At 43.5% G+C, this 60,948-nt stretch overlaps 1 protein-coding gene and 1 long non-coding RNA gene across 2 annotated transcripts in view; both read left to right on the forward strand.

Annotated features, from left to right (window-relative positions):
* Positions 1-3,953, forward strand: part of LOC143443566 (uncharacterized) — a 14,394-nt gene extending 10,441 nt beyond the window's left edge. The window contains exon 2 of the long non-coding RNA XR_013112682.1: positions 3,335-3,953. This is a non-coding gene — a long non-coding RNA (uncharacterized LOC143443566). The remainder of the gene's footprint in view (positions 1-3,334) is intronic.
* Positions 3,954-32,818: 28,865 nt separating this feature from the next.
* On the forward strand, positions 32,819-60,074 carry Crebl2 (cAMP responsive element binding protein like 2). Its single transcript, XM_034512151.3, has 5 exons — positions 32,819-32,967; positions 50,067-50,264; positions 52,077-52,221; positions 53,276-53,312; positions 57,115-60,074. Exons 1-4 carry the CDS (start codon positions 32,953-32,955, stop codon positions 53,287-53,289), a joined length of 372 nt encoding a protein of 123 aa, XP_034368042.1. The 5' UTR covers positions 32,819-32,952; the 3' UTR covers positions 53,290-53,312; positions 57,115-60,074.
* The last annotated feature ends 874 nt before the right edge of the window (positions 60,075-60,948 follow it).

The raw sequence follows: 60,948 nt of genomic DNA on the forward strand, positions 1-60,948 counted from the left end.
GAAATCCTGGTATGAACCTTTCACATAGTTCAAACATTCTGGGCTGTGCAGGCTGCAGTGCTATCCTTCATATCACGTCATCTAAATGCCACTTCATCCTTATTGGCACTTATGGGAGGGTAAAACCCCACTGGTATGCAAACACCGTCATGGTTACTTGCTTCAAGCCATGGGAAGTTTCATGCAGAACCAGTTTCTCAATAGGGCAAATGTTGTGTAAAGGTGTAAGGAGCCTGAGAAAGTGTGAGAGGCAAAACCTGTTGTGGCAAAAACCAGGTCTAAAGGGGGACACTTCCCTGTCTGCATCAGCAAGGGTCAGTCTCTGGCCCTCCACCTGTAGGGCACCGAAGCTTAAGCACTTCTCCAGCCCTTTGACCCAGAGGCTCCAGCCCTTGTCTTATACAGAAGGAACTACTTAGCCAAAACATTCTACATCTCACACACACCAATCCATTGATAAGATGCTAGATGTGAAAAATTACAACAGAATTCTGGACCCCTCCCTGAAAAAGAACTAAGTATCAAATCCTACCCTGTGGAGGCTATTCCTGATGGTCAACTTGACTACATTTGTAATGAACTGCAATCCAGAAATGGAGGACACACCTGTGATCCAGATCTTGAGGCATAGTGGCCATGAAAATATTAGGCCCAGGCAAGGTGGTACATGTCTTTAATCTCAGGAGACAGAAGAAAGCATATCTCAGAGTTCAAGGCTAGCCTGGGACAGAGCACGTGCCAAGAAAAGCTTAGGTCCACACATGGTGGTATACACCTTTAATCTGGACCATACCTTCTGCTGGAGGCCAACAGAATGACAATGGAAAAAAGATGAGTTTGTTCTTCGTCTGCTTGTGCTTAACTTGCCAGCACATGTGTTGGAACCTACTTCTTCAGGATTCCAGCTTATACCTAAGACCAGCTGAAACACCAACCCTCATGGGACTGAGCAACTACTAGATTCTTGGACTTAACATTCACAGCTGCCCATTATTGGGTTAGTTGGACTGCAGACTATAAATTGTTTTAATTTCTTAATATAGAGAGATATTCTATAAATTCTGTGATTCTAGAGAACCTTGATAAATGGATATTCTAAATATAATATGGGAATCTTATCCCAAAAGATGATGCGACATAAGTTAAATAGTTACCATATGTTTAGTATGTGATCTGAAACAATACTAGGTTGAAGAATATTTCCTATTTGAAGACAAACCAACACACAGGAAACAGTAGCTAAGTGTTTCCATCAGAATATTACCATCTAAAGCAAGAGTAACTGGAGCCCAATATGGTGGCTAATGTTGCATTCCTAGCATTTAGGAGGCTGAGGCAGAGAATGGAAAGTTTGAACCAGGCCTGAGCTATATAGCAAAACCCTGTCAATATGAGGAGAGGAGAAGGAGGAGAAAGAGGGGCAAGAGAACAGGAAAGAAAAGAAAAAGAGGCTGGTAATTGGTTCAGGAAAGTGAAACTTTGGTGATCCCAGAAATGATGAGGGAATGTTTCCTGGAGACCAGGGTTAGGATTGACATTACAAAACCAGAACTTCGAGAGTCAGCAATGAGAGAGTATTCTGAAAATGAAGGAAACTACAACCAAGGGCAGAAACAATGAAAATATGTGCATGAAAAATGGAGGTAGTTAGCCTGTCTTGGGGAAGGGTGTGTGAGACTGTACTTAGCAAGAATTCATAGGAAAGAAGACCATATCACTGAGATTAATGCAGGGCTAGGGAGGTAGTGTTTGCTTAGCATTCATGAGGCCTGAGGTTCCCTCTCCAAGTTCCACTTGCACCAAGCATGGTGTGTTCTTGCCTGTAACCCTAGCAACTGGAAGGTGGAGGAAGGAGGACTGGAAGTTCAACTTCAGTCAGCTACACAGGGAGTTTGAGACCAGGATGGACTACGTGAGACCTTGTATCAGAAAAAATTAATTTATTAACAAACTCAGTAAACATCTAAGTGCTGATTATATGCCAAACATTAGGCTGGGTTTCTTGCCACAAAGTATCAATAGCTTGACCTGCTAAAATGTACAGTGTGCCAGGTACTATGTTAAGCACTCTGCATGTATAAATCATCTTATCCTTATTGCAGACTTGAGTGTTAGCACTGTTAGAATCCCCACTTTACAAAGGAAAAAGACAAAAGTCCAGAGAGGTCAAAGAATTTGCTCTAGGTCACATAATTAGTAAGTGGAAAAGTCTGGGTGTGAGCCAAGTGAGTCATTTCAAACGTGGGTTCTGAGCACAATGCTAAATTGCCTCCACACAGATTATCTAATTAAATCCTCATTAAGTTCTCTATGACATAGGCATTGTTATCCTCGTTTTGCAAATGAGGATCCAAGACACCAGGAGTCAACCAATTGCAAAATCAATTCAATTCATTCCATTGAATACAAAGCTACAATTTGAAAGCAGCTCTATTCCAAAGCCATTCAACTTTCCATTACGATATAGCCACCTGGCAGAGATATTGTCCAGATAGGATCAAATTGTGGAAAATGTTGACAGCCTAAGAAGAGCAAAAAGCCTTGACAGGGACAGGGATGAAGATTTGAACAGGCATAATGAGATTAATGAGGATAAGTCTAGGTCTAGCTTCAGCTGGTCACAGGAAATGGACTCGGGAAGGGTAGACAGTAGATGACGTCGTAGATGGTAAGTACATAGAAGTAGGCGAGGGCGATGGAAAGACAAACAAGATTAAAATATGAAGGAAAATCTGATTGTCTCTGGGGCTGATTGGCTAAGAGCAACAAGAGATCAAAGGATTTGAGTCTAAATAATTCAGTGGGGTACTGACAGGGACAAAGACATCATACAAAGATCTGGTTTGTGACCAAAAAAAAAAAAATGTTTTTGAACATATTATTTGTTTTATAAAACAATGACCTAAAGGGCTAGTGGTCTAGGAATGCAGGTTTGGTTTGGAGCTCAGGTAAAGAGCAAACACTAAACAGCAGAGGTTTGATCACAGTTGACCAAAAAAAGTTATCCAACAGCCAGTAAAGGAGCAGTGAAGGAGTAAAGGTTACAATGACAGCCCGGGGCTGCAGCTCATTTTGGAGAGTGTTTGCATAGCATACACTAAGCCCAGGGTTCAGTCCCTGCCATAAACAGGCCATGTTGGCTAATGCCTATAATCCAAGAGCTGGGGAGGTAGAACCTGAATAATCAAGAACTCAGTGTCAGGGCTGAAGAGATGGCTTAGCTGTTCTTCCAGAGGACCTGGGTTCCATTCTCACCAGCACCCCACAGCTGCTGACAATCACCTGTAACTCCAGTTCCAGGGAACCTAACTAATGTCCTTTTCTTTCATCCTAGGGCACTGAACACACATGGTGCACAGACATACATGAAGGCAAAACATCCATGAACAGAAAATAAAAAGGTTTTAAAACCTTTACAAAACCCCCTCAAGGTCAGAACTTTCTACATAGCCAACGTCTGAGGCCAACGTGAGTGAAAGGAGATCCTGTCTAAAGGTTTAAAAAAAAAAAGGTTGGAATGAGCCAAAAGTCAGCACACAAAAATAGAGACAAGTGGTCAGAGCCAAATAGACAAAAGCGAAAGAGACGCTGTGCTAAATGACAGCAGGGAGAGCGGTGACCACAGAGCTTCCTGTGTTTCTGGTAATCTAGGGTATTTCCTAGAGGAGCCAAACCCAGCTTCTCGGATGGGCCCTACAGAAGAATCTGGAACTTACTCCTATAAGAGAATGGGACATCAGCACAAGGACAGACCTGGAGTCATCAGAAATGTCCTTACCACTGAACTGTACACTTACAAAGGCCTAAAATAACAAATGACTGTATTTTACCATAACAACAAGTATCTCCCCCAATATGAGTATCTGTATATCCCCTGAACATGTCTATGAAAACTTCAATTTTAACATCTCATCCATTTATCCTCTTCATTAAAGACCTTCCCTTCCACCAGGTGTGGGTTTGCATATTTATTTATTTATATTTATATTTATATTTATATTTATATTTATATTTATATTTATATTTATATTCCCAGCCTTTGGGAGGTAGAGGCAGCCTTAGAGGAGAGTCAGGAATTCCAGGCCAGTCTTTACTATATGTCAAGTTTGGGGCCACCCTAGGCTGCATGAGAAAAATTTTTTCTTTCCTTACTTGCTTTGGCAGCCGCGGTGCTGAAAGAGTGAGGATATGTGAGGCTGAGGCTCAGATGTCCTCGGCTCCTGTGGGTTCTAATCTGGAAAGGAAACAGGGCCATCAGTCGGGAATAACTTGCTACAAAGCCTCCTCTTGTGAAGCTGGATGTGGTGGTGCTCACCTATAATCCTGGAACATGAGACTGAGGTAGGGGGCTCACAAATTTAAGAACATTGTCTGAAAAAGGTGGCACCCTGTCTCAAAAATAAAATAAAAATAAAACATAAAAAATAAATAAATTAAACTCTTCTGGCATTTCTCTTCCCTGTCCATTTCTTCTCAGAGCATTAGGAACATGGCACATTGGCCAGTTCCCCACCCTCTGTGACCGATTGTGCCTGACAGAATTATGAAAGTGACTAAGCACTTCAGCCAACACCTAGAAGGGACTTGCCTGAGACAAGAAGTGGGAGTCCTGTGATCTCAGCTCCTGCTTGTTGCCTTTTGGAAGTGTCCTTTAAGGTTTGAGGCTCCACTCTCCAGCTGACACCATAGAGATCACCTCCAAACCCGTCTCAAAGCTTCTTCCCGAAGTCCATGTAACGCACCTCTAAGTCAGGGTCCTCCACAAACCATGACAGCCTAAGTATGTTCCTCCTGTCTTGAAGTAGCATGTTCAGTTCCTCCTTATCCTGAAGTAAGGAAGTGGGGCCCGGGGTTGTTAACTGGCTTGCCCACTTGGTTCACTGGGAAAAAAGGAGAGACAGACTTTCTGACCCAACCTACAAATTTTTGTCAGCTAGATAAAGACACTGGATGAATAGTTTGGAATTGAAGCTTTCCCCAAAGATTTGGTCTCTTTTACAATCTTTTTCTTACAAGCTGTTTATAATGTCTGAAAATGCCAGTTTATAGTTTAGAAGGGACTGGGAACAGCCTGGGTGAAGTGAGGAGACTCATTGGTTACCCACAAACCATGTCAGCCAGCCTATCACACTGTGGCCAAAGCTCGGATCTATGCCCACCCTCAGCCTTTTTATGGCAAGGCATAATTGAGGGCCCTGTATACCAGGCCTTTCTAGGCCTTTCCAGTATTGCTTCACACCGACCTCGATGCCTTCCTCTGAAATCTTTGATTACCAAATGTCAGCAGGCAGCCAGTCGGCTTGGGATGGGTCCTGCAAGGCTGCTGCAAGACAGCGGAATGACAGGCCGGCTCATCAAAACTGTGTGTGTCAGACAAACTTCAGGAAAAACTGGTCACTCCAGATCGTCACTCAAGAAAAGTAGTCTTGTGTGAAGCTTCCCATGGTATGAAATAGATGTGAGAAAGGCTGTTCCTTCACCACATTCATTTGGATAGGCATCTAAGGTCAGGGCATGGCAAACAGACCCTCCCCGTCCCCGACAGTATAAAGTTAAGCAGACAAACCTGCTTTCATGAAATCGACATATTTTTCCTATGGGTCTTTTTTCTTTTCCATAGGCAGGCGCTCTTGTAGCCCAGGTTATGTAAATGAGGCTAGACTTCAAGCAATTCTCCTGCCTCCTACAAGGTTAGAACTTCTAGATATAGAATTAAACTTCTAAAGGAGTTCACAAGTCATCTATCATAGCCCTAACTTAGCAGGAGAGGAAAGTACATTTCTCATTATTAGACTAGACTACTCATTTTCCTATGAACTAAAATCATACCCTTGGCTCTGGTGGGACCAGTGGCTAACCTAAAACCCATAATATTTTTCATATAAACCACTGCTTGGATCAAATTTTTTTCCAACCCAATAAATTTTTTAAATTTTTGTTCAGCTTATATTTTGCTTTTCAATTCTATTTTGTCAATTTTAACCCCATATTTCTGTCTAGAGTTTGAATTTGGAACATTTTTACTAACATTTTTTGAGAAAAGAGAAAATCATTTGTAGTGTACACTTTACAGAATCCCTGAAATCTCATGTTAATAGCTAAACTATTCTCTCCAAAACAAAGTTTGTATTTGTATTTTATGTGTATCAGTGTTTTGCCTGCATGTATATCTGTACACCATGTACGAACATTGCCCATGGAGGCCAGAAAAAGATATCTAATCTCCCAGAACTAGAGTTAGAGATTACTGTAAGAGTGCTGGGCATTGAACTGGGCTCCACTGGAGAAGTAGCCAGTGCTCTTAACCTCCGAGACTTCAATCCAGAACCCCTCCCTCTCCCACACATACCTTTTAAGTTTTTATTTACAGATAAATTATAAGGTTCTATTTATGAAAATGATTTAACTTAGAATTCCACTCACCTAGTTTTTTAAGGGTGGCTGATTTTCTTTTTATATGACAAAGAGAGGAATATTCCTGCAGGAAGTAGGAATGACTGAAATAATGTCATAAAAAGCTACCTCCTAGAACTCCAGACTGCAATTGGGGTGGAGGTGCACCCATGTGCAGGCACATGTGTGCATGTGCAAGTCAGAAGTCAACACTTACTTTTCTTAGTCACTTTCCACTCTTTTTTTTTTTTTTTTTCTTTTTTGGCCTCTCACCAAACATGGAGCCCCAGTTTGTGTATAATGATGGCCAGCCAGCCCCAAGGCCCTCCCGGTGGCAATCTGCCAGCACTAGAATGGCAGGTGCACGATTGTACCAAGCTATTTTTACATGGGTACTGGGGGTCAAACTCAGGTCTTCTCACTTGCATACCAAGCACTTTTTCAATCTGCCATCTCTCCAGCCCTGGAGGATTTGTGTATGAATTTCTTGTTTGGTGTATAAGTTAATAGTTTATTTCATAAAACCTGGAGATGTCAAGAATTTCAGAAGTAGGAAGAAAAGGATTTCCTAATCTCTTCAGACCACATGGATATCTGCTACATGCAAAGGATAATTAAAACCTGGGTGATGTTATATATTGCAGATAGCCTGACACCTAATCTCTGACTCCTGTCTCTTCATTCTTCATATCTAATAAAAATGGCTGACCTTTATCAAGTACTTATGATGTTCTGGATACTGTGCAGAGCACTTATGAACTCTGCTAACTTAAGCCTCGAAACTGTCAGGATTTTAAAGAGTTAAACATAAGGTCCCACTCATAGCAGGCAAATATTCTACTCTCAACTATTCTCCCAGCCTAAGTGACTTTTTGGAGGGGTGGGGGGAGAGAGAAGATCTCAGGTATCTCAGGTATTCCCAGGCTAGTCAATATAGCTGTCTTAGTTAGGGTTTTACTGCTGTGAACAGAGACCATGATCAAGGCAACTCTTATAAGGACAACAATTAATTGGGGCTGGCTTACAGGTTCAGAGGTTCAGTCCATTATCATCAAGGCAGGAGCATGGCAGCATCCAGGCAGGTATGGTGCAAGTGGAGCTGAGAGTTCTATATCTTCATCTGAGGGCTGCTAACAGAATACTTGTTTCCAGGCAGCTAGGATGAGGGTCTCACACTCACACCCACAGTGACACACCTATTCCAACAAGGCCACACCTTCTAATAGTGTCACTCCCTGGGCCGAGCATATAGAAACCATAACAGAAGCCAAGGATAGCCTTGAACTTCTGATCCTTTTGCTTTACTTTCCAAGTGTTGGAATTATAGCTATGCACCACTGTACCTAGTTTCTGTAGTGCCAGGGTTCAAAGCCAAGGCTTCATGCTCGTTGAATAAACTCTCTGAGCCACACCACATCACTGAGCACTGTACTTAACAGGTCGAATTTCTTGCTTGATTTAACTCACATACCAAGGGTAGATAGAGCTTGATTCCCACTGAATTATTGTGACTCTAGAGGCCAAAAGTTCACCCACTGTTATGTGTTAGTCCAGGTCCTCTAGGAGAGACACTGGACCATGACATAGGTCTAATCCTTATGAATCCTGGAATGAAGGACTGGAGGACAGGAGAGTGGGAGGGAGGGAGAAAGGTTGATGATAAGGAAGAGTCTTAGACCACACTGCTGTAGTGACGGAGCTCGTTAAGGCTAGTGGAACATCTTAGAGGTGACGCTGCCCACCACTGTAGTTCCTCAGTCCTCAGAGACAGGCTTGGCTCACCGTCCCTGCTGACTCAGTCATCCAGCAGACTTAAGAATCAGAAGGAACTTCAGAGTTGGCTCAGTGGTTAAGAGCACTTGTTGCTCTTACAGAGTTCTTAACCTCTGAGCCATCTCTCCAGCCCTCAGAGTTCAATTCCCAGCACGCACATGTTGGCTTACAATCATTCATACCTACAGCTGCATAGTATCTTGTGCCCTCTTCTGTCCTCAAAGGGCCAAGTCATGAATGCAGAACACTTACATACATGTCCACAAAACACACATCACCATCACCATCATCATCACCACCACCACCACCATCATCGTCATCATAAACGCTTTTTAAAAAGAATCTTGACCTTGGTAGGAAACCATGACAAGTTTCAGAACACACAAGGGAGATTTCCTGGTCACTTGTGCTCCTCTCTAAACAGCATGTTTTCAGTTGCTGCTTGTTATCTCATTCTGTCTCTTCAAGTAAATACGCTGGGTTTATCTTCAAAAACAGCTCTCACTGCTAACCCATTTCACGGTGCTGCCATCACTAACCTAGACAATAACATTCAATTAACATCTCCTTACTGTCAGCCTTCGATCCCTTGAAATGGAACCATCCTTCCACTACAAAAACCCAACTATATGGAAGCTGAATTTCAGAAATGGGTGGAGGCTTCTTCTTGTCACTCTCACAAGAACTACGATGATCCTTTAGTGTATAGATGACAAGAATCTCACCTGCTTTCATTAGCTAGAGTAGTTTCAAGAGTGCTTCATATTTTTGGTAGGGCCATCATTATGAAGTATGTCTGGGCCTCTTCTGGGTACTGCCTGTCATCCATCTGCTTAAAATTCTTTCAAGTGTTTTTAGGCTAAACCCCAAGTATTTGGTAACAGTATACCAGGACCCCTAGGACCCAGCCACTCCTGCTTCTCCAACGTTACCACTCACACCTAGTTCCTGGCATTTAACAATTAAAAAAAAATACTGCACCATTTGTACAGGGCCATGCTCCTGCCTCTCCCTTTCCTTGGAATGCCTTAATGTCTTCTCCTTTTCCTCTGCCTTTGTGCCTGTGTCAATCCTATTTTAGATTCAGCATGGCTGTCATCTTTCCAGAGTTCATCTGGACCCCAGTACAAAGATGATTTAGTGCAAACCCTGGCCCAATTCAAGAATTCTCTCTAAGGCATGCTGGCAGAGAGCCAGGAAGAAGATCATTTATGACTGAACAAGACAACTGGCTATATAATATACCTCATACTCATACAAGTCCATCATAACCATTCAAAGACATCTTTTAAAAAATGTTTTGTGTATAGGTGTCTTGCCAGCATACTGTATCTGAGAAAGTGTGCCTGGTGTTATAACCACTTGTTTTTTTGAAACAGCTTTGCTCTAAGTGGCTCTGGATGATCAAGAACTTGGTGGTGTGGCATGTGCCTTTATTTTTTTCTACTTTTACTTTATTATTTAAGTTTAAGGAACTCAAAGTCAAAAGACATTGAGTATTACAAAGAAAATTTGAATTTTAAAGAGATTTTGTACTATATATTGCCTTTATTGTGTTTAGGAGTGTGCCTTGTATCCCTGATATCTCCACAACTTTTAACATAAAGTGGTGTTAGATTTTGTCAACAGCTTTTTCAGCATCTAATGAGATGATCATGTGTTTTTTTTTTCTTTCAGTTTGTTTATATGGTGGATGACATTGATGGATTTTTGTATGTTGAACCATCCTTGCATCCCTGGGATAAAGCCTACTTTATCACGGTGGATGATATTTTTGATGTGTTCTTGGATTTGATATGCAAGTATTTTGTCGAGTATTTTTGCATCAATGTTTCATAAGTGAGATTGGTCAGAAATTCTCTTTTTTTGGTTGAGTCTTGTGTGGTTTTGGTATGAGGGTGACTTTGCCTCATAAAATGAATTTGGCAATGTTTCTTCTGTTTCTGTTTTGTGAAATAAAACAGAATTTGAGGAAGGTTGGGGTGTTAGCTCTTCTCAGAAGGTCTGGTGGAATTCTGTACTAAAACCTTCCGGCCCTGAGCTTTTTTTGGTTGAGAGACTTTTAATGGCTACTTGTATTTCCTGAGGGGTTATAGGCCTACTTAGATTGTTTACCTGATCTTGATTTAGCTTTGGTAAGGGGTATCTATCAAAAAATTGTCCATTTCATTTATATTTTCCAATTTTGTGGAGTACAGGTTTTTGAAGTAAAGCTAAGGATTCTTTGGATTTCACCAGCGCCTGTTGTTTGTCCCCATTTTCATTTCTGATTTTGTTGATTTGGATATTCTCTCTCTGCCTCTTAGCTACGTTTGCTTAGGGTTTGTCTATCTTGTTGTCTCAAAGAACCAACTCTTTATTTCATTGATTCTTTGTATTGTTCTCTGTTTCTATTTTATTGATTCCATCCCTGAGTTTGGTTATTTCCCCGCTGTCTACGCCTCTTGAGTGCCTTTGCTTTTTTTTGTTGTTGTTGTTCGTGAGCTTTCAGGTGAGCTGTTGACCATATGAGATCTCACGAATTTCTTTTATGAAGACACTCAGTGCTATGAACTCTTAGCATCGCTTTCATTGTGTCCTTAAGTGTGGGTATGTTGTGCATTCATTTTCATTGAATTCTAGAAAGTCTTTAATGTCTTTCCTTACTTCTTCCTTGACCCAGGAGTCATTAAGTAGAAAGTTATTCAGTTTTAGCTTTACTAATTTTACTAATTTTAGTTTTTAGTTTCTTTTACAAATGTGGGTGTCTTTGTGAAAGGATTTTCTTTTGTGGCCCAATCTACTTGGTGTTTTGTAAGCTTCTTATATGTACATAGGCATCTGTTTCTTTAGGTTAAGGAAATTCTCTTTTATGATTTTATTGGAAATGTTTTCTGGGCCTTTGAGCTGTGAATCTTCTTCTTCTGTTATTATTATTCTTAGGTTTGGTCTTTTCATAATGTCCCAAATTTCCTGGATGTTTTGTATCAGAAACATTTTAGTTTTAATGTTTTCTTTGACTGATGTATCAATTTCTTCTATCCTATCTTCTAGGCTGGAGATTCTCTCTTCCATCACCTGTGTTCTGTTGGTGATGGTTGCATTTGTAGTTCCTGTTCTCCTCTCTAGATTTTCCATCTCCCAGATTCCCTCAGTTTGTGTTTTCTTCATTGCTTCATGCACACCTTTTATCCCAGCACTTGGGAGGCAGAGGTAGGAGATTCTCTGAGTTCAAGGTCAGGCTGGTCTATGGAGAGAGTTCAAGGACAGCCAGGGCTACATAGGAAAACCTAGTCTTCACAAGGGGGTGGAGGGTTGATATGTGAGCAGGTGAACTCAAACCCATAGTAACCTTCCTACTTCTCCCAAGTGCTATAAAGGGCTGTACCACCACGCCCTGCTCTGTACTTCTAGCTCTGTTTCATCATAGATCTACTAGTTCCTCTTTTCCACTTCTCCGGTGGTTAGCAGTTAAAATAGACAGCACTTACCTGAAGTAAAAAGAACTAAAGTCCAGGAGCACTTACCTTAAGCTACAAGATAGATAGAGAGTTAGGAATCAGAGCCTAATTGAACGGTTCTCTTGGTAAGTTCTATGGAGAAGCTCTGACCCTTTAGCTTGATGTCTGGTGGGGCTGGAGGTGGGAAGGATGGGGAGGAGCAAGGACAGAGCTTGGCAACCAGCTCCTGGTCATTTCCTTCTGGCTTTAATTGCAGAAATATTTTTTTTTTTTTTTGGCTTTTCATTTCTGAACCCCCTACTTGTGACTCACACATGTTCCAAAAGGCTTGCGTGGACTTCAGGAAGTGGGAGGCCAAGGCAGACAGCAGAGTCACAGTCCATGATAAACCACAAATTTAGATTTGGCTAAATTCTTTATTCTTTTGGATAAAGAATTTAGCCAAATCTGCAGTTACTAGATTCTAAATGTTTTTTTTTTTTTGTACTTTTTGGTAAACCTCCCTTTTTAGTAAGGCTGAAAGTTTGCATCTTTGAACCACAAGCATAGATGGGAGAGAGTACAGAGGGGGAAAGTAGTCAACCAAGACTGCATGCAGACCTCTGAAGTTCCTGGGATTGTGGGATGAAACTGAGGACAAATGTTAAGTCTTCGTAGCCATATTGATGGGCATTATGCCACCTGCTCTCAAGCACCTGAGATGGTTCAGTATGGTGGCTGAGTCAACAGGAGAACATTGTCCAGTGGTTTTCAGCCAATAGTTTACTTTGAGGGAGCACGAGGACTTGTAATAATTGTGAACAAATCAGAAAAACAGGAGTGACTAAAAGTCTCATTAAGAATGTTTACACTGTAATACTGGGAATGAAAACAACAACCAAAATGGTACTGGCGATTATGAGTCATGAAATTGTCTTAGTAGCCATTGTAACTCTGATCAAACAGGCATACAATTAATTTTTATATTAGAATATGAGTATAGACCATCTGGAAATATAAACAAGAAAAGAATGGTGAAAGGAAATTAGTTCCATCAGATTTCAAAATATTTTCTGAAACTAATTAAGACAGCTGTTACAAACAAAAACAGACAGGGCATATCAATGGGAAGACAGAGACAACCCCCAAATGGCCCCACAGACCAACAGAATAGGTTTATACTAACAGGAGCAGTTTAGGGCTGGCGTCTAGTATGCACAGGGCAACAAGTTCAGTTCTAGATCAGTAGGGAGAATATTCACCAAGTATTATCATGATGAAATTTAAAAGCAGAAGTATAGTACTTCTGTGGTTTTTATCTTTGAAAAATATAAATTTTAGAATAGGATATGATGGTGTACACCTGTAGTTCGGCACTCTGAAAAACTAAGCAGGGGGATTGTAACAAATTCAAGCCCAACCTAGGCTACATAGAGAGTTCAAGGCCAACCAAAGGTAAATAGCAAAACCATATCTCAAAATAAGTAAGTGAATAAATGTCAGGTAAACACTTAAATATAAAAATGAAAGTATAAAGTTATTGAAATGAAACAATGAATTTATGTATAGTCTCTGTGCATAATCTTGTGATGGAAAAAGCTTTCTCTGAGTAAAACATAAGATTCAATCTCCATAGAGGAATTGTTAATAAGTGTGACTTTAAAATATACATTTCTGGGTTGAAGATGTAGCTGGGTTGGTTGAATTGGCATGCTTGCCTAGCTTGCAAAAAGCCCCGGGTTTTCCCCTCAGTGCTACATCAAACAGACATGGTAGCACATGCCTGTGACCCTAGCACTTGGGAGGTAGAGGCAGAAATATCATAAGACAATCTTGGATACATAGTGAGTTCAAGGCCAACCTGGCTACTCAAGACCCAGTCACAAAAAAATGGAATACTCCTTCCACAAACATAATGATAAGCATGTGGAAAATTGTACAGATATTAGTGAAAGAACACATATTCCTGATGCATTTAAAGGAAAAGAACAGGCTGGAGAGTTTGCCCAATAATTAAAAGCATTTGATGCTCCTCTCCAGACCCCCAAGACAAGGTCTCACTATGTGGCTCTAGCTGTCCTAGAACTCATTTTGTAGACTAGGCCGGCCTTGAACTCAGTGATCAGCTGCCTCTGTCTACCAAATACTACGATTATAGGCATTCAACACAACACCTACTTTACACTTGATGCTCTTGCAGAGGACCCAGGTTCAATTCCCAGCACCTACATGGATGCTGGCAATCCTCTGTAACTTCAGTCTCAGGGGACCTGACACTCTCTTCTGACCAGGTACCCACAGAAGTGTACTTACATCATACATGTTACATGTATACAAGTAAGTACTTACATACATGCAAGCAAAAGAACTCACACACATAAGATAATGAAATTAACCTAAATAAAGGAAAACAGAAATATTTGCAGATCTCTCTCTCTCTCTGTGTTTTCTCTCTTTCTCTCTCTCTCCCTCCCTCTCTCTCTCTCTCTCTCTCTGTGTGTGTTCTCTCTCTCTTTGTGTGTGTGTGTGTATGCTAGTGTAATCAAAAAGTTCTTCCACATGAAATTCTGCATGTTTGTATTAATAAAACAAAGAAAAGCAGGAATTATAAAAGGAAAAAGAGGGAACATATGGTGCTCCACCCCACAGATTCAGAATAGTATCTAATATATATTATTAACTAAAAACAAAGTCAGAAGCTGCACGGCACGTGGTGGTGTGTGCCTGTAATCCCAACCCTTGGGAGGTAACTATGGGGTATCAACATTCCAAGGTCAACCCCATACTGACTTGGAGGCCACCCTGGAGACTCTTCCTTCAGCCTCCCACCCACCCAAAATGACTGGGGTGTAGTTCAGTGACTGGGCACTTTTGCCTAGCGTGCCCAGGCCCTAGGTTCTACTTCCATCACACAAGGACACAGACACACACAGTTACTGTCCCTTTTCAGGCACATTACAATAGAGTAGATTATGACTCTGGGGGAAGGGAGAGCTAAGCAAATGTCTGGAAACACAAATTGGGCACTGTCGTGTAACCATAGTGTTTATCTGGAGAGCTAGCTCATTATCTACTTTGTTATGTATTGCTCACGTGGGACAGAGAGTGCCTGGTAGGAGGCAAGTCTTTGGCCTGGGTGAGACTTCCATCAGGCACGGATTTTTGTTGTTGTTGTTGTTTGAGGGTTTTTTTTGTTTGTTTGTTTTTTGTTTTTTTGTTTGTTTGTTTTTCGAGACAGGGTTTCTCTGTGTAGCCCTGCCTGTACTGGAACTCACTCTGTAGACTGGCCTTGAACTCAGAAATCCTCCTGCCTCTGCCTCCCAAGTGCTGGGATTAAAGGCGTGCGCCACCACCACCCGGCCAGGAAGAGGTTGGTACACAGCAGGTCCTCACACTTTAATCATTGTCTCTGTGTACCACATCATGGGCAAACATGATTTTTTTTTTTTTAAATGCCTTGAGTGAAACAAGGAATGCTGATTGACTCCACCGTGGCTCCCCCAAACCAACTACACTCTCCTAAGCTGGCCATTTAAAGTGCTTCTTCGATGTTGCTTGCCCACTTCTTTGGCCTTCACTCCTGACTGATTTTACCTCCTGATGCCTGCTACACCCAAACCCACTTGTTTGGGGTTCCCCACTCTACTTGACTCTACTGTTCCTTGGCAAATATTCTATATCTGCCTTCTTGAATCAAACAAACAAATGACCCTTTTTTGAGACTTGCCAGGGCTCCTCTCTATTTTCTTTATACTGTATTATCCATCTTAGCACACTATCCTGCAGTTATTCATGAAACACTCGTTTATAAGAATGTAAGTAAATCTCTACACCCCCACTATAGGTCCTTGAGGGTAGAGACCCAGTTTAGCGTTCAGTTATTGGTGTGGGTGTACATGCATGTGTATATTCTCTCTCTCTCTCTCTCTCTCTCTCTCTCTCTCTGTCTGCCTTGCTGCCCCCCCCCCCCCCCCCCCGTGTATCCAGTGCACATATGGAAATCAGAAGACAACTTGTGGGAGTCGGTTCTCTCTATCATGTAGGTCAGTCAGAGAGAACCAGCTTGTGTCATCAGGCTTGGTGGCAGACACCTTTTTTCCCTGAGCCGTGTTACCTGCCCTGGAAGATGTCTTTGTAGTGAGGACACTTCTTGAAACAAAGACAAACTATATAACCTGCACCCCTCTTGAGTCCCTAGTCCCTGTGGAAGGGCCTCAGTCTCAAGGCTTCGGCACTGACATTCCTGTATGGACTCGTTCAGTGTGGACAACACAGCTGGCACCAACTTGCACAGGGAAGGTTTACTTTGAGACACACCAGAGCACCGGCTATATGTCATTCCAGCCTTGACAGGGAGCCTTCAGGCAGATGCTTGAACTTTCGCTCCTTCACACAGCAAGCATCTCTGCAAACAAGCTTGGACGGCAACTTGTTTTCTTTGGCAAAATGATTAATGGGGAAAAAAATTACTCATATGCCTGGTTACAGTGACATTTCTAATAACAGTGTCTTTTTGTTTATGGAGTACTGGGTAAAAATACCCAGGAATTTACTACCAGTGGAAGGACCACCTGTCTGCTAGAGGCACTGAAAAGGAGAAGCTGGTGGGCCAGTTCCCTGGAAGGGTACCCAAGAGGGGCTAAGTCTGTCACCAGCTTCCCCCCAACTCCCCACAAATGACCCCTGAGCTTAGCAATAGCGCCTGTGGAAACAAAGACAAATGCTTCAGACTGGCTGGGGACCTAGATACCCTGCAGGCAGCTAGTGGAACTTCCGGAAGCTTGTCTCATACCTGGGCGTGGCGGAGCAGAGGAGCTGGGCAGCCAGGAGAGACAAACATCCAAATTGAGGGCTAGAAACAAGGGAAGTTGGCGGGGCAGAAGCATGACGTGAAGGAAAAGCCAAGCAAGAGTCACTAGCCCACATGCTTAGGACCCTGCAGTGTGGGAAGGACTAGAGTAGGGAAGACTAAGTACTGATAAAGAGGAGGTACCATCTATCTTCTGGGAGCCATAGCTGGGCAGGCAGGCGAGAAGCAGGTAGTAGGTCTTCATCTGCAAGAACAAGAGGAAAGGTCAACAAACCCCATGCTGACTGAGAAAGGATGCCAAGTAAGGAGACATGCCAGAGCCTGGAGTTCTTTCAAGATAAAGCTAAGCGAGCTGGAGATGATCTTTAAGAATTATGGAAAAAATAATTTCTACAACCTATTCTCTTAAAAATTAATAAGGGGCCGGGCATGGTGTGTACATCTCTAGTCTCAGAATTCAGGAGGCAGAGAAGTCTGAGTTCAGGGGCCTCCTGGTCTTTACAAAGTGAGTTCCAAGCCAACCAGGGCTACACACAGAAACCCTGTCAAAAAAACAAAACAAAACAAAAACAACAACAACAACGAAAAAGAATAAACAAGCACAATACCAGGGGCTGGGATATCACAACATGGTGGAGTGTTATCTGTACATTTAGGCCTGGGTTCCTTCCCCAGCTCCAAGACAGATTTTATAAAGGAGATGGATGGCTGGGGAGATGGCTTGGTAGGTGAAGTGCTTAAGCAGATTTAAGTTTTCTTCAACTTGACACAAGCTAGGGCCATCCCAGAGCTCCTACAGGGAGATGGGAAGCAGCAACAGAGAGATCCTGACAAGCCCGTGGACCAGCTAGCCCAACATATGAAACAGCAAACAAGAGGCCCTGGCTCAAGCCAGCTGAAATCAAGCATATAATATATAAGCAGGTGCGTGCGCGCGCACACACACACACACACATATACAAACAAACATTACATTCCTGTTAAGCTAAGTGCTATGTCAGCATACTTGTAATCCCTGGATTTAGGAGGCAGATACAAAATAACCAGGAGCCCAACATCATCCTCAGATAAACAGCAGGTTCAAGGTTGGCCAGGACTACACGAAACTCTGTTCCAAATTAATAAACAAACAAACAAACACACCAGCCCTATGCTGCATTACAAAATGAGTCCTGTAGCAGAACTAATTAGTTCTGATTATACTCTGTAATTAGGGAAACATGGTGACTATCTGAATAACTAAAGAACAAAAAGAAACAAAGCTTACTGGCTATAGAAAGTATGTACTTTGGTGCATGCCTTAATCCCAGCACTTGGGAGACAGAGATAGGTGGATCTCCGTGAGTTCAAGGCCAGCCTAGCATATAGAGTGAGTTCCAGGACAGCCAGGGCTGAGAAACCCTGGCTCAAAAACTAAAACCAAAAAGGAAGGAAGGAAGAAAAGATGGACAAACGAACTTGACTATGCAAACAAAGCCCCTGCAGAGCTCTGTAGTCACTTGTTCAAAAAATTCTAGCAGAAAGCTCTAGAAAAATACCAGATTGGGCCCAAATTGGTGACTCAGACAGTAAAGCACGTGCCATGAAGGCCTGACAGCCAGCGTGTGACTCTCAAACCCACATAAAGGTAGGAGAGGCTCAGCTCCACGAAGTTGTCCTCTGATCTCCATATGCACACTGCGACTTCTGTGCTCAAGAATGCGGTTACACACACACACACACACACACACACACACCCAAAATAATGATGATGATGATGATGATGAGGAGGAGGAGGAGGAGGAGGAGGAGGAGGAGGAGGAGGAGGAGGAGGAGAAGGAGGAGGAAGAGGAGGTATGTCAAAGTCTGGAAACGGGTATAAAAAGAGACTATTTGCCTGGCAATGGTGGAGCATGCCTTTAATCCTGGGATCTCTGTGAGTTCGAGGACACTGGTCTACAGAATGAGAAAGAGCAAAAGAAAGCGAGTGAGAGAGAAAGGGAGAGCAAGAGGGGAAGTGAGAAGAGAGAGCAAGAGAGATCAAGAAAGCAAAAGAGTGAGATTATCCATTCCACTTAGACTCAAAACAAGCAAAAAGGCTGAGGAGTAGCTCAGCTGGAACGGCTTGCCTCGCATGCACAAAGCTCTTGTTCAACCACCAGCACTATAAAAACAAACAGAACAGACGAGCAAAGGCGTGACTCATCCATCACATGAAGAGATGCAGCCCAAACAGTTCAGGTGAGCGCCTTAGGAACAGCAGTGCCAACATGGCTGTAAGAGCTGTCACAGCGCAGCAAGCACTAATGAGAACTCCACAGTGTGACAAAGGCCTGTTGATTTAACGAAGAGTGTTCTGAGACAGGGTCTCATGCAGTCAAGGCTGCCCTTGATCTTTCTGTTTCCACCTTCTCCGTGTGTGTGTGTGTGTGTGTGTGTGTGTGTGTGTGTGTGTGTAGTATGTTTTGAATGTTGTATTCTTTGACAAGTTGACAATTTCAAACACGTATACAAAGTCTCTTGATCGTATCTGACAGAATCCCCCTGGCTACTCCCCTGGGTTTCCCTAATGTTTTCTCTTCCTACCTCCCTGTTGTTTCTTTTTAGAGCCCATTGAATCTGGTTGGCACTGCCTGCACGCACATGATTGTGGAGCCCTCCACTGGAGCCTGGGTAACGTAACAATAGACACACTCCTAAAGAAAAATGACTCTCCCTCTCATCAGTTGCACTTGTGGACAGCCAATAGTTCCCCAGTCATGGGAAAGCCCAGTGACCTCCTCTCCCCTCCAGGCTGGAATGCCGACTGACTTGATCTCATGCAAGTCTTGTGCTGGTAAACACAGCTGTTGTGAGCTCATGGGTGCCTTATCCATGCCACGCCCACAAGAAAGCATGCAACACTCCTCCGGGGCCTTCTACTCTGACGAGTTCTACCCCATCTTCTTTGACGGACCTTGAGTTGTTGGGGGAGGGGTAGTAGGATTGACATAAATGTCCCATTTGGGGGTGAGCACTCAACAGTCCCTTGTCCTCAGCACTTTGACCAGTTATAAGTCTCTGCATTGGCCACGGCTCACTGCAAAAAGAAGCTTCTCTGACCCAGGTTGAGAGCAGCACTAATATTTGGTTATAAATGGAAATATTTTAGAAGGCAGTTTGACAGGTTGTCCGTTTAGCAAATCACAGTAGAGGTTCCTCTACGGCCATGAGCTTTAGACTCTAGTACCAGGCATGGATTCTCTTCCGTAGAGAGAATTCCCTCCTCAAATCCAAACAGGAAACAGTTGGTTATCCCCGTAATAGCTATGCCAATATTGCACAGGTAGGCATACCTTGCCTGACAGGTTGGCACTGCAATATGTAGGGTAAATCCACTGATGACTTCTCTTCTGTAGTGGGGCTGCATAGTATCTTCCAGCGCTGTGAAAACTGACCCGCAGGGAAAGGGTTTTCAGGTCTGTTCCACATTGATTTCTTCATGTCCTGCAACCAAAGTGTGTTCTATCTTCAGCAATAAGGTTGAGCCATTAGAAAGACCTTTGTAAAGCAGTGCCATTCGCCTTGGACAGGTATGACTGAGTCTATAAAAACCATCCACAATGTGGGAAGAATTTCACATGGTTTGGATCACAAAATAAGCCTGAAAGGGTGTTATTCGAAGCCTGTGGGAGATAGTCTTGGAATGCAAACTTTCCAAGGCTATTTCACCTAACAAGTGAATGCAATCTTTAATGATTTGGATAAGGATTTGTTTTTCCAATGCTGAGGACCAAACCCAGGGCCTTGCACTTACTGGGCAAGCATTCTATCACTGAGCTAAATCCCAACCCTTTGGATGACTTTCTTAATGACAGAAGTGAACCTGGCAGCTGAACAGACTTATGCTGTCATTTAGAGATGGTGTTAGCTAAACAACTTATGTCCTTTAACCAAGACTGCTCATGGTGACAGGGTGACAGAAATCATGTGTTAGGCCTGAGGTGATGGCACACACTTATCATCCTCCAATGACATGACTGAGACAGAAGGTTCATGAGTTTAAGGTCAGTCTAGACTACACAGTGAGAACTTGCTCAAACAAACAGATACAAATCCAAAAACAAAACAAAACAAAACAAAACAAAACCAGATACAGGTCATATATTAGACAGGTGAGGCCCCAGGTAGCAATACCTCCATTCCAAAGAGACAATACTAACACAAAATTTTGGGGAACACTTGGGTCCAATACTCTTCAGGTGTCACTGTATTAATCAGAGAAGACAGAGAGTAAAATACTTTCAAATTTATAAGTATATTTGGGAGTAATTACGAATCTTCAGAATTTGGAGAATATATACTATTTGAAGAATATTTGAAGATATATACCAGAGCAGAAATACTTGTTTTAAATAGGGTCTCATGAAGTCCAGGCTGGACTATAATGTTAGGTAGCCCAAGGTGGCCTTAAACTCGTCCTTCTGCTTTCTCCTCCCATAGATGTTGTGGTGGCAGCACAAAGATGCCTGGTGTTTTGTAATGTCACTAGAGCTCTGGCTACTCTTGACATGGTAGCAGGCTTCCTTCTTGGGCTCTTGAGTGCTAGGCTTACAGGCCTGGGCCACCGTACCCAGCCCTAGCACGGAAATATTATATACACCAGAGAAGCCTTTTCAAGTTAAAGAAACTAAAAATATACCTTAAAAAAAAAATTTTTTTTTTGTGGCTGGGGAGACACCACAGCAGCAAAGCACACGCTTGACAAGTCTAATTCCACAAGAGGAAAATGAAACATGGAAGTACATGTATGTGATTAACGTGTAACCTCAAACACAAAAACCTAAATATTTGTAATGTTATAAAATAATGTTAGAACCAGAGTCAGGATCTACCGTTGGAACTCAACGAGTTCTTTTAAACATCACTTATGGCACCATTAATGTGCATTTATGGTCATAACTGGGTCTATAGGATCCCAGAGGTAAAGTTTTAAAGACTTTTTTTTTTTTTTTAAATTCAGGTGTGTGTTTTTAGGAATGTATGTCATGTGTGCAAGTGCCGTCTGAGGCCAGCAGAGGGCGTCAGGTTCTCCCGGGACCTACTGCAGCACTTCTCAACCCATAGGGGTTTGAATTTGGGGGTCACATGTCAAATATCCTGCATATGAGATATTTACATTACAATTCATAGCTGTAGAAAATTACAGTTATGAAGTAGCAGAGAAATGATTTCATGGTTGTGGGTCACCACAACACGAAGAACTGTATTAAAGGGTCTTGGCATTAGGAAGGTTGAGAACCACCGAACTAGTCACAGGTGATTGATTTTTGAACCCCTTGACCTGGGTGTTGGGAACTGACCTCCAGTCATCTGGAATAGTAGGAAGTGTTCTTAGTCACCATCCCTCCAGCCATAAATATATATATGCTTTTGTTTATTGGTTTTGTTTAAAACAGTCGCACTGTTAATCTCAAGCCTCGCTGTGATCTCTGGCTAGTCTTGCAATGCACTATCTGAACCAAGCTGGGCTTGAACACTCAGAGATCTGACTCCCTCTGTCTCTCCAGTGTTGGGATTAAGGGTATGTGCCACTACGCCCAGCTTCTAATTGTTTGGTCGGTTTGTGAGACAGCATCTCCCACCATAGCATCAACTGACTTCAAACTCTTGCTGATCATCGGGCTGCAGACTCCCAAGTGCAGGAGTTACAGGTGCGAGCCTCCACACCTGACTCCAGCAGTCAATTTTAACTTACATTTCCCCTGCAACAATGGGAAAGGCTGAGCAGGGCCTGCAGCAGCCCAATTGGTAGAATGCTTGCTTAACGTTCATGAAGCTACAGAATGAATTCCAGGTTAGACTGTGGCAATGTGAAACCCTGTCTCAGAAAGGAAAGGAAGGAAGAAAGGAAGGAAGGAAGGAAGGAAGGAAGGAAGGAAGGAAGGAAGGAAAGGAGGGAGGAAGGAAAGGAGGGAGGAAGGGAGGGAGGAAGAAGAGAAAGGGAAGATTAATTAAAGCAAATTTTGAAGAGTTGAGGCTACTTTTTTTTTTAAAATTTACATCTCAAATGCTGCCCCCGACCCTCGGGACCCCCAAGGCTGCCTATCCCCCTTTTCCCTCTGGCTCACTTTCCTCCCTTTCTGCTTCCTACCACATGCATCTTACCCTCATTCCCTCTTCCTAAAGATCTCTTCCTCACCTTCCATGATCCTCTTTCTAGTTTTGTCTTAATAAATCTTTTTAAATATTTTATTTTTGATTTTCGTGTGTATGGGTGTTCACCTGCAATTATATCTGTCCACTGCATCTGCACAGTGCCTAACAGAAGCAAGAAGAAAGTGTGGGATCCTCTGGGACTGAAGTCACAGAGAGTTGTGAGCCATCTTATGGATGGTGGGGATTGAACATGGGTCCTAGAGGACAGCAGCTGGTGATAGTAACCCCTGAGCCGTCTCCAGCACTTTCCAGTTTTGTGACTTACACACACACACACACACACACACACACACACGCACACATGCACACTTGCTTTCTACATATGATCAAAAAAAGTGCTATTCGTTTGGCTCGTTTAGCTTAACATCATTTCCACTTGCAGCCACCGTCCTGCAGATGCCATGGTTTCATTCAGACTTGTGGCTATGTAAAATTCCCTTGTGCATATACACATGTTTTCTTTACCATTTGCCTGCTGACAGAACTCTAGGCTGTCCATGTCTTGGCTGTTGTAAATAGCATCTATAGGCATGAACTGCAAGTGTCTCTGTGGTACGGAGGCATAGGGCCTCAAGTATATAACCAAAGTAGCCCAGATGGGTCATATGGGAGTTCCTTTTTCAGTTTTTTGAGGAACTTCCATACTGATTTCCACAGTGTTTGCACAAGTTTAAATTCCCACCATAGTAAATAAGTGTTCTTCTATCAGCACAACCCTTCTCCCCTTTCCCTTCTCTCCTATACCCCCGTCTCTCAGTGCTTTCACTTTGCCACAGCCCCCATCTGCAGGGTGACTTTCCTGACCCCTTGTCCTATGAGATCAGTGACAGCCCTCCCCCCAGAACTGCACGCAATAAATATGCCTTTATATACATTAATTTGACTTAAATTGCCTCATTTTGTCAGCGGAGATAACTTATCAGAAAGCACACTTTGTTCAGAATTGCCAGGACCACATCTACTCCTTTGCTTTTTTTGTTTTGTTTTGTTTTGGTTTTTGGTTTTTCGAGACAGGGTTTCTCTGTGTAGCCCTGGCTGTCCTGGAACTCACTGTGTAGACCAGGCTGGCCTCGAACTCAGAAATCCACCGGCCTCTGCCTCCCAAGTGCTGGGATTAAAGTTGTGCGCCACCACCGCCCAGCTCCTTTGCTCTTTAAAAGTCTGAGATCTGGGAATTAGAGAGATGACTCAGAAGTCAAGAGTACTTGCTGCTCACGAAGAGGACCCAGGTTCAGTACCCAGCATCAACCTGGTAACTCACAACCATCTGTAACTCCAGTTCCAGGGGATCTAGTGCCCTCTTCTGCCTTCCATAGGTACTAACATGCGCATGGTACACATGCAGAATAAATGCCCTTCACATGAAGCAAATATTATTTAAAGCTCTAAAATCTGGATGTCCCTTGTCAGATTTCCATTCAGCAGAGTATTCCAAGTTTACCAAGCCTTTTACTCAGTTCTCCTGAGCAGTGGACTTTGACAGGGAAGCTGCAACCTAAAACAAAGCTGCAAACTATAAACTCAGGCTGCACTAAGGCTGACAGCCTCCGGTCTGAGTCAGTGACAGGACAGGCCCCCACCCCACCCACATACACCATCAAAGAAGGTATCTGATCTCCTGTCCTGACCAGCCTTCTCTTACAGAGCAGTACAGGTTTGAACAGTTGCTTATTACCTAAATGAATGTCCTATTGTCTCTTCAAATAAGGGCCACCTGTATCTTTTTCAATTGACCTCTACCTTATTTTTGATACAGGGTCTCTCTCTGGACCAGGATATGCCAATTTGGTTAGGTTAGTGGCCCAGTGAGCCTCTGGGTTCTGCCATTTCCTTCCTGCAAGGCTGTATTGGCTAGTTTTATGTCAACTTGATACAAGCTAGAGTCAGAGAAGAGGGAGTCTCAATTGAGAAAATGCCTCCGTAAGATCTGACTAAAGCATTTTCTTAATGAGTGATCACTGGGGGAGGAGCCATCCCTAGGCCGGTGGTCCTGGGTTCTATAAGAAAGCAGGCTGAACAAGCCATGGAGGGCAAGCCAGTGAGCAACCCCCCTCCATCAGCTCCTGCCTCCAGGTTCCTGCCCGGCTTGAGTTCTTGCCCTCACTGTTGGCACTATGAGCACAGTAAACCCTTCCCTCCCTGAATAGCTCTGGTCATGGTGTTTCGTCACAGCAATGGAGACACTAAGACACTGCACTGGGGTTGCAGACCCACCCTCTGTACCTGGGTTTTCTATAGGTGCTGGGATCCGAACTCAGGTCCTCATTTGCTCAGTGAGCTCCTTACTCACTGGGCCATCTCTCTAGTTCCTATTTGGTTTTCTGAGTGGGTCCCTTGACTGTAGCCTTGGCTGACTTGAAACTAGCTATGTAGTAAGACTGGCCTGATCTTTGTGGCAATCCTCCTGCCTCCCAAGTACACACTACTATGCCCAGCTTTTTTGTTTGTTTGTTTGTTTTGTTTTGTTTTTTTGAGACAGGGTTTCCCTGGCTGTCCTGGAACTCACTGTGTAGACCAGGCTGGCCTTGAACTCAGAAATCCACCTGCCTCTGCCTCCCAAGTGCTGGGATTAAAGGCGTGCGCCACCACCGCCCGGCATTATGCCCAGCTTTTGACATAGGATTTCAGTATTATTAAATCTCAAATGGGCCTAAAATTCACTATGTAGTCCAGGCTGACCTCAAATTTGTAGCAAGCCTTCTGCCTCAGCTTCCTGAGTGCTGGGATTACAGCATGGGGGTGATACCATTCCAGGTTCTTGACACCCTCTCTCCTTCCCTCCCTCCCCCATTCCTTCTTTCCTTCCTCCTCTCTTTTGTTCCTTCTGAAAGCTAGAGGCCAAATTAGTTGCTCACTCTGAACATAGCCCTTCAGACTCTTGTCTCAGAACTTCTAACCAATGCAGAGTTAAGTAGGTGCTTTGCTATGTAAATGCAGGCATATTTTTTTGAGTAGGCCAAAAGGGGGCAAGGCATGATGCCAAACGCCTTTACAACACCAACGGACTTTTGAGATGGAATATTTTAAAACGTCGTTGGAAAAAAAAAATGCTAAAATTTAGGAAATAACAAGAGGAATACTCCTCTGTCAAATAACTTGGGAGGGGGAACCAACCACACGCAAAACAAACTGTGACTAATGCCTGAGCAGTGAGCTCACCTCAAGCATCTCGCGAATGTCACACGACCCGCCCACTTTTCCTCCCGCACCTCTGAAGATCGGCGCAGCAGCAGCAATAGTACCCTGTTGTTCCAGTGCCAGAATTGTATCTCAATAGGCCCAGCATTCCCGAATGCAGAATGCTGCACTGTTCCCCTGTTCAGGGCTCCTCTGATAAGGTTAAATCTCGTTCCGGCAACTCCTCTCCTAATCTCATTCCACCCCCTTCCACTCTTCAATCAGTTTGGGTTTTTTTGTTTGTTTGTTTGTTTTGTTTTTTTTAATTGTTGAATAGTTTTTTTTTCCCCCTTCCTTTCTCCTCGCTGTCATGGTTTGAACAATGTACGAATTCATCACGTAAACCATGCTACATCTTGACACTCAGAACAGACTGTCCATTCTCTAAAGGTAGGCCAGAGGAAGATAATTCACAATAGCCATTTCTGGATGGACCCTGGGAGTCCGCATTCATGATGTTCTGTATCGTGGTCCAGAAGGTAAACAGTGGAGGAAGGGCTCAGTGCAGAGCACTTGTCTTTCTCCCCAGGAGAAACGTGGGTTTGCTGCCCTGCAACACAAAATAAAACACAAGCAAGGAAAGCACATTATGGAACCAGGCATGGTGGCACAGCCTGGAATCCCACAGCTCAGGAGACTGAGGAAAGAAATTCAGCTCATTCTCAATAAACAACTCAAAACCTACAGACAGAAACTCACATACTGCAAACAATAACACAATGGGTTCCATGGCCATCCTTCTCTCTTTTATTTGTTTGTTTGTTTTCTTTGAGACTGGGTTTGTATGGCCTTAAGTAGCCTCAGGATGACCTCAGACTCAATAGGTCTGCCTCCTGAATACTAGGGTTACAGGCCTCACCACCACACTCACTTGCTGCAGTGGTGGGGCTGTGAGAACTCAACTCAAGGCTTTGTACACGGAAAGCAAACACTGTCAACACACACACACACACACACACACACACACACACACATACACACACTTCTCTTTGGTAAGCCTTCTAAAAAGATTGTTATTTCTATATTATGTTGTTTCACACAAATTTTGCATAATAAATTCACCTTCAATGAGAGTTAGGAAAGGGCAGAACAGTTTTTCAGTCACACACTTAATGGGAACACTCTTTTGAGGCAAGGTCTCTTGTAGCTCAGGTTAGCCTCAGGCTGCCTGTTTTGCTGAGGATGAGTTTGAACTCCTGATTCTCCAGCATGTGTTGGCATTTCTTCTAGGTTCCGCCCCACAGTTACCTGGCAACAGCCAAATATGACTCACTATAAAAGGGGCTACTTGACCCCTCCTCTCCCCTTTGCTCTTTTGCACTCTTGCCCTCTGTCTTCCTTCTCTCCCCATTCCCTTCCTCCCCCCCCCAACTGTTCATAAGCAGCCTCTATTCCTCCTCCTCCTCCTTCTCTCTCTCTCTCTCTCTCTCTCACACACACACACACACACACACTCAACTTCCCTCCCTATGCCCTAAAAAACCCTCTATTCTATGCTATACTGTCCTGTGGCTGGTCCCTCAGGGGGAAGAGATGCCTCAGCATGAGCCTGCAGAGGCACCCCTTCCTCCTCCACACCATACCATTCTTCCACCAAACATATCCTTGCCTTCTTTAAAAAAAAAAAACACAACAGCATGCACTTCCCAAGTGCTAGGATTAAAGGCACGCACCCCAACTCTCACAAACCATTGTAACAAGCCCCCTTTCTCAGATTTTCCGTGGTCCTGTGTGTTCCAGCAGATACATTCATGAGCCTCGGAGATTATCATCTTGGTATCATAGGTGTTTGGACACCTATGCTCTTTAGCCCAGCTAAAGAACCACCAGAGAACCACCAAAGGCAAAAGATGAACAGAAGAAAGGGAGAGACAAGGGCATGGAGAGGGGGCAGACAGAAGGAGGGTGAGCACCTTTGTGCAAGGCCTCACTATAAAAGGTGCAGCTACAGCCAGGCCTAAGCACCACACGCCAACACTGCCTCTCTCAATGTGACGTGTGTGTGTGTGTGTGTGTGTGTGTGTGTGTGTGTGTACAAGAAAAGGAATAAAGGAAGGAGAAATGCTTCTCTCTCCAAAGGAATTGCATGTGTTTTGTTTGAGAAAACTCTACAGAAACAGATTAACCTGGACTTGTTGGCATTTGCTTGTAATCCCTGAATTTGGGAGTTGGAAGCAGGAGGATCTGATGCAGGCAGTTCCTCAGCTGAGGTTCCTCCCCCTTGACACAAACTGCCCAGCACATCCTTTGGTGTTTCTCTCGTGTGTCTGTCATCCTTTTGGGTACAGTTCAGCAAGCGTTTATTTACAGCTGCTTCACAAGATTTCAGAATGCTTCTTCAGAAGTCTTCCTTCCCTTTGCAGGGCTTTTATGACCTCACTGCTATTCTTTCTTTCTCTTTCTGGTGCTGCTGGAGTCAGAAGGCCTCTCAGATGCTGAGCAGGCCCCTGCCACTGAACTACATGCACAACCCCAGATTTATTTTATACATTTAATTTCTTATAAGCTTAAGTATTTCCACACTATTTTTTTCCTCAGTACTGAAGATTGAACCTAGGACCTGCCCAGACTAAGTAAAGAGCTCTGCCTCCAGGCTTATACCTTTACAAAGGCATATGTTTGGACTGAGACAAGATTATTGCCACAAACTCCAGGCCAGCCTAAACTACACAGTACCAACCCTGTCTAGCACAATTGAAAAGTTTATAGGTTTTTTTTTAATCTTTAATTCTAGAATTCAGGAAGCAGAGGCAGGTGGATCTCTGTGAATTCAAGGCCAGCCTGGTATATAGCCTGGTTCCAGGATAGCCAGGCTGAAGAGACCCTGTCTTAGAACAAAACAAAATGAACATGAAATTCCTATTTTTTTACAAAATTCCAAAATGTAAAGAAATATAACTACATCATATGCTGTGTACCTACCAGATTTAGCACGTTTTGCTTTATTCCTTTAAAACAGGCATAATCTCAGCACTTGGCAGAGGAAGGTACCAGGGTTCTAAGCCAGCTTAGGTGATAAAATAGTGAGACGGAATCTAAAAGTCGTGGGAGTGGGGGAATAAAGGAAGAAATAAAAACATAGAAAGAGTTAAAGGTGTAGCTTAGTATGCTTTCCTGGAATGCAGACCCCTGGGTTTGATCCCCAGTACTGCATAAACTAGGCTTGTAATCCCAGCAGAGATAGGATAATCAGAAATTCAAAGTCATCCTCAACTACATAGTGAAATCAAGGACAGTCAGGCTACATGAGACCATCTCAAACAACTAGAAGGAGAGAGGAGAGAGAGGAAAGGGGAGAGGAGGAGGTAGAGGGATAGGAGGAGGGGGAGAGGAGAGAGAAATATATAGCTAACTGTAGAAGGCTGTTTGCATCCTATTTATGTCCCTGCATTCCCAGAGATCGCCACTCTCCTGAGCTGGAATATACATGTCCCTATATATCTATCTTGAGAGTCCATCTTGTGGTTCAAAAGGTCCCAGTCCTTGCTCCTGAAGGGGATTGGCCTGAGTACAGTTCACACAGTAAAGCTGTGCCAGCCCTGTGTCATTTGAAGGTAGGGTGAGATGGATAAGCGGAGGGAGTAGAGGACTCAGAAAGTCCCACTCTGAAAAAGAGGGTTCAGCAGCAACTGTGTAGCTGAGGATTGGGGATCAAAGTCATATCGGACCTATCAGAATGACCAGAGTTTGCATAGGCCCTGGCAGCCCCCACTGGCTAGGCTCAGCCATTATATGTGCCAATTAAAGAGACTAGTACTGGTAAAAAGCAGAGGGGATTTTTATCCATGTACATTGTGGCACGATTAACAGATAAAGGGTGACCTCAAGTTCACTTTGAAGTACTGAGAGGGACAGGGCAGGGTCTGTACTGTTAAGCCATCCTGGCAGCTAATGGTCTTAGTTCTGGTTCTTTAAGCTGCCCTAAGAAGTTTAGATTGCTTGAGCGAGCAAACAGGTTCCCGTAAGATGATTATCCCTCCTCCAGGGTGCAGGGATAATAGCCTACAATTGGGGTTTATCTGTCCTTCACAGCTCTGCTATTCCTGTAATCTAAAATGACTGCAAGTTTAGGACAAGTGGAGGTGCCTTTTGGAGTCTGGAGCAGTCATTATAAAGGCTAAGTTAAGGTGCCTCAATTATTCTTATAAGGTGCTTTTAGCCTTAGAAGGGATAAGGTCGGGTTCCTTACCACTAACTTTAATATAAATACTTCTAGTGTGAATATCCGTACATGGGTGAGCAGGAGATCCAATGAAAAGTGACAGACACACCACGTGAAGGCAGAGACTGGCTCAAGTCATCCTTTGCTTAGCTTCCTTCTCTCCCTGTGCTGTTTCTTCTTCCTTCCCTTTTAAGGTGGGCCATGTGTACCCCAGGGTAGCCTCTAACTCTGTGCCACGACACTTGGTTTTTATGTGGTCTTGGGCACAAACTCAGTGCTTCACACGTTAGAGAAGGTCCCTGCCAGCTGAGCTATACACCACTGATATTGAGCTACCGTGAGAGCCCGCGTGGAGACCCAATGGTTTAGTTTTAGTTTTGGTTTTGGGGGTATTTTGGGGGGTGGTGGCAAAATCAGTTTCTATAGCAGAAGGATATGCTTGGAGATAGAAAGCCACCTTACATAGGGGGTGTGTAAGTCAAAGGGTAATTTGCAGAAGTCAGTTCTGTCCTTCTGTCTTGTAGGTCCCAGGGAACAAGCACAGACCACCAGGCTTAGCAACAAGTGCCTTTATCCTCGGAGCCATTTCTCTGGTCCCTACTCAGGATTTGCCTCCCTAAGCATTAGGAAGGACAATGCTAGGTGTCCCTTTCCTCACTAGGAAAGCCAGTTGGGATGACCTAGCTGAGCCTGACCACGGTAGGGCCAGCCTGCCAGATCTGTTTCTAATCTTAGGATCTGAGTATGAGGCACCACCGGGGGGGGGGGGGGGGAGGAGGGGGGATGAATTTGCTCTAGTTCTTTCAAGTCTTCAGACAGCTCCAACACAGACCATTCAACCTTCCAGTTTTAACCTTAGTTTAGAGTTGCCAGGTGAGAGACTGGGCACTTATAACTGAAAAATCAAAGAATCTTTTTTAAAATAAATAAATAAATAGATAGATAAATAAATAAAAGTACGTTTTATGGGGAACTGAAGAGATGTCACACTGTTTAAGAGCATTGGCTGCTCTTTCAGAAGACCCTGGGTTCAATTCCTAAGCCCCACATAGTGGATCACAACCATCAGTAACTCCTGTTCCAAGAAATCTGGCACCCTCTTCTGACCTCCATTGGTACTGCAGGCACATGGTGAACTGACAGAAATGCATGTAAAACACCCATACACATAAAATAAAAATGTTAAATCTTAAAAAAAAAAAAAAAAAAAAAAAAAAAAAAAAAAAGGAGTATGTCTTACTATGCCAGACATGGCAGAAAGTACCTATTACACCAGCATTTGGGAGCCAGAGGCAGGGGGATGCCACAAGTGTGAAGCCAGCTTGTTCTACATATTATTAGTTCTAATCTCAAAAAGAGGGAGTGCTGTAGAGATGGCTGCACAAATATGAACCCCTGAGTTCAAATCTCCAGCATCTATGTAAGAAGTTGTGCCCACCCCCTCTGTAATCCGAGTGCCAAGGAAGCACAGATAGGTGGATTGCTTCGGAGAGCTCACTAGCTAGACCCTTGTGACCCTGGGTCAACAGTGTGGATCAAGATAGAAAAGGACACACATACACACAACTAAAATACAAGTGTAACTATATATCCTGTGCATTTACTACTAATTCCTGGGATGCCACCACAGTTGAATTTTGGAAGGGTACTTTAAATGTGTTTGTAAAGTATGACTCAAGGCTTTTCAGAAGTGACAGATAAAAACCACAATCTTTGGCCAGTTCTCACAGCCCAAGAGTGGCTGACAATAATGGCTAACAAACTGGCTTACTGAATCAAGAGACACTTTAGAGATCTCTTCATAACTTGACCCAAGTGTTCAGTAGTTTTTTTTTTAGCCTATTCACGGGATGGTGCAACTGTCACCAAAATCAACTCAGAACATTTTCATGCAAAAGGAAACCAGAATTCCTCTCCTTCCCTGACATTACTCAGTCCTAGCATTTGGCAACAACTAACGGACTAGTCTTTTTAGTTGTGCCAATTCTGGGCATTTCCTTATAAACTGGGTTGTACAACATGTGGCCTTTGGTGTCTGGCGCCTAGCATTTTATTCAAAGCTTATTCATATGATAGACTGTACCCGTTTCTAAACTGTCCTTTATTTTTTATTTGTTTGTTCATTCTGTATAACCACCCTAATTGTCCTGGAATGCACTCTGTAGACCAGGCTGCCTCTGCCTCCTGAGTGCTGGGATGAAAAGCTGAATCTTGTGGATACGAGATAACATTTGTGTGCACGCTTTTGTGTGATTGTGTGGCTTCTTTTCTTTTGGCTGTATATCTAGAAGTGGTTACATGGTAAGTAATCCTTGTGTTTAATGTTCTGAAGAATTAACCAATTGTTTCCCAAAGCAGCTGCCCCACTTTACCGTGGGCCGTCACAGGGGAGAAGGCAAACCATTTGCCCTAGCTTTCCAGAAGAGGGCCTTCCAGCTCTCCACCTCCAGCTCGGCCTCCGCAGAGCCTCGAACAGTCTCCCCTCTCTGCAAGGTCCCGGCCCTTCGCAACCATAACATTGTTACAACAAAATGTTGTAGAGAACAGTTCCGTCTTGATTAAGGCCCGCCTCCTGGGCGCTGCAAGGCCACAGGAAAACAGCCTAGGCAGCAGAGGCTACCTGGACGTCGTAGTTCCCTTTCCAGTCGGTCGCGCAGAGACTATGCAAGGAAAAACTACAATTCCCAAAATGCCACTGGGCTATGGCGGCCGAAGGGGCCAATCGGCCTGCAGAGCCCCGCCCCCCTCGGGTTGGGCCGCTTGCCAGTGCGTCTGTAAACACGCCCGGAGCCTGTCATGGGGCGGGAGGAGGAGGCGGTGGCCGAGCGGGGAGGTGCCTGGGGCAGCCTCCAGGGTCCGCTCTGCCATTCCTGAACTAGTCCGGGTCCCCGTGACCGTGGCTTCAGGGAAGCGAACTGTTAGGCGAAGGAGGAGGCAGTCAGAGCCATATCCCCTTCTTCCCCGGGGCGGGGGCCGGGCCTGGCCCGCTGAGGAGGGGGAGGGCCGGGAGGGCGTCGGGCCGGGCCGGCCTGTCTGCGGAGATGGATGACAGCAAGGTAAGTCCTGGGCTGGCCGCCGCAGCCGCCTGCTTGTCGCCGCACGTAGTCTCGCCGCCCAGTCTCAGTTCAGAAGTCCACGCGAGCATTCACGAAACACCTGCCATAGATACCAGTGTGCCTCACGTCCCCTGGCGCCCCGCCAGGACATTGGGGAAGCATCGGGCTGCAGTTTTCTAGCAAGGGCCCTCGTCCTTGCAAAATTTTCACACCCGCGTAACCGAGTTTGCTGGGGATTCCAAAGAGTGCAAGCCCTCGTCTCTGATTTGCCAGTCTAAATAAGTGAAGAAACTACGCTGCTTTTTTTTTTTTTCCTCTCTCTCGTTTTTTTGCCCCGTCTTGCCCACTCCCAGCGTTTTCCATTTGAGAGAAATTAATTCAAGCGTCCTGTACTAGGCATAATCACCCTTGATGGTTTTCCCATCCTCAGCCTCGCTCACTCAATGCCCCATTCATCTCATCAGTTCACTCCCCCAACCCTGAGCTATTTTCCTGGTGTTGGTTGGAATAGTGCTTAGCTCCTGTTGCTATCAGGCCAGAGCCTGTAATCTAACTTCTAGAAACCTTTTAGAAAAACAGTAGTTTTCTCCGTGTTTAATCCAACTCAGTGTCCTATATCCAGTCTTTTTTTCCCCTTTAATCTCTGGCGCACTTACTTTTCATTATTTTGTCTTTGTTGTTGTTTCAGAGCTGAGGACCGAACCCAGGGCCTTAACGCTTCCTAGGCAAGCGCTCTACCACTGAGCTAAATCCCCAACAACACCCCCCCCCCCCCGCATTTACTTTTATGATTATAAAATAGTGCTCACTATGGGGTAACTTGTAGATTTGTGGTTTCGTCTTCTCATGTTCCTCATGCTTCACATGTAGGAGTGGTCAGAGAGTTTATTAATGTCTTATGATGACTGGAAATTGGGCCTTTAATTTTAAGGAATCAAACATTTAAATTTGCATCTATTTGTGGAGCTAGGTATTGTGTGTAGCCCAGGCTAGCCTCATATTCTCTCAGTACCAGAAAATGATCTTCAACTGTCTTCCTGCCTCTTCCACCTGCCAAGGGCTAGGATGTCCAGTGGGAACCTCATGCTTAGCATACATTTTGTCAATATTTAAATTAAGCCATTCCTTCCCTAGGCTTTTCAAAGTCTAATTTTTTATAATCTGCTATATTCCTCGGAAGAGCTTTTTCCTTTAGGTACCCTCCCCCTTTTTTCTCCTCCTAACAAAATGTTGTTGCTCTTAATTTTTTTGTTTCACATATCCTCAGACAGGTAGGGGGAAAATCCAGTTTATCTTTGCTGGTTGTTTTATTCTTTATTAATGCTTCTCATTTATGTGGGAGGCTCTGAGAAGTGATAGAAAGGAGAACCCAGCATTGTAATCTGCCCCCTGGACACACCTAGGAGAACCAACTGCTTATGAAACAACAAACTCCTCCTGACAGGAAGTGGTATTTTCAAAATAGAAAGGGAGAGTTCTGAAAGTTTTCCAGGAAATATTTTTCCAGTCTTTACTACCTTGATCTTTCAGTGTTGATTCTGAAATGAAGTCTGCAAACTATATCCACTGTCTTCCCAGCATCTTGAGGATGCTGAAAGAATGTAGCAGTCTTCTTTCTTACCTGGAGACTTTCACATGCTTTTTCAGTTGCATAATGTATAATTTTCAGTTATATTCCTTTCCAGACTTTTGGTGTGTTTAACAGCTTTCTTAAGGTCTCTAGTAGTTCCAAATAAAACTGCATAGGATTTTGAAATACTTTACTTACCAAATGATCACATACAGTTTTTTTGGGTTGTATTTGAGGGGTGTTTGTTTTCAGAAAGTCTCTTGTAGCTTAGGTAGACTTCCACATTTTCAGTGAAGCCAAGAATTACCTTAAATTTCTGATCCTCCTCCCTCCACCTCTCCAGGGCTGGAATTGCAGGCTTGTGCTACCATACTTGGTTATATGCCGTCGTAGGGATTGAACCTAGATAGGACTTTGTGAATGCCAGACAAGCACTCTACCAACAGTTATATCCCCACAGAGGTTATTTCTGAAACTAGCATGTGATAGTTGGGTTAGGGGCATTATAGAATTTTATTTAGTAGTTGTCTTAGTTAGGGTTTTACTGCTGTAAGCAGACACCATGACCAAGGCAAGTCTTAAAAGGACATTTAATTGAGGCTGGCTTACAGGTTCAGAGGTTCAGTCCATTATCATCAAAGCAGGAACATGGCAGCATCCAGGCAGGCATGGTACAGGAGGAGCTGAGAGTTCTACATCTTTATCTGAAGTCTACTAGCCGAATGCTGGCTCCCAGGCTAGGACAAGGGTACTAAAGGCCAAATCCACAAGGCCACACCTCCCAACAGTGCCTCTCCCTGAGCCAAGCATATACAGACTATCACAGTAGTGTACCTTAAAATGCTGGGTAATAGGGATTGTTTGAAATCATGACATTGAGGTTGCCTAAAGGTACCAAGGCTAAGTTAATTAATATGTTCCAGGTATGTTCACCAGCCAGCCCAGACATCCTGTTACAGCTGGGAAAAGATAGAGTGAATGATAGAATTTGGGTGATAGATTGAACACCTAGAAAGGAGAGCTTCGGAAAGTGCCTAAGCAGCAGAATTTCCTAGATTTTTCCTAGATCTTGAGATTAGTAAAGAAGGAAAAACTCCCAAGTGGCTGAAGCTCTCTGAACTTCTACCTATTCTTTTAAATTAGGTCAGTTCCTTCCTTGGAGGCTTGCTTAGGCAGACTTTGAGATGATACACCTACGAGTGTTTAGTACTGCATCTCACACAGTCAATACTCAGCAAACACGACCTTATCGCCTTACCAAGCAAAGATGTCTGTGGGTTCTGATATCCTTGTTTTAGTCATTGCTAAGTGACATTTGTAGCCACGGTTATACTTACACTAGATAGTGTCCCAACTATACACCAGATGGGACAAGAGGGGCATAATTGGATATAAAATGAATGTCAGCTTTGTCCTTACCTGATGCATTAACAAAGGTCACTTTCCAAGACCTTCAGATCTTCTGCAGGAAGAAGTGTTGTTTTGAAAGCCTTTCTTTTGACCTGCAGTCTTGAAAAGAAATAGAGATATATTATTTTTAATCACAGAAGGCTATTGTTTTTATTTTTGACTTTTATGTTTATTGAACAAATAAATTGAAGTGTTCTAATCAGATGTGTTCTTGCCAGTCTGAAAGCTGGCTAAAGACCTCTACAGAGTATTGCCCAGCCTGTCAGTGTGGACACCTTGCAGGAGTAGGCCAGCTACTGGCCCCAGTGCTAATATGGGTCTGTTTTCTTCTTCCTGTCCACTCTGTGGTACACACTCTTCACTCTCTGCTCACCTCTGTACCCATCAAGGGTCTCCATCCTTACAGTAGTTCAGAACAGGTGCTGGCAAAAAGATTTAACTTCAAAACAAAACCCTAGCTGTGCGGTGGTGGCACACGCCTTTAATCCCAGCACTTGGGAGGCAGAGGCAGGAGGATTTCTGAGTTAGAGGCCAGCCTGGTCTACACAGTGAGTTCCAGGACAGCCAAGGCTATACAGAGAAACCCTGTCTCGAAAAACCAAAAAAAAAAAAAAAAAAAAAAAAAAAAAAAAAAAAAACCCTAATGTTCAGACCCTGAAATTCTCTCCATTGTCCCTTAGCCACCTTCTGACACATTGGAGCCCCTGCCCCAGGAGTCTCACATATGCCAGCAATCTGCTCCTGTTCCTGCCTCCTCCATCACTTTCACCAACACCAAGATGGAAGAGCTAGCGCATCTGCACAAGTGTCTTACAGTAGATGCTAATGTGCCTACTTCCGTATTCACAAACTTGTACAGGAAATTTGTCCATGAACTTGGGTACTCCACAGTTGATTTAGAAATCAGAGTCTGGCATGGTGGCACATGCCTGAAACCCCAGCACTTGGTATAGGCAAGAATACCAGGAGATCAGTGCCATCCTCAGCTATACCTGGAAGTCAAGGCTAGCCATATAAGTAAGATCCTGTTTCACTCTCTTCCCCCCCCCCCCCCGGCCCCACTGCCCCACAAAAGAAACCTAGGTGGAATCTTATTTAAGATGTTTTGCTTTTTAAGGGCTTTGGAAACACTTCCTTTTTTGTTCATTAATTTATCAAGTGCTCGTTACCTAATAGATGCCTGTGGTAAGTGGTAGAGATGAAAATGAGTACAAACTTGTCGCTATTTTAAAGGAACTTTGATTGTTGTGGGTGAAGCAGACAACTAGAAAAGTAACTAGAGCTGAGATGAGAAATGAGGGTGATGGCCAGGCATGATGGTGCACACCTGTGAGCTCACGGCCCAGGCAGTCCATGCATGGTGACACAAGCCTTCAGTCTCAGGCAGAAGCAGGTGGATCTACGTAGCAAGTTCCAGGCCAGTCATGGCTATATACTGAGACCCTCCGTCAAATAAAGAATTTCAAGGCTACTGCCATTTTGAGGCTGGCCTGAGAACACATGGAACCCTCCTCAAATAAAAAACAAAAACAAAACAAAAAGCCCACACCCACACCTACCAAGAGCAGTTTCCACAGAGTGATAGGGCAGAAGCCAAACCATGTCCAACCATGGAAGAAATAGATGGCAGAAGCACACACTGTCAGTATAGACCATGGAACGAGTCAGGCATTGCTAAGGTCCACACAGTGTTATCAGTACAGTACTACTTAGCTCTAGGGTCAAACAGAATAGCTGCATGTGGCCCCAGGGTAGACCTTGGTGGAAAGGGGAATGCGGGTGTTATCGCTGGGTACAGATGCCTGCCTGCATTTTCTTCTTTATCCTGACAGGAGAGACTAGCAGAAAGGTTAGCAGCAGGAAGATGTGGTTACTCTCTCTTGCTTTCTGAAACTCTGGTAAAAGAAAAAAAAAAAAAAAAAAGGAAAGAGAAAAGAAAAGAAGAGAAGAGAAAAAGTCCTGAGCCACACAGTAGGGAAGTCCCTGAGCCCCAGAGAGACACTTTTCTGCCATTTCTTCTCTTTAAGGTGGGGAAGGGCAGTGGCTAGGACACAGCTGTACTGTACTGTACCCAGCAGACAGTCTGCCTTTTTGCTTTGCTTTGCAGCCCCACTTCATAAAAGTGGTGTACAACAACTGGATTTTCAATGAGTTGTCTTAAAAATAAGCATTATAAGGCAGAGATGTAATTCTAGCATTTGAGAAGCTGAGGCCCAGGACTGTTGTGAGGTCAAGGCTATTCTAGGATACACAGTGAATTTAGGTCAGCTTGGGCAATCTCAAACAAAAGCCCCAAAACCACTAGAGCATTTAAATGTAAATAAATGTATAAAAGATGGCAAAATAATGTTTTATAGTATTTGTTCAAAGTGGATATTGAATATAGAAATATATTTCTGCCTCTTCCTGCAAGGTGCCTGAGGTGACCTGTGAAAAATGGTTCACTATTCTCTTGACCCAGAAACCTTACAAAATCATGGAAACCTAGAGGCTCAAATCTGGGGGCTGGAGAGATGGCTCACCTTGTTAAGAGCACCTGAGTTCAATTTCCAACATCTACAGGGTGACTTTTAACCATCTGTAACTCCAGTTCCAGGGACTGCAATGCCTCTTCTGGCCTCCAAGGACATCAGCCACTAGTGTGGTACACAGACATAGATGCAGGCAAAACATCCACAAGAATAAAAATAAATAAATAAATAAAACTTTTTAAATTGAGGAGAATTTTAAATTTTTAAAGTTTTCAGTCTTCATGTTCACTTTAAGATCACCTATGTAACTGCCCAGGCCATCGAGAGGTTTGCATATCTGAAAAGCTACAAGTATCTGAAAGATGGCACTTTAAAGAAGCAGTGTGTGCCATTTTGGTGTGTATAATAGTACATCTGGTAGTTGTGCCCAGGCCAAACACTAAGACTGGACACAGGGTCAGTGGCCCAAGAAGAGTGCTGATTTTTTACTGCACATGGTTAAAAGTGCACAGAGCAATGCTGAACTTGAGGGCTTAGGTGTAGATTCTCTCATCACTGAACACTTCCAACTGAATAAAGCATCCGGGATGCATCTTTAAACCCGTCCTGCCACACGGGGATGATCCTCACTGAAAATGAAAAAGTTGTTCCAAAGCCAGAAGAGGTGGCAAAGCAGAAGAAAAGATACTCCAGAAGCAGCCAAAGCATCAAAAACTTCCAGCATGGGAACATAGCCAGCATAAAAATATGGAAATACAAGTTGTTCTTGTTTTTTAAGGAATGGATTTCCCTGTTGAAAACGATGAGGATAGGGGTGCTCATGTGAAGGGATGTGGCGTCATGAGATAGCACAGAGGGCTCTCACTCAGGCTGTTTACAGACAGTGCTTTCTCCTGCACATCCTGCTTTAACAAAGAAAAAAAAAAGTGTATTCTCTTTTCCCAAAAGACTGAAGGTAAATTCTCTACAAGTCTTTGGAAGAGGATGAGGGTCCCTGATTTTGAGAAACCCAGTAAGTTCCTAAAGAACTAACAACTACAGTCATGTGCTTGCTTGCTGCAGAAGTTACAGCTGTCCACTGAAGCCTGAGCTATCCAAGATAGCATCATCAGGTGTTGCTTGCAGACTGGTTTCTTTCTATCTCCCTTGGATGAATCTTAATTCTGGGCTTTTTACATCTCCTAATTAGAACACTTAGGATTCTCCTGGCTGTAACACCCTGGCTCGTATGTTTCTGATTCTCCGTGGCACATCCTGTATTAGGGATGAGGGCTTTGTGAATGCTAACCAGGTGCTCTGCCGAGTGGTGTCTTCAGCCTATGTGGTTTTTCTCTCTGCTGTATAGCTAAGGATGACCTTGAACTCCTGAGGCCTGTATACTACATAAGCTTCCATATACCATATTGATCCTTCCCTTTCTACTGCTCTTCTTACTTTCAAAAGGCATTACACTGTGTAGAAGGAGGTGTACACATACCACTTCACACGTGTAGAGGAAAGGTCAAACAACAAATTGTGGGAAGTTCTCTCCTTCCTCCACATGGGTTCCAAGGATTGAACTCAGGCCCTCTGACTGGTAAGCCCTGTAGTCTGCCCCCATGTTATTTTTAATAAAAGCTTTATTGAAAGATAATTCATGCATCATATATTCACTTCACATATAAATTATGTGATTTGCTTTTTGGTATGCTCATAGGGTTATATGACAATTACCACTAATTTCATTATATTTGTCTTTTGAACAAGCTAAAGCATCCATACAATGCAGTGTTATTCAGTATAAAGAAAGGCATGCCAAGCTACAAAAGGCTCCATGGAGTTATTTAAAGCTCCTGGAGCCTTAAATGTGAATTACTGAGCATAAGAAGTCAGTTTGAAAAGGATGCATATGTATACTACTAACTGTACAACAATCTGGAAAAAAGAAAAAATTGGAACCAGAGAAACCATCAGTGGTACTAGGGCTCCAGAGGAGAAAAGAGCACAGAGGATCTTGAGGGAGAAACCTGCTCTGTGTGACACTGCATTACCAGGCAGTGGTGGTGTGCTTTTGTCAAAACAGACGTGGCCACTAGTGTGAATTCAGTTCAGCACTAGCTCACCAGTGTTAACCAGTGGCCTATCCTGTTGCATGATGCTGTGAATGCCTTTGCCACCCTTGTAATTGGGTTGTCTTTTTCATTATTAACTTTGGAGAGTTCTTCAGTTTGTTGGGTACAAGTTCTTTACCTTAAATGTGACATGAATATTTTCAACTCTAATGTGCATTGTCTTCTTATCTTGATAATGTCTTTAAAGCACAAAGTTTTTAATGAAATTCAGTGAGTAATCTTTTTGGCTACTTGTGAGACAAGAAGAGGACGTTGGGTTCCCTGGAACTAGAGTGACTCACCTGTTAAGAGCACCATGTGGGTTACAGAAATGGAACCTGGGTCCTCTGGAAGAGCCACAGTGCTCTATCTTCAACCCTAGAATTGCTCTCTTATTTTCATTTCTGATTTTCCTCCATAGTGAACAAAATAGAAACACAGTGTCTCTTTATATGTAGCTCTTGTGTTCTGCAGCCTTGCTGGACTTATTCATTTGCTCTAATAGTTTTTGTGTGGATTCTTTTGGATTTTCAACATACAAGATCGTGTTATCTACAGACAGACAATTTGGCATTTTCATTCTCTATCTGAACTGCCTTGGATTTCTTTTTCTTCCTGTTGACTAAGACTGGTAAGAGAAGACATGATCTTTGTCTCGCTTCTAATCTTTGGCAGAAAGCACTCAGTCTTTCCTCACCAACTATGATGTTAGCTGTGGGTGTTTTATAGATGATCACTATCAGATTGAGAAAGTTCCCCCTGTATTTTTTTTGTTGTATGGTTTTATCATGTAAAAGCCTTAGAATTTAAAAAAAAACATGAGTTGTACACAGAGTCTGAGAGGATCGTGAGGAGGTGGCAGCTGCTGGATGATGTTTCTCTGGCCTAATTGCAACTGGTTAGGGATCTCTTCTGAGACTTGAGTTAGAAGTGGGAGTTCAGATAAGTGAGGCTGCCATGGCTGTGCTCAATACTTCAGAAGGAGAGAATGAATTTATCAAGATTAAAAAAAAAAAAAAAAAAAAAAAAAAAAACAGCTTTTGAAGAGTCAAAGGAAATGAAAAGCCCAGCACTAGGGTTCCTACCAAACCCACGGACTGCTCCAGTGATGGTACCAAAGCTGGTGAGGCATCAGGCCTAGAGCAAAGAGGACTGGCAGGGATAAGACCAAAGAGGCGCAATGCTTCAGGTACAAGTAGCAGCACCAGGTCTCCATCTAGTTCATCATCAGCCACAGCTCAGGAAGCTCCAGTAGAACCCACAGCTACTCTGGCTCCTCAGACCTCCTCAGTGCCTGCACATGTCAGGCACTCCTGCTCTATATCCAAGCCACCTGAAAGAAGACAAGGCTAAACCCACAGAAGTACACACTGGGAGGCTCAACATGAATGTGACCAAGGCTCACACCAAGGACATATATTCTACCTCTGGGGAAATCAAATGATTGACATGCCTATAGAAAGGATGCATCCTCATCTTTACATACGTAGAATTTGAGAACCCAGGTGAAGCTGAGGAGATGCTGAAACAGAGATGGAGGGAAGACTGATATCCAGAGGATCACTGCTACTGCTGTTTGTTTCCTTGGCCTTGGCCGCTCCCTTGGCAATTCAGCCCTAGAGGAGAAGGCTGTCACTGCCTCCCATGTGGTACAGATCACCCCCATGGATGAAGAGGATGTTCTAGGCTCAGATGCCCTGTGTTCTTGGCACCATCATCACAGGAGCTGGTAGTAAGCAGGGTTATTGAAGCTCCTTCTCCCACTGTCTATCACTTAGGTTCTGCTCAGCTTAGTTCCATCACCTCTCTAATTACACACTTGCTTGGGAAGGGTCTTTCCCCAGAGCAGGCTTCTAAGGCAGTAGTTGAGACAGCTGTCTACAGAGATAATCTATATATGCGTGCTTTTATTGTATAGTCTACACCATACAAAAAATTGTAACTTTTTAGCATTTTGGATAAGGTTGTGTTTGAACTTTATGTAAAGGAAGTAGATAAGCCTATAATTAAAATGAAAACTGAATCTTGAAAAAAAACTTGAGTATTTGGATGTAGGATTGGGGTAGGGGGGTTGTTTATTTGACATTGTGTCTCATGTAGCCCAGGATATCCTTGAACACATTCTCTCTTCTTCACTCCCTTTCTCTCTCTCTCTCTCTCTCTCTCTCTCTCTCTCTCTCTCTCTCTCTCTCCTGTTGATATGATGTTTTATAAAAGATCTCCAGATATTAAAGTGGTCTTTATTGCAAGGAAAAATCCCTGTTAGTCATGGAGTAGAGACCTTTTTATATGTTACTGAATCTGTCTAATAGATTTTATCCATTCATTTTGTGTTTTGTTACTGTTTGCTTTGGGGACTTGTTTGTGTTGTGTCAGTGAACATGTATGTGTGTGCAGCAGCACATGTAATCACCCTCTCTGTCACTCTCCATTTAGTTCTGTGAGGCAGGTTCACTCTCTGACTCAGGAGATTTCTCTCTGAACCTGGAGATGGTATTTTTTCAGTCAGGCTAAAAGCCAGCAAACCCCAGTGATTTTCCTGTCTGGTGAGCCCAAGGTGACCTCATGCTCAATATGTACATGAGGATGACCTTGAGCTTTCAACCCTGTTGCCCATATGTCCTCCTAGCCAGCAGGTCCAGCAGGGTCTCTTTCCAGTGCTGTGTGGGATGGTGAGTGTTGGCACCAGTGAACAACCACACGGTGCCGGGAGTCTTGTCACCTATATAAACTCGAAGCATAGGGAGGGGGATTTTTGGTGGGGTGAGATGACATAGGAGATGGGGAAGGGTGACGGAGGGTATGGGGTGACAGACAGGGCTAATGGCAAAGCTCTACATTAACAATGGTGGCAGGGAAGAGGCAGGGACAAACAGGTCTTGCCGAGTCACCCCAATATAGCAGTGACTGAGATAGGTCTCAAAACTCGAGCCAGGCTCGGGTTTGTCCACAAGGCCCAAATCAGGGCCAAAATGGGGCCCAACACCTATGCTTCCCAAATGTCGGGATTGCAGACATGTGCCAGCATGTCCAGTTATGTTATGCTGGGAGTTGAACTCATGCTTCAGCTAGGTAAGCTACATTTTCAGCCCATTTTTCTTGTATATGAGACAGAGTATCCTGGCCTTGACTATGTGATCCTCCTGCCTCTACTTCCTATATTACATCCCTGGCTGCTTTTAGTGTTAGCCTCATTGGAATTGAGACATGTTCTTTCCTCTTAGGTTTCTTGAGAGAGTTTGTGAAGGGTTAGTGTTAATTACTTCATTTTGTTTTTTGAGGCCAAGCTTACGTAACACGGACTGTCCATAACTCTGACTCTGAATAGTACCTCCTGAGTGCTGGGGTATAGTCATGGGCCACTATGCCTAAATGTTCATTCTTCAAGTGTTGGTATAATTTACTGATGAGGTTGCCTGAAGCTGGCTTTTCTCTGAAAAAAAAAATATATATATATATATATATATTCATATTCCTTGTTACAGGTCTATGATTTACATTTCGTTCTCGAGCCTGCTTTGCTGCCTTGCTAAGAGCTCCCTGTTTATGTTCATTGCAGTCTCTTTTTTGCCTTGGCTCCTTTTTTCTCTCTCTCTCTTTTTCTAGCTTCTGAAAATGGAAAGTTGGGTTATTGATTTTAAAGCCTTCTTTTTAATGTTTATGTGTGGAAAGTCCTCTGAAGTCAATTATATCACATAAGATTTGGTATTCTGTTTATCTTAAAGGTTTTTTAAATTTTTATAATCACAATATAATTTGTTTCTCAAAATAGTTTTCTAATTTCCAAATCTTCTGTGGTTGTTAAGAAATACTTTTTCAGGTGCTGGTGGCACACTCCTTTAATCCCAGCACTTGGGAGGCAGTGCCAGGTGGATCTCTGTGAGTTAAAGGTCAGCCTGGTTAACAGAGCAGGTTCCCAGACAGGGTTACACAAAGAAACCTCTCTCTCTCAAAGAAAAAAAAAAGTTTTCTCTTTTTAAGTCAAACTAAAATTAAATGTCATAACTTTTAGAAAGTAAATACCTAGGACAATATCATAATTCTGAGTATACAGTAATAAATATTTAGCATGATTGTGGGGGTTGGGCTTTTAGTTTTGGTTTTTAAGACAGGGTTTCTCTGTGTAGTCCTGTCTTGGAACGTATTCCATAGACCAGGTTGACCTTGAACTCAGAGATCCACCTGCCTCTGCCTCTCTAGTGCTGGGGTGAAAGGTGTGCACCACTATGCCACCACCACCCAGCTAAAGGAAAAGATGATATAACCTTAGTTAACAGACATGGATCTGTAAATCCCAGTAGGACTGTCCTGACTAGCCACAAAGAGAAAGAAACTTAGTCAAGGTTAATACTTTTTTTAAAGATTATTTTTAAAATTATGTATGGGGGTGCACATATATGGGAGGGTGTGCGTGTTGGAGGTGGATGTGGGGAGGCACCTATGTGTGTGTGGGTGCACATGTATGTACATATTCCCACAGAAGCCGTAACTCCCTAGAGCTGGAGTTACAGGTGATGGTGAGCTGCCTGAAGTGGGTGCTGGAAACCAAACTCGTCCTGTGCAAGACCAGTACATGCTTTTAACATCTCTCCTGCCCCTGCCCAAATGCATGAATGGCCACCGAAATGCATGGAGTTCAGGTGTTAAAGCGACTGGTACACTAACCTATATTTGTATAATACTTTGGTTTTGCAAACTTCTGTAGTGTATTATAAAGCTTGAGGTCATGTATAAGAATCCTCTGATACTAACAACCCCCTAGAACACTGATGTACTTAATTACACGCCTGTGGCTGCTGTGAAAAGCAGACACTTCGGCCTTTGCAGAAGTAGTTAAACTGGAGCTGTAGTGGCCATATGGCATTAACCGGATTGTATTGGTAACATAAAGTGTAGAACCTCCTGATTAATTTACTATATTCTTCAACTTTAAGAAAGGAATTCCTGGAGTTGAAAAGGCAACTCAGCAGGTAAGATCACTGGCTGCTCTTCCAGAGCACTCAGGTTTGATTCTCAGCATGCACAACTGCCTTTAACTCCAGTTCCAAAGGGACCCAACACCCTTTCCTAGTCTTCACAAGCATTGGCCACACAAGTGCTGTGCAGACATACATGCAAGCAAAATACCCATACACACAAAAGGCAAAATAAATGAAATCCAATAATTACATATTTTGCTATGAAATCCAAATAGATACTTACGATTTTTGTAATGATTGTGCTGGATTTAATTCAGAATTCAAAGACTGCTGTACACTCTGTGGTCTTGCTGGCTTCTCAGAGGCAGCCATCCCTGAATTAACTAGAGCATCCATATGTAAGGCAATAGTTAGAGCACTGTGGGATTGCTGACTCCATGCCCTGTCACATGGACTGCCTTTTCTTTCTTTTTAAGAATTGTTATTGTGGTGCGTGTAAGAAAAGAGAGATGAAGAGAGCACACTTGTGACAGGGCCTGCATATGGAGGTCAGAAGTCAGCTTTTCAGGAGTTGATTTTCTCCTTCCATCCCACCATATGATCCAGGAATTTAATTCAGGTCATCAAGTTTATGCAACAAGTACCTTTACTCTGTGTCATCTCACCAGGCTCCCTCCCTCCCTCCCTCTCTCCTTTCCTTTTTCTTTCTTTCCTTCCTTTAGTGATAAGTTCTCGATACGAAGAAAGCCCAGGCTGCCTTCAAATTCCTGAGCTTGCTTAGTTACCTGATGCTGAGGTTAACAGATACATGCTATATACCTCTTTCCTCTCTCTTCTACTCCCTTCCTCTGTCTTTCCCTGTGTGTGTGTGTGTGTGTGTGTGTGTGTGTGTCTGTGTCTTTTGAGACAGGGTCACATTCTGTGAAGCTGTAGTTGATCTTGAATTCAAAGCAGTCCTCTTGCCTCAGCCTCCTGAATTGAATACAGCATGTTCCACCATTCCTGGCACTATATATTGCATGTGTATGTGAGGCAAGTGCTCTACCTCTGTGCTTTGTTCCCGGCCTATATATTGCATTCTAAAAACTATAGCAATCACAATTTAATGCAGCGTGATTCAGACTATTGTTTGAAACTTGGGTAGTTTATTAAATGTAAGCATCATCTAAAATCCCATAATGCTGAGGTCACTGAAACCATTCTTCAATGTCTAACAAATGTTTGGCCTTGGAAAGCGTTCTGAGGAATGTATGCTTATACTGGAATATAAACACGATGGTACAGACCTAAAAGCTTTCACAGACCAGCTTCTGAAAAGTTGAAACTTACCAGGGAAAAGTATTAGCTGGGTTTTTTAAAATATTTATGTTTTATATGCATGTATTTGCATCAAGTGCATGCATTGCCTACAAGTGCAGCCAGAAGAGGGCATTGGATTCTGAGGGCATAGAGTTACAGATGGTTATAAGTCACCATGGATATGCTGGGAATCAAACCCTGGTCCTTTAGAAAAACAGCCAGTGCTCTTAACCACTGAGCCATCATGCCAGTCCACAGCTAGCTCCTAATACAGTACCAAGTGGAAATTGTACTGTTTTCCCCACAGCTATGGAGTAATCTGTCTCCTTTATAAGCTCTCCTGTAAGATGCCTGAGGTCATGGTTAGCCATCATGATAGAACTGGAATTTGACAAGGATATAAAAGTGGCCTATTTGTTTTTAAAGTTTGGAAGGTGTTTTGTTTTCATTTGTTTGTTTGTTTTGTTTGTTTTTTAGGGCTGGGGTTCTGGATTGGAACTCCAGAACCAATAAGTAAATGAATAAATAGGGTGTTTGTTTGTTTAATTTTGTTGTCTATTTGGTTTAGGTTTATTTTGAGTCAAGGTCTCACTATGTAACCCTAGCTGGCCTAGAATTCACAGAGATTGACCTACCTCTTCCTAGAGTGTACTGGGATTAAAGGCATGTGCCACACCACTGGCCTTAGTTTTTTGTTTTTTGTTTTTTGTTTTTGTTTTTGTTTTTAATCTAACCATTATACTTAATGGTCCAATTTTTATAGTGTACTTAGCATTGTTTGTATGTGACACTAATAGTAGTCGTAGATAAACAAATGAGTATTGTCCTTTATCTTTATTGCCGTGCAGTTTTACATTTATTGCAGTGATTGACTTCTGGTGTCTTATTTTACACCTCTTTTAGAATCACCTGGAAAGCATTCAGTACATTGAGGGCATACATGTGCATTCTTGAGAGTGATTGTGTAGGTGGAAGTGAGCTTGAACTCAGGACTTTATAGAATAAAGTCGGGCTCTACCACTGATCTCTGACTCTCACTGAGCTACGGATACAGCCTTGCTCTGAGGGCGGTTTTCAGAGAAAATGAGGCATCATTCAGTTTTGTCAAATAAAGAGATGGAGAGTCTAATTGTGGAAACAGTTAAAGAGCTCTGAAGTAGTGAGGCACTGTTAGGGTTTGTAAAAACTGGATCCAACAGGCCTTCCCCAAGGACGGTGTGAGGCATTGCTGGAGTAAGTGTGCCCCCAAGGTGACTTGGTTTCAGAACTAACCCATGAGGAAGTTTACATTCCTTTGCCAGTCTCCTAATAATTGTGCCTAGGCAGTAAGCAGATAGCACATCTGGAGAGCCTGTCTGTGACACCAGTGAGCAGGTGGAAAACTGAACTAGTCTGGGGCGGGAATTAACTGTTTCTAGAGGCTGGACAGAATGGCTGAAAACTTCAGGGACATCTTCTGTCTTCCTATGGGCTCAGTACATTTGTAGAGGGAGCTTATAGCTAAGTTACTTAGAAACATAATATATGTACATATGTTTTAATGTAGGCATTATGTATTTTGTATAATTGTAAATTTTAAAATCTTGAAAATAAAAAGGGAGTAAGTATGCATGCACACAGGTAGTAGCTTATCCCTGTAAATGGGCTTCACAGCCCAGGGCCCTAGGACTTGTCACTCATGACCTTGACCTTGTGCCTAGGCCTGTGAGGAAAGGCACTGCTCAGGTGTCAACAGCACAGCAGCCATCCCTTCCAGCAGCGGCCTCCTAGAATCCCATGACCTGGACCTGCCTTCTGGGCTCCTCATCCAGCTACAACTCCTGTGGAAATACCCAGGGGAAACCATGCCCTTGCACTAGGGTCTCCCTCAGGCCGACCCTGGCTACAGGTTGCCAGCTTCTTTTTCGGGAAGTCCATCCTCTCATCCAAGGCCACAGTGTTGGAGTTTCCTAAGTGCTCAGCAGAATGTCCCCAGGCCTCGCTCCTGAACTGTGAAGCAGCAGCCAGTCACCCATTCTGGCCAGGCCAACACCAGGATGCTGTCCTGAGCTGACAGCACCACCAGATAGCTCAAGGCTTCAGTGATGCTAGGCCAGAGCTCCACCCACCCACACTAGTAAACTACTGGCAAGCTGCTGCAAGCAACAGGCACCAGCAGGGGCTAGATTGCTCTCCCTCTTCTCTCATTCCACTGACCTTTCCTGACCCCTTGCACTTGCCTTGCACCAAGCAATGAATAAACTCTCAGTAGCATCCTTACAAACCAAACCAAAACAACCTTGAAAATATACATGAGATCAAACCTGTTCATGCCAAGCAAGGAAGTCCTCGTTTATTAACTTTCTTACATGGAAATCATGATGAACTGGGGCTGGGGGGATGGCTCAGTGGTTAAGCCTACTTGTTCTTATACATGACCCAGGTTTGATTCTAGTGCCCACATGGCAGCTCACAACTGTCTGTAACTCTAGCCTCAAGGGATCCAATACTCTCTTCTAACCTCAGCACACAACAGACACACATGTCCTACACAAACTCTGTAGGCAAAACACCCATACACAGAAAATAAGATCTTCTTTAAAAATCATGATAAACTTTACTTTTTTAATTACATTTTTTTGTTTTGTTATTTTCTGTGTATAAGTACATGTATGTCTGTGCACCACATGCATACTTAGTAACAGAGGAGGCCAGCAGGGTGCATCAGATCCCCTGGAATTGGCATTATAGATGTTTGTAAGCAACCTATCTGGATCAGATCTAGATCCCCACAAGAGCAACAAACACTCTTAACCTCTGAACCATCTCTCCAGCCCAGGATTTTGAATGATTTTCTTAATATTAATTTAGTTTTCTCAAGACGTAAATGTTATTTATAGGGGCTACCAAGATGGCTCAGTGGTTAAGAGCAGGTACTGCTCTTGCACAGGAAATGAGTTCAGATCCCAGCATTTGCTTCAGAAAGTTCCCAGCAGCACATGACTCCCTGTAGGGGATCCAGTGCTCTCCTCTGGTCTTCCTAGGTAACTGCTCTCACACCCACAAACCTATACACACACAATTTAAAACATATTATTTTTAAAATATCCATATTCATATGGATTATAGAATTTACTGTTAAACTATTTAAACTTTATTATTATTGAAGAATTAATAAAAGCTTGTCTACCTAATCTCATATTCGTGGTATTAAAGTTGTGGAAAAAATGAGGACTCAGAAGGATGATGAGACAGGATTTCTTCCTTGTCTATAAACACCCTCTTTGCCAGTAGGCAACTATAGTTGTTTTTCCATAAAGAAAACTAAACAGAAAACGTTGTTTCCTCTCTCTTGCCAAAGGTGGTTGGAGGCAAAGTGAAGAAGCCTGGGAAGCGCGGGCGAAAGCCGGCCAAAATTGACTTGAAAGCAAAGCTCGAGCGAAGCCGGCAGAGCGCCAGAGAATGCCGGGCCAGGAAAAAGCTGAGGTACCAGTACTTGGAGGAGCTGGTGTCCAGTCGGGAAAGAGCTATCTGTGCACTCCGAGAGGAACTGGAAATGGTAAAGTCTTTCAGCAACAGGAAAAACATCCATCCTAATGTGGCAGACATGAGGGTACAGCACAGGAGCCACCCCAGTCCTCAGCCACCTAATTGGCGCACACTGGAAAGAATGTGAATCTTTCTTACCACATTGTAGGCTTTTTGTTTGTTCTTGTTTTTTTTGAATCAGGGCTTCTCTCTGTAGCCCTGGCTATCCTAGAATTCACTCTATAGACTAGGCTGGCCTCAAACTCACAGAGGTCCTCCCGCCTCTGCCTTCTGAGTGCTAGGATTAAAGGTGTGCAGCACCACCACCAGATGGGTCTAAATACACATTTTAATACAGTACTGGCGGCAACATTACAGAATTTTTATGATAGAAAAAAATGGTAGCTGGAAAGATGACTCAGTGGTTAAGAGCGTTGGCTGCTCTTTCAGAGGTTCTGAGTACAATTCCCAGCAACCATATGTTGGCTTGTGACCATCCGTGATAGGATCCCATGCCTTCTTCTGGTGTGCAGGTGTACATGCAAACAAAGTACTCATAAACAAATAAACCTTTAAAAAGCTGTAGTTCTCCCAAAATTGAACAAATAAACAAAACAAAGAAACCCCAAGGATCCCATTTTTACAAAGAAAAGGAAAAAGATGTACAGAAGGCCGACAGGATGGCCCAACAGATCAAAGTGCCTGCCAGCATGCCTGATGACCTTCTGTCCATCCCCAGACCCACCCATGGCTGGAGAGAACCAGTGCTTGCAGGTTTTCCTCCGACCCCCACACAGATGCCCATGACACTGTAGGAAGTGTAATGAGAAATTACAGAGGATGGGGAAATGGCTTCTCTAGCATGCACGAGGTCCTGAGTTTGATGTCAGCACTGCATGGACAGGTGATGGCACGTCCTGTGGCCAGCACTCAGGAGATGGAAGCAGGAAGAGGAGAAGTTGTTCAGGGTCATTTCAGCTGCACTGTAAGTTGGAGGCCAATCTAGGATATAAGAGACCCTGTCTTAACCCACCCTCCAAATAAATGAAAAGGTGCAGTAGCAGATTTAGATGTGAGTGGGACTGTATCCATATGAGACTACGTGTGACCAGGCAGGGGAAGCACTTAGAAGGCTGAGCAAGATCACTAGTACCTGGGTTACCTAGGGCCTGTCCCCCCAAAATCACAGTGACATCCGTATTTACTGATCCAGAAGGATGTATTGCTATGTGGAAACGCTGCATAACAGTCGTGATTCTGAATGCGAGGCTGCCATTTGCTTTTTCGTGAGTTTACTCTGCATGTTTCACTCAGAGTTCATAGGGATTGTAGAAATAAACCTTTCCACTGCACTCAGGGATGAGGTGACAGGTAGGGAAAGAGGTGGTTACTACCATGACTGTTGCTAAGCTGGCTCTTCAGAAAGTAATAGCGCTGGCCATGGTGGTGCATGCCTGGAATCCCTGCACTTTGGGGATTGAGGCAAGAGGAACAAGAGTTCAAGGCCATCCTCTGGACTCTGAGACTGTGTCTAAAAGTAAAACAAAAAACCTACAGGGCTGAGGAGATAACTAAATGAGCAGAGCACCTTGAGGCCAGTTCAGACCTCAGGACGTATGGTAGCGCACATCTGTAATCCCAGTGTTCCTTGGCAAGATAGAGGGCAGTAACAGCAGTCTTCAGAAGCTCGTAGGCTGGCTGGCCTGGCATACGCCGCATGTAAGCAAGTGCTATAGCGGTGAGCTCCAGACAAGCCCACGGAAGAGCTCTTGTGTCTAGGATTTCCACGTGTGCTGCCTGAATTCTGACTTAGCATTTTACTTAAGTGTATTAAATATTTCAGTACAAGCAATGGTGCATGGCAATGGACCAAGGGAAAATCCCTTCTGAAATAAGGGCCCTACTCACTGGCGAGGAGCAGAACAAGTCTCAGCAGAACTCAAGCAGGCATCCCAAAGCTGGGAAGACAGACGCTAACACCACTTCGTGTGAGTACTGCCTATGGCAGCATTCCTGCTAAGCAAGCATCCCAAGGTAGAACGTTTGTTGACTACTAAGCAGTGTGGCTTGAAATAAGTAAAATACTAATGTCATTTGTAAAATGCTAATCAGCAAATGTTTTGTCAGTGGATCCTAAATCCTGAAATGAAAGCCAGCTGAAGGCTGTGTGTGGTGGTGTACACCTGCTTTGCCATCACTAGGGAAATAACAAGTTGGAGACCAGCCTGGGCTTCATAGAAAGATACCATATCAAAAGACAGAATAATCTCGGCAGCTGATGAATGGTCTGGTAGTCAGTCCATAATTTGAAGTGATCCTTAGGGTATTGTTAAAGCTACTCTCTTTTACTTGTTTTTACTTAAAGTTTACAAGGTAATTTTAACATTTAGCTTATACATTTACTTCACTATTAATGCTAAAGAAGCATATTTTTAGTGGCTATAGCTTAGCGATAGGCCATGTGTTAAAGGTTAGTATACTCTAGGCCAGTGGTTCACAAACGTCCTAATCCTGTGACTCTATAATACAGTTCCTCATGTTGTGGTGACCCCCAGCCATAAAATTATTGCTGTTGCTACTTTATAACTGTAACTTTGCTACTGTTGGGGATCATAAACTGGGTGGTGGTGACACACACCTCTAATCCCAGCATTTGGGAGGCATAGGTGGGTGGATCTCTGAGTTCTAGGCCAGCCTGGTCTATAGCATAAGACCAGGACAGCCAGGACTACACAGAGGAACCCTGTCAACAAAACAAAACACAAAAACAGAAACCAACCCAACCCAAAAGACCAATCATAATGTAAATATCTTTGGAAATTGAGTGTTGTCAAAGGGTTGAAACCCATACGTTGAGAACCACTGCTCTAGGCCTTGCATTCAATCCCAGGATAAAAACCAAAATAGGGAAAAGAGAGAAGAGAGGGCAGAATGGCTGAGTGAGTTCCTAGTGGCTCAGAATGTAACTCCAGAGGCTAGTCTCACAAGTCTAGGCTTTTACTACAGTAAGTTGTAACTGAAGATGTTTTTCTTCTTTTGCAGTGGTGGGGAATTGAACCTGTGGCTTCAGATACAATGGGTAAGTTCTCTATATTCCCAGTCCAGGGTTGTTTTTATTTTTGTTGAGGTAAAACTCATGTAGCACAAAATGAAAAACTTCAAAAAAATCAACCATCTTAAAATGACAATGCAGAGCCATTTTATACTCACAGTGTTACACAGCTATCATTTCTTACTACAAATATATGATCACCCTAAAAGAGACCCCTGGACCATTAAACATGGGTAAGTTCTCTATATTCCCAGTCCAGGGTTGTTTTTATTTTTGTTGAGGTAAAACTCATGTAGCACAAAATGAAAAACTTCAAAAAAATGAACCATCATTCAGTCCTTCAACCTTCCCCACCAGCCCTTTGCAACCATTGACCTGAGACTCCAGTGAATTGATCCATTGTAGACTTAATATCTTCTGCATCTGACTCCTTTAGCCTAGCCGAACCTTTTCATATTCTACATGTATCACAATGTCATTCCTTCTTATGGTCCATTATTTTATAGATGCACATACCACAGTTGTTCACCCACCCATCGAATGAGAGCCATCTGTTTCCACCTGTCGGCATTTGGGCATTTGTCAACATTGATGCCGTGAACACGTGTATACAAGTGTTTGTGTGTGGGCTTGACATTTTTGGGGGTTGGGGTGTGCTTGAGTTCACTGTATAGCTGTGATAACCTGAATCCTGATCCTCCTGCCTTCAGCTCCCAGGTGCTGGGACTGCTACTACAGGTGTGTGCCAGCACAGTTGCTCTGCTCTTTTGTGTATGTACCTGGAGACAAACTGTTGGGCCATGTGGGATTCTGTTTAACAATGAAAGAACTGTTAAACTGTTTTCTATGGTGGTCAAAATGTGTTACATTTTTCACTAACAGTGGTTTTATTTACATCTCGTCATACTGGTTATTTTCTATATCTTATTTTGTGAGAGATGAGGTCTCACTCTGTTGTCTGAGACTGACTGAATTCCAGGGCTCAAGTGATACTTCCCTGCCTCAGCCTCTCTGGTAGCAAGGATACAGGCATATGCCACTGTGGTAGCCCTATTTTGGGTTTTGTTTTATTTTTTAATTTTTACTTATTTATTGGTTTTTGAAACAGGTTTCTCTCTATGTAGCCCTGGCTGCCCTGGAACTTTCTCAGTAGACCAGGCTGGCCTTCAACTCAAATCCTTCTACCTCTGCCTCCAGAGTGCTGGAATTACTTGTTTGTTTGTTTGTTTGTTTTAAAGATAAGAGTCTTGCTATACAGCCCCAGTGGTCTAGCATTCACCTTTCCCATGCTGACCATGAGCTTCCTGCACTGCTACCTCTCCCTCCCCTCCCCGGTAACAAACTTACAGGTCTGTGCCACCTGCCCAGTCTCCGGGCCCTCCCAGTGAGCACAGAGTACTACTTCATCGTGTTCTATTATCACTGTGTTTGCGCATGATAGAGTGTACATGTGCACAGAGGTGTGTGGAGGTCAGAGGGCAACTTGGTGGAGTCTGTTCTCTCTACGATTATGTCAGTTCTCCGGATGAACCTCAGGTCACCAGGACTGTATGAAAAGCACTGAAGCACTGAGCCATCTCACTGTCTCCGCGTTGTGCATTTCCGTAGAGCATTGGTTCTGAATAGTTTTGTTCCTTGTGCAGACTGGCCATTTGTATACTTTTTTTTTCTTTTTTGAGACATTTTTTAGTTTGCCAGTGTTTCACTTAGGGTTTTATTCTGTTGCTGAGGCTTCTTTGTGTTATCTTGTGTGGGTTTTTTGTGGCAGGGTCTTACTATCTAGCCCAAGCTGGCCAGAATTCAGCTATCCTTTTTCTCTGCCTCCCGTGAGCTAGGATGCGGATATGTCCACAGGCTCCCTTTGCACTGGCACTGGGAGTTCAGAGCTGTGCTTTGCAGGCTTCTCTCCTTTTCTATCAGCAGTTTTCGAACTTTGTTGATAGTGTCCTTGGAGACACAAAGATTTAACTTTTTTGAAATCTAGCTTCTTTTATCTTCTGTCGCTCATCTTTTGGCAACATATTAAAAGATTATGTTCTCAGCTCTAGGCTCGTGAAAGTTTTACTTAAGAATACTTACTATGGAGCCTTTGGGGGTGGGTGGCCCACAATGAGCTCAGCTTCCTTTATGGTACGATGCAGAGGCTGTCTTACACACATTGACTGACTGAAGATACTGAAGATTTTAGAATGCTCAGGTTCAGGTGTGCAATCTGTCACCTAGGAGGTTGAGAATGAAAATGTCAAGCACTTTCTTCTTTGTTCTGATCATCTAGGAAGGCTTGAAGTAGTTGTAAGTAAAGCGAATGTTGCCACACTGGGAACCCACTGAGGTGGAGGCAAGAAGGTCAGAAGTTCAAGATCATCCTTAACTAATTACTGAGTTTGAGGCTGCATGAGGCAACCTGGGCTACATGAGACCCTATCTCTTAAAAAGTTATGAAATTAAGGGAACTGGGTTTTTGATAACTTTTAGTAGATAACATTGGACCTTAATCTAAACTTGTGAAAATTACCAAATTCACTAATTTTCTATAATTTATCACTTTTAAAAATCTCACCAGCTGGGCAGTGGAGGCGCACGCCTTTGATCCCAGCACTTGGGAGGCAGAGGCAGGCGGATTTCTGAGTTTGAGGCCAGCCTGGTCTACAGAGTGAGTTCCAGGACAGCCAAGGCTATACAGAGAAACCCTGTCTCGAAAAACCTAAAAAAAAAAAAAAAAAAAAAGTCTCACTAGCTGAGAATGGTGGCTCACACCTCCCCTCTCAGTACTAAGGAGGCTGGAACGAAAAGTTTGCCAAGATTTCGAGGTCAGCCTGGGCTACCATCTTAGTTTTTTGTTTTCTGTTTTTTTTGTTTTTTTTTGTTTTTTCCTGTTGCTATGATAAAATACCCTGACAGAAGCAACTGGAAAAGTGTTTCTTTTACCTTGCAGTTTGAAGAACTTATGATGAGAAAGTCACAGGGTCAGGAGCCCAAGGCAGCTGATCACATCACATCCCCAGGAAGAAGCAGAGTGAGGACTGGACAAAATTGCTGCTCAGTTCCCTTTGTTCAGTCCCTTGCCTCAGAAATGGTGCCACCCAGAGTGGGTCTTCACATCAGTTAGTGGAACAAAGTATCCCCCACAAGCCCTTCTCCCAGGTGGTGTTTGATTCTGTCAGTAGAGCCATCATAGCTGCCCAGTTTCAGGCATCCTCTGAGGGAGTCAGAACAAACAGTAACAGCTACACACAGCCTTCCTATGTGTGTTATCCTGAAGGAAAAAATCATGAGTTTTAGCTAGGTATGGTGGCGCACACTGTAATTGCAGTACCTCACAAGAGGGGTTCAATGTCCTCTGCTACAAGGAGTGTCTGAGAAACTGTACAACAACCCTGTCTCAGAAAACTAGAAACCATTTATGATGGGCTGACGAGATAATTCAGTGAGGCAAATGCTTTCTACAAAAGCCTGAGGACCAGAATCAGAAAGCCAGGCACAGGAGCATTCTCTGTGATCCCAGCACGTCTGCGGCCAGATGGGAAATGGAAAGAGGAGACTCTCTGGAAGCTCCTAGGCTGGCAGCTATGGTGTACATGATCGAAAAGCAACAAAGAGACCTTATCTCAAACATGGTGGAAGGGAAAGACTGGATTTGAGGTTGTCTTCTGACTTCCACATGTGTGCCATGACACACACATAAACACACACACACACACACACACACACACAGATGATAGATAAATATGAATGAACAAACAAATACTCAAATTCATGAATTTTAGAGTTGATTAAGCAAACTTCATTGACCGAAAACATTATGTTGTTGCATTTGCTTTCTGTCCAGGGTGAAGATCATATAAAATGCACTCGGTGATCAAAGCCAACGGCCTAATGTCTATGGAGGATGAATGGGCAGGACTTTGCTTCTTGGCTCCATTTTCCGCTTACTACTCAGTAAGCATCTCTGTAAACCCAAAGTTTCTACCAAAATGTGTGATGATCCGTCACGAAGGCCCTTGTGCAGCACTTGGGTCTGCTTCAGACCTGCTCTGTGTTGCTCTCCTCGTCGGCTCACAGGTTGTGATGCCCGAGACCGTGGGAGTGGAGGAAGTGGATGGAACCGCACGTTTGCACCTTAGCCCTGGGGCTTTCATGGTTCATTTTTCTTGTCCTATGTAATTGATGGATTTGTGTGTATGTGTGTTTAGTTGTCACTTCTTTTCATGTTTTTAATCACCCTACAAAAAGACACCAAATAGGCAGTTTGTCTCCTGTGGTTGTCGGCCTTTATGGACCTACTATTACTTCTTTATATTTACTTGAGTAACGTGTGATTGTCTGTGAGCCATTCCAGCATAAGCTGTGAGTATGTATTAACAGATATACACTTCTGTCTTTATAACCCATAGTGATGCCTGTCTTAAAGAATGTATGTAACCAAACCCAGCACAAAGCCCTGACAGCCTCTTTCGCTGTTCCCTCTGACTGTATTTATGAAAGCTGGCTAGGGCCAAATCCATGCTTGGAGAATAATTAGCCACAGTTTATTTTTAAGTGAAAAGTAAGCTTTTGGTGGCACCCATTACCTTAACCTGCAGTATGTGTGTGACATGGTTCCTGCTGAATGTCTACATGTACACACATTTGCTTGTGCACTCAGCTGAGGCAAGGCACTTTCTGAAGAGTACAGAATGAACGTAGCTGCTGAGACTGAGTTTCTTCCGTCCTGTGTAAGCACAGGCCACCCTGCTGGTGACACTATGGTTGTTGCTGTTGGCAGAATACTCAGTTCTTCCTTGACATGAGTGTCCTTATGAATGTGTTCTGAGCCAGAGAGAAGCCCACTGTGTGCTTGCACCTGCTTTAGCTTGTGCCCACTGCAGCCTGGTCCTGGCGGGTATGTGGAATGCACGTGGCTCTGTATGGCTCCCTTCACAGCTGCGTGCACATGGCATGGAGTGGTGCTTGAGGGGCAGAGCTCACAGTAGGAGAGCTTCAGGGACAAGGACTTTCTGCTTCCCTTGCTTCTCTCCCTAGTTCAGTCAGACGTGCTCTCTGTGCTGCTAATGACAGTTGTTCCTCTCGCTGATGAAGCAGGAAGTTGACTTCCAGGAAGAAGTATTTGCTATAGACTGGCAGTCGAAGAGGAGGTGTCATAGTCATCAGGCATGTCCAACCTTTTGACGTTGTGACTTGAAGCCTGAGAATTGAATGTTTTAAGTGAGTTTACAGTTTTGTGCTAGGCCACATTCCTAGCTCTTCTGAGGTGTGTGTAGCCTGCAAGCTGTGGTTAAGACATGCCTGGAAGGCTGTCTGTGGGGTGGGACGTGAGATGGACTGCGTAGCTTGTGATCTCTTGACAGGCATTTGAACAGATGCCTCCTGTTAGCTGAAGATCCCTTGACACAGGCTTCAAACTCAGATCTCCATGCTAGGTGTGTGTGCCCACCGACAGAGCACTTGCCCAGCTTGCTAGGGTTCTCTGTGTTTTAGAAAAATGGGCATTAAGGGTATTTAATGTCTTCTTAGGACCATAAATGGAGACAAAGGATTGGTGATATTCAGGCCCTCCAGAATTCAAGTTTTTTTTTGTTTTGTTTTGTTTTTTTTTTTCTTTTAGAATTTGAGTGTTTTAAATGCAGTGTTCCGACTGTAATGGGTGTGCTTCTGCCAGCTGGTCTACTCAGTCATAAACTTTTACTTTGCAGAACAGCCCATGACTTTATATTGCTTTGTTTGTTACCTTTTGAATTCTCCAGGGGGGAAATGTTTTCAAAGCAAACATTCCAGGATGAATGTGGCTCCTCAGTGGGATGTCTGCATTGTGCTTGAAGATTCTGCAGGCTGTACTTGCAGTTGCAGGGTCCTCCCCAGGTTGTAATTGTAACCACAGGGTCCTCCCCAAGCAGAAGGGATGGACTTTGGAGTGAATGTTGATTACACTTTGAGTTTGCTCTCAAGGCCTGTATCTCTTTAGTGTTTTGGAGGTATCAAACCAAGATAACGGCCCTCGGCATTTGAAGGGGGCATGCCAGTTGCTCTGGGTACTGTGCTGGCCCTTCTCCCTGTCTGTGACCTCATCACTGTTGTCATTCCAACCACTGCAGCATCTCCTTTTCCATCTACTGAGGCACTGCGGGCTGACTGAAGTTCCTTCCCAGAGGAGAGCAAGCTGAGAGGACAGAGCCCAAGGCCAGCATCTAGGGCAGGAAGAGGCCAAGTGCCTCTGTCAACAGAGCCTGGCTCCTTCTTCCTTTTATTTTGGAGATTAAGGAGAAAACATATTTGCACATTCACACCAGTCCAACTCTGCCACTTGAGCAGCCTCTTCCCACTGGAGCAGCTGTGCAATATGGAGTTGATCTGCTCAGGTCGACTCTTAGTCTGTAGGTGAAGGTCTTAACTTGTTTTCTGTCCTTATCTAAAATATTCCTGTGATGGCCAAATCAGAACGTTAGTGCAGCCATCCCTGCCACTGCCTACCTGTGCACAGCCCGAGCATCACATCGTGACTTTGTCATCTTTGACCTGCAGTGGGTCTGCTTTGGCTGGCGATAGGAAACAGATTTAAGCTGGGCTTCACTTTTAGTTAAAGGCAAGTAAAATCAACAAAAATAAATACTATATTTCACAGAAATCAGCTACTTGTTGTTACAAATATTAAAATACATATTTTGTTTTTTAAAAGATGAGAGATGATTAAACCACATGGTATTTGGGGGCAAATGAAGGATTTTTTTTTTCCTCAGAAGAGCATTGTACAATTATATTTTTATGAAAAATAAAGTATCTTCACCAAAATCATGTCAAATTGCCTGTTTCACAATACTGAAATAACTCTGTATACATCTACAGCTGCTAAGGCTGGGTTTGGTCCCTACATGGTAGGAGGGGGTGGACTGGCTTTGGTGGCTGTCCTCTGCTGCTGTGCTCCAGTGTGCTGAAGACCCAGGTTCAGTTCCCAGCCCCCAAGTAACTATAGCTTCAAAAGATCCCATGAGCGCCTGCACATAGGTGGCACACAGACATCCACTAAGGCAAGCCACACACACACATGATTTTCCTATTTAAATGTATTAAGCAAGTACTTGGTCCATTTTCTGAGTCAGAGGGGTATGAAAACCTGTTTGTTAAATAGCACAGGATTGGCCTAGCAGGACGGCTCAGCAGGTGAAGGCACTTGACATACATGACAACCTGAGTTGATCCCTAGGACCCACACATACAGTGGAAGGGAGAGCCCCATGTCCTAGCTGTCTTTTGATCACACACCCATAGACTAAATAAATCTGAAAAAAATAAAAATATTCACAGTATGTAAAGGTTTTAAGTTATCAAAAATAGAAGTGTTGAGTGAGCTGACATCAAAAGACAGTGTTAGGACGCCCCCAGGCTGCTCTCTGTACACTGCTATACTCATCCTTTGAATTGGTATGATTGGAGGCTTTGTGGCAATAATAGCCTTCAACTAATTAGGCTCCTTTTAAGAACCACGTATTTACTATCCATTTCACTTCATTACAAGTGGTCATTATCTGAGTCTGGACTGTCATGTAAAGTTATGTTGACTGTGTACTGCACAAAGACACACAGGTAAGTGGCTGATGGTTCTGACCTCAGGTTCGAATTCCCCCGTAATAAGCCTTTATGGAAGAAAAGCACCTGTCATCTTCTCATG

This window comes from Arvicanthis niloticus, chromosome 9 (genome assembly GCF_011762505.2).
Source record: "Arvicanthis niloticus isolate mArvNil1 chromosome 9, mArvNil1.pat.X, whole genome shotgun sequence".
Classification (NCBI taxonomy): Eukaryota; Metazoa; Chordata; class Mammalia; order Rodentia; family Muridae; genus Arvicanthis; species Arvicanthis niloticus.

What these genes read in the sequence shown, in the direction of transcription:
- Crebl2 (XM_034512151.3), top strand. An exon ending in TCCGAGAGGAACTGGAAATG is followed by an intron (nt 50,265 to 52,076) that starts GTAAAGTCTTTC and finishes TAAATATTTCAG; the next exon opens with TACAAGCAATGGTGCATGGC.